General features: G+C 39.5%; 1 protein-coding gene, 2 non-coding genes and 1 pseudogene across 3 annotated transcripts; 2 read left to right on the top strand and 2 right to left on the bottom strand.

Moving 5' to 3' along the window:
* Window positions 1–2176: 2176 nt before the first annotated feature.
* On the top strand, window positions 2177–3906 carry LOC107608085 (uncharacterized). The gene is made up of 2 exons (XM_088502820.1): window positions 2177–2912; window positions 2981–3906. Exons 1-2 carry the CDS (start codon window positions 2177–2179, stop codon window positions 3904–3906), a joined length of 1662 nt encoding a protein of 553 aa, XP_088358946.1.
* A 20098-nt stretch (window positions 3907–24004) lies between these two features.
* Window positions 24005–24112, bottom strand: LOC148576974 (small nucleolar RNA R71). Its single transcript, XR_015903249.1, has one exon. It is a non-coding gene; the product is annotated as a small nucleolar RNA R71 (small nucleolar RNA).
* A 31588-nt stretch (window positions 24113–55700) lies between these two features.
* Window positions 55701–55808, top strand: LOC148576973 (small nucleolar RNA R71). The gene has a single exon (XR_015903454.1). It is a non-coding gene; the product is annotated as a small nucleolar RNA R71 (small nucleolar RNA).
* Window positions 55809–65051: 9243 nt separating this feature from the next.
* Window positions 65052–68215, bottom strand: LOC107620702 (calcium sensing receptor, chloroplastic-like; annotated as a pseudogene).
* Window positions 68216–72089: the final 3874 nt, after the last annotated feature.

Raw genomic sequence — 72089 nt, 5'->3', positions numbered from 1 at the left:
CAGAAGCAACCCCCCAGAGGAAGCCCAGAAGACGACCCGACCATTATAGTAAACGTCATCACGGGCAAAGACATATCGAGCAAGTCAAAACTAACAATGAAAAATGACCTCAAAGTAATGGCGGTCAGAAACCAGACTCCAACCACTACAGCCGACAACACGATAACCTTTTTACCAGAGGACTGCCAGCACGGTACCTCGGCCGAAGATGCCCCCTTCGTCATCTCGGCCAGAATCAGAACAGGACTGGTACGACGGATACTGGTAGACACCGGGGCAGACTCGAACATCCTCTTCCGAGGAGCCTTCGACAAGCTCGGGCTCCACAAAGACAACCTCCAAACACACCGCAACGGAGTCACGGGACTCGGAGACAACTTTCTCAAACCAGACGGCTCAATCACCCTTCCCATCACCATAGGAACAAGCAGCCAGAAGAAGACAATCCTATCCGAATTTGTAGTCCTAAAAGACTCCACAGCCTATAACGTGATTCTCGGAAGAAAAACAATCAACGACTTCTCCGCAGTCATCTTTACCAAATACATCCTCATGAAGTTTAGAACCGAGGACGGATCCATCGGTACCGTCCACGGGGACCGAGAGGTCACAGCCGAATGCGACAACACCAGCCTAGCTCTAAGGAAGAAATCCCGAGATGCAGCCGGGATATTCCTAGCCGACCAGGACACCCGCCAAGACGACCAACCCAGGCCAGAACCAGAAGGAGACATGGAAAAGCTACAAATAGGGCCAACCAAGGAAGAATACACCTTCATTAATAGGAACCTCCCATACGATCTTAAAGAAGAACTCTCCCAACTCCTGAAGCAAAATAGAGACTTGTTCGCATTCACACCAGCTGACATGCCGGGAATAAACCCCGATCTAATGTCCCACCGGCTAGCCGTGGACCCCAAAGCTAAACCAGTGGCACAAAGGAGACGAAAAATGTCATCAGACCGAGCCGCTGAGGTCAAAAAGCAAGTTAAAGCCCTACTCGAAGCCAACTTCATCAGAGAACTCCCCTACACGACATGGTTGGCCAACGTTGTACTAGTGAAAAAGTCTAATGGGAAATGGCGAATGTGCGTCGACTACACGGACCTCAACAAAGCCTGCCCAAAGGACGCCTTTCCCTTACCAAACATCGACGGACTAGTAGATGCCGCATCCGGCCACCGATACCTCAGCTTCATGGACGCGTATTCTGGCTACAACCAGATCCCGATGCACCACCCAGACGAAGAAAAAATAGCGTTTATCACCCCAGACGGGACATACTGCTACACAGTGATGCCCTTCGGCCTGAAGAACGCGGGAGCCACCTATCAAAGACTCGTCAACAAGATATTCCAAAACCTATCCGGAAACAAACTAGAAGTCTACATAGACGACATGCTCGTCAAGACCGAATCCGGCGAGCAACTCACCGACGACCTCAAGGTCATAATGAACACCCTACGGAAGCACCAAATGCGACTCAACCCGGCAAAATGTGCCTTCGGAATGGAGGCAGGGAAGTTCTCGGCTTTATGATCACGCAACGCGGAGTTGAAGCAAACCCGGAGAAATGTCGCGCCGTCCTCGAAATGACGAGCCCAAAAAACCTAAAAGACATCCAAAAGTTCACCGGCCGATTGACGGCGTTATCACGCTTTCTCGGGGCATCGGCCCAAAAGGCGATCCCCTTCTTCAAATTAATGAAAAAAGGAGCCCCTTTCAAGTGGGAGACGGAATGCGAAGAAGCATTCCAACATTTCAAGAGAGTCTTAGCGGAACCACCAATCCTCGCCAAATCCCAAACAGGGGAAACACTCTACCTATACCTCTCCATAACGGAGGAGGCACTCGCAGCAGCGCTCATCCGTGAAAACGAGAAAAAAGAACAAAAACCCGTATACTTCATAAGCAGAGTCTTACAGGATGCGGAAGCTCGCTACTCACGCTTAGAAAAACTAGCCTTCACACTCCTTACAGCCTCCCGACGCCTACGACAATACTTCCAAGCCCATTCCATGACGTCCGAACCGACCAAGCGGTTAAGCAGGTGCTACAAAAACCCAACCTAGCGGGCAGAATGCTAGTATGGTCCATCAAACTATCCCAGTTCGATATCAGGTTCGAACCCTGATACGCGATCAAAGCACAAGCCATGGCCGACTTTATCGCCGAAATGACACCAGGAAACTCCACCCCCGAATCATGGAAGCTACACGTTGACGGCTCCTCGAACATCACTTCCAGAGGCGCCAGAGTCATTCTCGAAAGCCAAAATGGAGTCGTAATCGAACAGTCAGTACGATACGAATTCCCGGTCTCAAAGAACCAGGCAGAATACGAGGCCCTCTTAGCAGGCCTAACCCTAGCCCGGGAGGTCAGAGCAAAAGTCCTAGAGGTAAATACCGATTCCCAAGTAGTCAGCTCCCAAATTAACGGAGACTACCAAACACGAGATCCCCTACTCCAACAATACCTCGCCAAGGTAAACAAATTAAAAGAAGGATTCGAGCACGTCACCATACAGCACGTTCCTAGGGAACGAAACGCAAGGGCAGACCTACTTTCCAAACTAGCCAGCACCAAACCTGGACACGGTAACAAATCACTAATCCAGGAAGTCGTCAAGTCACCTTCCGTGTCAACGACAACCAACGCTCATCTGACATTATCAAACCAGGGGTCTTGGACCCACCCTATCCTACAGTACCTCCTCGAGGGAACACTGCCGCCAGACCCCAAAGAGGGAAAGCGAATAAAAGGGAAGCCGCCAACTATACTATTGTCGCAGGACAACTATACAAACGCAGATTCTCGCAACCCCTGCTCAAATGTATTGAACCCGGGGACACGGAGTACATACTCCGCGAAATCCACGAAGGCTGCTGTGGCCACCACGTCGGAGGCAAAACGTTAGCCCAAAAAGTCATCAGGGCAGGCTACTTCTGGCCCACAATTATCTGAGACTCCATACAAATAGTTAAAAACTGCGACAAATGGCAAAGGCACGCCAATATCCACCAAGCCGCCCCTCACCAGCTCAGCATCATATCGGCGGAACGGCCGTTCGGCACCTGGGGTATCGACCTCGTCGGGCCCTTCCCTACGGCACCCGGTCAACTCAGATACCTCATCGTCACCATAGACTACTACACCAAATGGATCGAAGCCGAACCCCTAGCCTCCATAACGGCAGCCCAATGCCGAAAATTCCTCTGGCGACAGATCATCACCCGATTCGGAATCCCCGAGATCGTTATCTCGGACAACGGAACCCAATTTGCTGACAAAAAGTTTACAGAATTTTTAGAAGGATTACACGTATCTCACCGTTTCAGCTCGGTAGAACACCCCCAAACAAACGGACAGGTGGAATCCGCAAACAAAATAATCGTCAAAGGACACAAGAAGCGGCTAGATGAAGCCAAAGGACTATGGGCCGACGAACTCGGATCGGTCCTATGGTCATACCGAACCACACCACAAACGACCAAAGGAGAAACACCCTTCCGATTAACATACGGTGTGGAAGCGGTCATCCCGGTAGAAATCAGGGACCCAAGCCCCAGAAAAATGGTCGGCGGTAACAACGAAGAAGCAGAACGAGACCTCATTGACGAGGAAAGAACCATAGCTCATATCAAAGAGCTAGCCCTAAAACAGAAAATCAGCTTAAGATACAACCATGGCGTCATCCGACGAGAATTCGCAACCGACGATCTCGTCCTACGACGAAACGACATCGGTCCCCCGAACCCAGGAGAAGGGAAACTCACCCCCAACTGGGAAAGACCATACAGAATCAAGGCGGTAATCGGAAAAGGAGCATACAAACTCGAACGGCTTAACGGCGACGAAGTCCCAAGGACCTGGAACGCCGCAAATTTACGGCGATACTACACCTAGGCCGACCTAACTAGGTCACCCCTTTTTACTTGTTTATGTACCTTCCCATTTTACAACTCTCAAATTTGCTTATCTTCCCATTCTACAACTCTTGAAATTGCTTAAGTATCAATCCCAGGTACTCTTTTCCCCCAAAGACGGAGGGTTTTAACGAGGCCTACCCATCAATAAAATTCCATTAAAAGACTATCCCTAAATTCTTCAATTTTAAGACGTCCCAAATACGGAACAAAATTACGGCCATGACTGGGGGACCGATCACCCCCCAGGCCCAACACACGGATATCCACGAAAATACGACCACACGACGGTCCGCTCATCCCAAACAGGGAATGAAATAAACCAAAAAACGGAACAGTCTTAAACGGAATATACAAAAAGGCCCGAACGGCCAAAAAAGTCATTTAACGAAATTCAAAGTTACGAAGTCACGGTTACACGGCCCACGGCCAAACCAAAATATCCAAAAAACAAGCCAAGTCTCAAGACAAAAATACAAAATTACAAGAGATATAGCTACTCGAGGTCAACTATCCAGCCATCACGAACGGTCTTGAACGCTCCCATCACGGACACGTCCACGCCCGGAGCCAGCACCAGGGCCTGTGCCTTCATCGTCTCCTCGGTAGCAGCAATCGCATCCTTAGCATCAGCCAACAACTCTGTTTTCTCCTTCTTCAAGGTAGCAACCTCAGCCTTCAAAGCCTCTGCCTCACCGAGAAGCACGGCAGCCTGGGAACCCGCATTAGAAGCCTTTTGCCGCTCCTCACCCAGTTGAGAAAGAAGTGAAGTCTCAACCTCGGAAAGCCGGAGAATCTCTGCCCCAGCCTCCTCAGAAGACTTCACTGCCTTTTCCCTTGCAATCTCGGCAGCCTCAAGCTTCTCCTTCAGCTTAACCATTTCAGCCTGAGAGTGACGGAGTTTCTTATCCAGCAAACCAACTTGAGCCATCACGGGCTCAGCCTTCCGAACAATGACAGCAGACCGAAGGAGGGCACGGTACACCGACTTGGCCTGGAACGAAACATCGCAACCATCAAAAAACGGCTCCGTACCAGGCATCAAGTGTTGATCAATAAAACCCGGGGCATCGAAACGACGATCCATCACACTAGGCACCAAACCCTCCTCCTCAAAAGTCTCGCTGCTCGGGTCCTCAGGCCTTTTTCTCTTCCGAGAAGCCTCAGCCGCCGTCACCATGACGACTTCAGGAGAGTTCGCGGGACCAGGAGAAACTTGAGCATCGGCCCTCGCACCCGAGGAAAGCACCTCCTGAGAAACCGGCTGAGAATCCATGGCAGGATTGGAGACAGGGGTAGAAGGAGACGAAGATCCCTCCTCCCGACCAATCGCGGCCTTCAACCTAGCCAAAGAAGTCAGCCCACCAGCCATCTCAACTGAAAGAAACCAAAGAAAAAATCAAGTTACAAACTCGGGAAAACAAAACATAAAAAATCAGGAAAGAGACAAAGGCACACACCGATATACGCCCGACAAGCCTCGGGGTCCCCCATGACATCCCGAGGATTCAACGGACGCTCGCCAAACAAATGCCACAAAATGTTGGCGACATCCTTATCCTCCTGGGACAAGCCATCATAGGTGAACTTAGTCAAAACCGACGGGCCGGCACGGAAATTCCAATACGTCAGAAACCGGCGGACGCCCTCCGGCGACAACCAAAACGGATGATGCCCCTGAACGGGACGCACCTTAAAATACTCCCTTTTAAAACCGTGAAAGGAATCCTCAAACAACCCAAAAATTCGGCGATGAGGCTGGGCACGGAATGAAATATATCATTTCTTATGCTTCCCTTCTTTAGTCGGGAGAGTGCATAAGAAGAGAAAAAGAAAAACAGGAACAGAAGCCGGAAGGTCGAGATACCAGCACACCAATTCAAAAGACCGCACGGCAGCCCAACTATTTGGATGAAGCTGAGACGGCGCCACAGAACACTGACTCAGCAAATCCTGAACAAATGGCGAGAAAGGAAACCGCACGCCGAGCCGTGTAAACATCGACTCGTAAACCCACATCCAGTCCGGAACAGTGGGCGAATGAAGATTTAAATAACAGACACGCTCGTCGGCATCTGAAGGGCAAGCTCGTAATGCCGCTCCATCTCACCGCCACCACAAATCGCCCCCTGATCACGGAGGCGTTGAAGATCGGCCTCCGTCATTCGTGACGGAACGCCCCACACGTCGCTAGTCACCCAAGTGTAGCGAGCGGGGACGCCCCTGGAGGGAGCCACGGGAGCTCCAACACCCTCATTTCTCCGCCGATGCTTACCTAAAACAGGGAGGAGCACCACCATCAGCCTACCAATCCTACGCAGAAGCAAGAACAGAAACCTACCGCTACTGCCAAAACCAACACGGTGGTGCACCGCCACTACTAACCAAACACAACCACACTCAGCCCCCCCCCCCAAACTTAAATACCACCGCAGAAAACACAATGCAACAAGGAAATAACAAAGTACAACGCATGGCAAATACAAAACAGGAATAGCACAAAACAAAAAAGAAGAAAAGCGAAGCACACCAACCTGAAAACGGAGAAAAAAGATCCTGGGGAAGCTTGAGAAGCAGAAGCGGCAAAAAAGCACCAGAGAGCAGTAACACAGAGAGAAGAGAAGATTTCTTCAAGAAAGAACGAAAAAAGAAAAAATAAAACAAACGAGGGAATTAAAAGGCCAAAATGGTTACAAAAGGAGGGGGCGAAAATACACAAATAACCCTAAAACAAGGTAAGGCTCGTAGGGGCAAAAGAGGAAAATGCTCCCTCGCATTAAACACCTCCCTCGAAAAAAGAAGCTAATAAAGCACGCCTCGAAGAACACAACAGACGCAGTAGGCTTGGAAGAGCCACGTCAAACCAAAACGGTCAGACGAACCTTCCAGCAAAAGCCGAGGCCGGGACACTGATCTCACGACAGAGAATCAAACGAACACCCAAGAAAAACTAAAGACCCAGCCTGCAGTCAAATACCACACCTCCCAGCGACAGACCGACCTTGTTCGCTCTCCCGCTTCGGGGGCAACTGTTACGGATCCGGCCCACGGATCCCGGACCCACGACTAAACCCGAAACCGGCCCTCCAGAGCTCCTAACCGACTTTCGAATTCAAACATCTCCCTTATCTTAGCCAGATAAGATAAGAAAAGATAAGATGCTCACCAACACCTATAAAATGAGGACCCAAGTCCCTCAGGTATTCATTCATTCCTCACACCTTCTACCTCTTAGATCCATTCTGACTTGAGCGTCGGAGTGTCTTTGCAGGTACCTCCCCCCATTGCTCCAGTCAAGCGATCCGGCATCCGCCTCGACCCGTAGGTTCCCGATCCATCTCTCAAACCCGTACCAGAGATATCTTGTACAAAATGCTTTATTAATCCATTGAGATCAGCTCCTGAATCTGTAAATGATTTTGATCAATCTAATTATGACGTAGTACACAATTCACCTACGGATATCACACCACCTAATTATGATTCAAAATGCCGAGCAATCCGGATAGTACTACGGATCATTCACTACCTAATCAACGATCCCAAGAAAATACTAGGCGCTGTGGTGGGAATCAATCTTCTGAATATTGGACAGTGGAGACAATAGGTACCATGCATAATAAATTTATTTTCTAATTGTTTTATTTTCTCCTCTATTTCTGATTCTCTGTCCTTGATCCCAGAAAAGAAAAATGATCGCTTCTTCTACAGAATAAAGCTTCTTTTAATAAATACTCTTCTGTCATGTTTTTTATGCCTGTTCTAGCAGAAATTTATCTGTTACTTTTATTACCTGATGATTGATGGTTGTAGTGGAGTCATTTGTCTCTTCTTATACATACACATAATGTTGTATTATCAAATAATTTACTTTTAAAATTTTTAATTTAGTTTAAAACTTTTTATTTAAAGACACAGATGGAACTATTAAAACTAGAAGGCTAAAGATCAAAGAAATGAATAACTTATCTAGAGATGAGCAAGTTGTTGTAAACTTTGAATATCAACAAGCTATTAGGGAAGTACAAGGTTTGCTTGCTGGATATTTAGTAACATTAGCAGCTGATTGTGTAAAACCCGATTAATTAATGGCTAATTAACCAATAAATTAAAATATATTCTAAAAAAGTAGAAAATGAGGTTTTTATGGTTTAATGTGATAGAGAAATTTAAAACGAGAATTTTGAAACTAATTTTAAAGAAATGAGCCCAAGATTGGGCCGAACGAGCCAAACCAGGCCAACTGGACCCAAGTTGGGCCCAAGGCCCAGCCAAGCTCTCAATTAGTGAAAGCTCAGCACTCTCTTTCCTCCAAGAACACACACAAGGGAGAAGGGGGGAAGACATAAACCCTTGCTCTTATTCACCTCAACCTTCCTTTGATCATATCTTTTTATTCGGAGCTCCGATTGATGCACCGTTTATGGCCACGCAACCGCGGTATCGAGCTCTACAAAACCCACAGAATAAATCTTGAGGTAAGCCACGTTTTCATCTTCGAATTCCAGCCCTTAGTTTCGAGTTTCATGGGCAAAAATGTTGATATTTTTAAGCTCCTTTACGTTATAGGATCAAATAAACTTGAACGGAAGGCTTGTTCTTGCTCTCTTGACCCTTGGGTATGGTAAGAGATCTCAAAACCTAGTGAAAATATTGAATTTAAGGTTTTGGGTATTGAGTTATTGTGTTTTGGTGTAATATTGTGGCTTAGGCATTAAATATATGTGTATTGCAGCTTGATTGGTAATTTTGGAAAGCTTTGGGGTGGAGCACCAAGCGTGGAAATCTGATTGATGGAGTTTGAAAATCTTGGAAGCTGAATTTAAGTGTGTTCCGGGTAGAACGGGAATCGGCCAATGTATGGTTTTGATTTCTTGTATCTAAAATGTAATGTGGTGTAAACACGTAGGCTAGTGACCCTAGGATAGGGCTTTGGAATGTTGATATGGTTATTGGAAAATTTAGATTGAGTTAAATATGTATGAATGATGGAATTTAGATTGAGTTAAATATGTATGAATGATGGTGGAATTGATTGTGAGTGGTTGGATTGGTTGGTAAAGTATGTAATGTTGTATGTGATATGGATTGATATGCTGGATTGATGATAAAGTTGAGACTCTTGTTGATGAACATAATTTGATGTATGATATGGATATGTGAATGTATCTTTATATGGTGATGGATAAATTGAATATTTGTTTGGAAGTTGATATATGAAATGTTGATGTTGATGTGAGATTTGGCTAAATATGATGGAATTGGGGATTGATGATTGAAAGAGGTTTGAAAATGATTGATGATTGGAATGGTTGAATTTTGGGTTGATTTGGTATGGATTGGTAAGAGTATGTTTTGAAAATGGGGGGTTTATAAGTTTTGGTAAAAATAAAATTTTGATGAACTTCAATGGATCATATCTTGGGTTATTGTTTTCGGAATTTGATTATTTTTATATCAATTGAAAGATAATTTCATGAGCTTTAAAATGGTTTAAATTTTGTGGAAATCTAATTCTTGTGGAAGGAGATATGATCGTTGGAAGTTTGGGCCAAAAATTTGAATTCTGCAACTTCTGCAGAATTTGTGATTTCTGGTTTGTGTGCGTACGCACAGCCCTGTGCACACGCACAACTCGCGGAATTTTGAGCCTGTGCACATGCACAGCTGTGTGCGTACCCACACTCGGGAACGGGGATGCTGCTGGGAGCGCTAGCAGGCTCTATGGGCGCGCATGGCCAAGGAAATTTTGCGAGCTGTGCGTATGGACAGATCTGTGCGGACATACACGTTGGGAATGGCTTGCTGTTGCTGGCGCTGATACACCTTGTGCGCGCACACAACCCTGGAGATTTTGCTTTCTGTGTGTAGGCACAGGCCTGTGCATACGCACACGTTTAAAAATACTTCTGGGCGTGCACACGCACACCCCTGTGCATTTTCACGCGACCCAGTTCTTTTCTAAAGCTATTTTTTAAGTCTTTCACATTCCCAACAAGCTTGTAACTTTTTGAGATGTTATTTTGCACTTATAAATCCCTAATTTCATCCGTTAAATCTTAAATAGATGTAAAATGCCTAGTGAATGAGAGTAAGCTAGGAAAGAGGATAACTTGTGGAGGAATAATAGGGATGTTGTGATGAGTATGGTGAATGATGATGATCTGAAGTGTTTAGGAGTATGGTGGAGTGCTGTATATGATATGAGACAAATGACTGGGTATGATATGAGCCGAATGGCGGTGTGTGATGATGATTATGGCTGGTTATGAGATTATGATTTGTAAGCCGGATGGCTGAGATGAATGTTAATACATGGCTGTGATTTATACGAATATATGTTGAATTGTGATTATTATGATTATTGCACTCCACCTATCCGAGATACGAGTTTCCCTTGGTTAAAGCAGTGGCTAGCCACCACGTGCTCTAGGTGGAGACTCGATACTCTGCTGACCCTATGTCGTAAGTGTGACCGGACACTGTGAAAGTTCTGGATGAGCTTGCCCCTGTAAATATACACCAGTGACGGTGTTGGATATATATGAATTTATGATTTATATTGAGAATAACTCGAGTTGGGGATGCACGACAGAGGGACAGTCTAATGGTTAGCTACCAGGACTTGTCGGGTTGGCTTTATAACCGATAGATGAGATTCATCAGCCGCTAGGACAAGCATGCATTATATCCATTATATGTGACTTGTCTAGATTGCCTAATTGACTGCATCATTACTTGCTAATTCCCTAATTGTCTTATTTGCTTCCTACTTGTGCATCGCTTTGCTTGATATAATTGTGCTTGCATATTGGATCACTGTTGGCGGTCGGGAGGATTGCAAGACTTGGAAAGGGGATATTTAGTTAGTCTGAAGATCCTTAAGTTAGTCGCCTATTTTTATTTTCATGGTTTAGTTATATTTCATACGCTTTGATAATATATGGAAGTTCTAGGATTGCCTTCGGCTTTCCCAGGACATTACATGTTAGATATTTGGGCACTGTTACCATGCTGAAAACCCCCGATTCTCACCTATGCGGATTTTGTGGTTTTCAGGTGCAGGACGTGAGGCTCCTCGGTGAGGCATGCTGGAGACTTCCTTTTGGCGGAGATCCTTGTATCTTGGGATTTTACTTTGATCATTATACACTTGTTTAGATACTTATATTCTCTACTGTATATGTATTTGGTATTAACTCCTTTTAGAGGTTATTTTGGAGAAACAGGTTCTGTATTTGTCTTTTGGGTTCTTTTGGGATTTCCTTACATATATGTATATATATACTTATCTGCTCGGACCGGTTATCTTCGCAAGCCGAGTCCCGAGTCTTGATATATGTATTTTGGCACTCTTTTGTATATCTCTTAGCATCAGCTTACTCTTTATCTGTTTCGTTTACGTTATCGATCAGAGTGTTGCGCATTTTGATTTAACGGTTTTGATTTACCCCTTTTTCTTCAAAGGCTGCTGGTTACAAATCTTTTTATTCTACCATACGTACTAAATTTTTATTTTTTAGAAGTCATAATACCTCGCCACCTCTGTTTTATGACTTAAGCATAAGACTCTGTGTGGTAGGGTATTACATTATGGTATCAGAGCGATTCATTCCTGTAGAGCCTTAGGGATGAACTAACTATGCTTCTGTGCATTCTCTGTGTCTGTGTTTGTCTGCTATTAGGATATCTGATTGATATAACTGGCATAAACATTCATGAGCATACATTTGGGACTTTAAGCACTAGACTTTTGATATTGAGATTGATCAACTTGATATCGTTTGTTTGGTGTGTATAGGAACCAGATGGCACCTCGCGGATGCGTTCAAGGCCGTGGGAGAGGAGTGCCGGTACTCAAGGGCCGAAAACCAATCCGAATAACCCGGTGAACTTTATGGCCGTATTGCAGAACATGGCTGCTACTATGCAGGCTACTGTTGAGGCACTCGGGCAGCAGAAGAATAACAATAATCATAATCATAAGGGAAATGGCAGAAACGGGACTCAAGGTCCAATGACATTGGCAACCTACTTAAAATTTAATCCACCGAAGTTCAAGAGGACTACCAATCCAACTGAGGCCGACACTTGGTTTCAAGCTATGGAGCGTGCACTGCAAGCGCATTTGGTACCTGAGGAACAATGCGTTGAGTTTGCTACTTATCTGCTTACTGGGGAAGCATCACATTGGTGGCAGGGAACCCAACGTCTCATACAACAGGGTGATGACCCTATCACCTGGGATGCCTTCCAGGAGGAATTCTACAAGAAGTACTTTCTGAACTCTGCTAGGACGGCCAAAGAACTTGAGTTACTGCAGCTGAAGTAGGGTACTATGTATGTATCAGAGTATACAGATAAGTTTGAGGAGTTGTTTAGATTCTCCTCCATGTGTCAAGGAGCCCCGAGAGACTTTGAAGAGTGGAAATGCATTAAATATGAAGGAGGGCTCCGAAGCAATATCTACAGCTCAGTAGGGCCTATGGAGATTGATAAACCACTATTTTATGGTTTATCTTGTGTTTAATTGAGTGGTTTCATCAAGTCTTTATCCACTTATTCATATGATTTGCATGATTTTACAATTCCTTCCTAAGTTGTTCTATGGTTGAAAACTTGCTTCCTAGAGATCTTTAATTTGTATATTTTAATTCTCCTTTATACCATTCGATGCCGTGATCCGTGTGTTAAGTGTTTCAGGCTTTATAGAGCAGGAATGGCTTAGAAAATGGAGAGGAAGCTTACAAAAATGGAAGGAACACAAGAAACTAAGGAGATGACCAGCGAGTACCGACGCGCGCACATGTCTCACGTGAGCGCGGGGAATGGAGAAATTTGCAGCGACGCGTGCACGTGCCTGACGCGTACGTGTGGTTTGGAGTCTGCACAAAAGACGCACACGCGTGGACGACACGTACGCATGACAAGAAAATTTGCCAAATGACGCGCACGCGTGACTGATGCGTACGCGTGACCTGCGAGATCTGCAGAATTAACAGAAAACGCTGGGGGCAATTTTGGACCATGTTTTGACCCAATTTTCGACCCAGAAACACAGAATAAAGCCAGGGAACATGCAGAGACTCAAGAGACATACACACATTCTCATTTTTTATCTGAATCTAGAGAGAAACTACTCTTTCTTTAGGTTCTCTTTACATTCATAGTTTATTAGTTTTATGCTTTTGCCTTTGGATACTGAAGAGTCATCACCTCCATTGAAGATATTATTCTAGTTTGTTTCCTTACTTACTCTTTTATTTATTCCATATTCTTAATTCTTGTTTAGAGTGGTAATTGGATTATTTTCATGGATTGTTAATGAAAAGGATTACTTTTATCTTCAATTAATTTTCAAAGCTTTATTTTATTCAATTCATCATGTCTTCTTCTTATATTTTTCTGAGTATTATATTCATGTCAATGGAGTAGATTCCCTACTTGACATGGGGGTTGATTAAAAGGAGACACTTGAGTTGGAAGGCTTAAGTGATGGTTAAATTAGAAGTTGTTGGCTAGTTCTGTATTTACTAACACTAGACCTTCCCAAGCGAGAGGACTAGGATTTGCGAATAAGAGTTAGGTCAATCACTTGACTTTCCTTTATTTAGTAAGGGTTAACTAAGTGAAAACAACAACCTTTTTGATACTACACTTAAGAGATCCCAACAAGGATAGAACTTCCGATTAATCATTCCCCCAGTCAAGGCTTTTTATTCTGAATAATATAAATTCCTTTTATTTTCATTGCACTAAATTACAATTGTTTAATTTCTGTTACTCAATTCTCAAAACTCTCAGAAAAAATCCTGATTAATAAATTAGCACCCTTTCTAGCAACTCGTTGGGAGATGACTTGGGACTCATACTCCCAGTATTTTTATTTAAAACTTTTGTGACAACCTTTCTAAATTGATGAGGCGGATTTTAGCTGGTTAAGAGCTATACTCGCAACGCTGTTCTATTACATTATAATCTCTTAATTATTCTAACTTCTGCCACTCGTCAGAGATCAGGACTTTTTCCGAGTTGGTAAACAAGAGCCGAGTTGCCGAAGAGTGTGTGAAGAAGCCAGCTACAGAAAGAAGAAGCCAGAGGAGATCATTCTCACTAAACCGAGGGAAGAGTTTTGCTCCTAGAGGTCCGCCCTTCAAGCGGAGAGGTTTTGCACCACAAAGGACTCAGGGTCAGAATAATTTCAGAAGGCCCAACAACAACAACAATGCTTCGGGGAGAAGAGTTGGGAAGCAGCCTCAAAATGAACAGGCTTGTGCTAGATGTGGGAGTTACCATCCTGGTGTTCCATGAAAGGCCAGTTGGGGGTTATGCTACTCATGTGGGAAGCCAGGGCATAAAGCCTCCAACTGTCCAGAGAAACAGAAATAGGGTGCCAGGAGAGCACAACAGCCTGATCGGGTGTTTACTACTTTAGCCGTGGGTGCCGAGGGATCAGAGACACTTATCCAAGGTAAATGTGAAATGGCTGGTCAGATTTTAAATGCCTTGTTTGATTCTGGAGCATCACATTCATTCATTGCATTTGAGAAGGCTAGTGAGTTAGGATTGAAGATTGTGGTTTTAGGTTATGACCTGAGGTGTATAATGCCATCCATGAAGCCATGGTAACTAGGCTAGGATGTCCGCATGTTTCGTTTAGGGTCAAGCAGCGTGATTTTGTACATGACTTGATTTGTTTGCCAATGACCGGCCTTGATCTTATCTTGGGGTTGGACTGGTTTTCTAAGAACCACGTTCTGCTTGACTATTCTACAAAGTTAGTGTACTTTATGCCGGAAGATACAGAAGGGCCGGTGGTGGTAAATAACTATTACTTGAACTTTATGGTAGTGAATTGTTCTGGGGCCGAATGTCAGGGTATTTGTTGTTAACTACGGGAGTCTCGGGTGATGATCAAAGCTTGGAGCAAATTCCGATTGTGTGTGAGTTTTTGGAGGTTTTTCCAGTCGATATAGATGAATTCCCACCTAACTGAGAGGTTGAGTTTGCTATTGAGTTGGTACCTGGAACAAGGACAATCTCGATTGCCCCTTATCGAATGTCACCGTTGGAAATGGCCGAGCTCAAGTCTCAGCTAGAGGATCTGTTGGGTAAGAACTTTATCCGACCAAGTGTTTCACCGTGGGGAGCGCCAGTGTTACTTGTGAAGAACAAAGATGGTAGTATGCGGCTTTGTGTGAACTACAGACAACTAAACAAGGTCACAATAAAGAATAAGTATCCACTGCCGAGGATTGACGATCTCATGGATCAGTTACAAGGAGCCGTGGTTTTCTCCAAGATCGATTTGAGATCCAGTTATCACCAGATAAGAGTGAGAGAAGAGGACATCCCTAAGAAAGCCTTCAGGACTCGTTATGGTCATTACGAGTACACTGTAATGTCTTTTGGGTTGACAAACACTCCTGCAGTGTTTATGGATTATATGAATAGGATTTTCCGTCCATTATTCGTTGTTGTCTTCATTGATGACATACTGGTTTATTCCAAGACTAAAGAAGAGTATACAGAGCACTTGAGGACCATGTTGTAGATACTAAAAGAAAAGAAGCTCTACGCGAAACTATCAAAATGCGAGTTTTGGAAGAGTGAGGTGAAGTTTCTAGGTTACGTAGTGAGTAAACAGGGGATAGCAGTAGATCCTGCCAAGGTGGAAGCAGTGATGGAGTGGAAGCGGCTGACCTCAGTTACTGAGATAAGGAGTTTTCTGGGATTAGCAGGCTACTATAGAGATTCATCAAAGGTTTCTCGCAATTGGCTTTGACATTGACAAAATTAACCCGCAAGGACGCGCCATTCGTTTGGACCTTTGAGTGTGAAGAGAGCTTTCAAGCGTTGAAACAAAAGTTGACTACCGCTCCTGTGCTGGTGTTAGAGGATCAAGATGGGCTATGGAGATTCAAGGGTAGAATCATTGTTCCGGACGTGGGGACCTTGCGACAAGACATCTTGAAGGAGGCACACAAAAGCGGATTTTCTATTCACCCTGGGAGTACTAAGATGTATAATGATCAAAAGGCTATGTTCTGGTGGCCTGGTATGAAGAATGATGTGGCAGAATATGCCTCAAAGTGATTAACTTGTCAAAAGGTGAAGATTGAACATCAGAGACCTTCCGGGATGTTGTAACCCTTGGAGATTCCGCAATGGAAGTGTGAGAGCATTGCGATGGATTTTGTATCAGGATTACCGAGACTAGAACTGGATTTGATGCTGTCTGGGTAATTGTGGACCGATTGACGAAGTCAACTCACTTTTTACCCATTCGGATGAACTACACTCTTGAGGAGTTAGCACGCCTGTATTTCAAGGAGATTGTGAGACTTCATGGTGTGTCACGACTATAATTTCTGACAGAGATTCCCGTTTTACTTTGAGGTTCAGGAGTGCGTTTCAGAAAGCTTTTGGAACCCATTTGAGCTTAAGTACAGCTTACCATCCTCAAACAGATGGTCAATCTGAGAGGACGATCCAAACCCTAGAGGACATGTTGAGGGCTTCCATTTTGGATCAGCCGTCGAGCTGGGATCGGTATATGCCGCTAGTGGAGTTTGCGTACAATAATAGCTACCATGCAAGCATCGGAATGGCTCCGTATGAGGCTCTATATGGAAGAAAATGCCAATCTCCGCTATGTTGGTATGAAGCTGGGGAGAAAAGTCTATTGGGACCTGAGATGATAGCTGAAACCACAGAACAAGTTAAGAAAATCAGAGATAGGATGCTCACTGCTTAGAGCCGTCAGAAGAGTTACGCCGATCAGAGACGGAAGCCCTTAGAGTTTGAGGAAGGATTCCATGCTTTCCTTAAGGTTACTCCGACAATGGGAATAGGTAGAGCGATTAAGACAAAGAAACTAAATCCCCAATATATCGGTCCGTTTCAAATTCTTGAGAGGGTTGGACCGGTGGCATATCGGATGGCTCTACCGCCTCATCTTTCGAACCTTCACGATGTACTTCACGTGTCACAGCTTTGAAAGTATAGTCCTGATGCTAGTCATGTGTTAGAACTAGAATCGGTTCAGTTAAGGAAAGATTTGACTCTGCCAGTGACTCCGGTCAGGATTGATGACACAAGTGTTAAGAAGTTGCGCGAAAAATAGGTTTCATTAGTGAAAGTGGCATGGAGTCGAGCTGGTGTTGAGGAACACACTTGGGAGCTTCACTCAGAGATGCGAGCAGACTACTCACACCTATTCTCAGGTAACTGAACTCGAATTTTGTGGGTAAAATTCCCAATTAGGTGGGTAGAATGTAAAATCCGATTAATTAATGGTTAATTAACTAATAAATTAAAATATATTCTAGAAAAAGAGAAAATGAGTTTTTTATGGTTTAATGTGATAGAAAAATTTAAAACGAAAATTTTGAGACCAATTTTAAAGAAATCGGCCCAAAATTGGGCCAAATGGGCTAAACCGGGCCAACCGGACCCAAGTTGGACCCAAGGGCCCAGCCAAGCTCTCAGTTAATGAGAGAGCTTAGCACTCTCTTTCCTCCAAGAACACACACACGCTGAACACACATAAGGGAGATGGGGGGAAGACATAAACCCTTGCTCCTATTCACCTCAACCTTCCTTTGATCATATCTTTTAATCTGGAGCTCCGATTGATGCACCGTTTGCAGCCACGTGACCGCGGTGTCGAGCTCTACAAAATCCACATACTATCATTCTTGAGGTGAGCTATGTTTTCTTCTTCGAATTCCAGCCCTTAGTTTCGAGTTTCATGGGAAAAAATGTTGAGATTTTTAAGCTCATTTGTGTTATAGGATCAAATTAACTTGAAGAGAAGGCTTGTTCTTGCTCCCTTGACCCTTGGGTAAGGTAAGAGATCTCAAACCCTAATGAAAATGTTGAATTTAAGGTTTTGGGTATTGAGTTATTGTGTTTTGGTGTAATATTGTGGCTTAGGCATTAAATATGTGTGTATTGGAGCTTGATTGGTAATTTTGGAAAGCTTTGGGGTAGAACACCAAGCTTGGAAATCTGATTGGTGGAGTTTGGAAACCTTGGAAGTTGAATTTAAGTGTGAGGTTGTTGCAAAAAACGGCGTCAAAATTCGACCTTTAGAGCACTTTCCTTGAGTATGTCTCCTCACGGAAAAGGATGTCTACCCGTGGCACTTTGGTAATGGCTCGGCAGCCTATTATAGGGAGGAAGGGTGTCGTGCTGCTGAAACTCGACTTGCCCAAAGGCTTGCTGGGTGCAATGCCAGCAAGATACACGTTGCCTTGCCATCCCCTAGGCACACTAGCAAGCACGTTATGGTTGTGGTGTGTTCCGGGTGGAATGGGAATCGGCCAAGGTATGGTTTCATTTTCCTGTATCTAAAATACAACGTGGTGCAAAAACGTAGGCTAGTGACCCTAGGATAGGGCTTTGGAATGTTGATGTGGTTATTGGAAAATTTAGATTGAGTTAAATATATATGAATGATGGAATTTGGATTAAGTTAAATATGTATGAATGATGGTGGAATTGACTATGAGTGGTTGGATTGGTTGGCAACGTATGTAATGTTGTATGTGATATAGATTGATATGTTGGATTGATGATAGAGTTGAGACTCTTTTTGATGAACATGATTTGATGTATGATATGAATATGTGAATGTATATATATATATATATATATATATATATATATATATATATATATATATATATATATATATATATATATATATATATATATATATATATATATATATATATATATATATATATATATGGTGATGGATAAATTGAATATTTGTTTGGAAGTTGATATATGAAATGTTGATGTTGATGTGAGATTTGGCTAAATATAATGGAATTAGGGATTGATTATTGAAAGAGATTTGGAAGTGATTGATGATTGGAATGGTTGAGTTTTGGGTTGATTTGGTATGGATTGGCAAGAGTACGTTTTGAAAATGGGGAGTTTATAAGTTTTGGTAAAAATGAAATCTTGATAAACTTCAACGGATCATATCTTGAGTTATTGTTTTTGGAATTTGATGATTTTTATATCAATTGAAAGATAATTTCGTGACCTTTAAAATGGTTTAAATTTGGTGGAAATCTGATTCTTGTGAAAGGAGAAATGATCGTTGGAAGTTCAGGCCAAAAATCTGAATTCTGCAACTTTTACAGAATTTGTGATTTCTTGTTTGTGTGCGCACGCACAGCCTTGTGCGCATGCACAACCCGCGAAATTTTGAGCCCGTGCGCACACTTGGGAATGAGGCTACTGCTGGGAACGTTAGCACGCTCTGTGCAGACGCATGGCCAAGGAAGTTTTGCGAGCTGTGCGTGCGCACAGATCTGTGCGCACGCACACGTTGGGAATGACTTGCTGTTGGTGGCGCTGGCACACCTTGTGCGCGCACACAACCCTGGAGATTTTGCTTTCTGTGCACACGCACAGGCCTGTGCATACGCATACGTTTAAAAATGCTTCTGGGCGTGCGCACGCACACCCTGTGCGTACGCACGCGACCAGTTCTTTTCTAAAGCTATTTTTTTAAGTCTCTCACATTCCCAACAAGCTTGTAACTTTCCGAGATGTTATTTCACTTATAAATCCCCAATTTCATCCTCTAAATCTTAAATTGATGTAAAATGCCTAGTGAATAAGAGTAAGCTAGGAAAGAGGGTAACTTATGGAGGAAGAAAGAGGATGTTGTGATGAGTATGGTGAATGATGATGATATGAGGTGTTGAGGAGTATAGTGGAGTGCTGTATATGATATGAGCCAAATGGTTGGGTATGTGATGAGCGGATAATTTATACGCTTTTTGGCATAGTTTTTAGTATGTTTTTAGTAGGATCTAGTCACTTTTAGGGATGTTTTCATTAGTTTTTATGTTAAATTCACATTTCTGGACTTTACTATGAGTTTGTGTGTTTTTCTGTGATTTCAGATATTTTCTGGCTGAAGTTGAGGGACTTGAGCAGAAATCAGATTCAGAGGTTGAAGAAGGACTGCTGATGCTGTTGGATTCTGACCTCCCTGCACTCAAAGTAGATTTTCTGGAGCTACAGAACTCGAAATGGCACGCTTCCAATTGCGTTGGAAAATAGACATCCATGGCTTACCAGCAATATATAATAGTCCATACTTTGGCCAAGAATAGATGAGGTAAACTGGCGTTCAACGCCAGCTTTCTACCCAAATCTGGCATCCAGCGCCAGAAAAGGATCCAAAACCAGAGTTGAACGCCCAAACTGGCACAAATATTGGCGTTCAACTCCACAAATGGCCTCTGCACGTGCAACACTCAGGCTCAGCCCAAACACACACCAAGTGGGTCCAGGAAGTGGATTTATACATCAATTACTTACTCATGTAAACCCTAGTAGCTAGTTTATTATAAATAGGACCTTTTACTATTGTATTAGGCATCTTTGGTCTCAGTTTTAATCTATTGTTCATCTTAGGAGACTATTGATCACGCTTTAGGGGGCTGGCCATCTCGGCCATGCCTGGACCTTCACTTATGTATTTTTAACGGTAGAGTTTCTAAACTCCATAGATTAAGGTGTGGAGCTCTGCTGTTCCTCAAAGATTAATGCAAAGTACTACTATTTTCTATTCAATTCTTCTTATTTCTCTTCTAAGAAATCCATTCGCACCCAAGAACGTGATGAAGGTGATGATTATGTGTGACACTCATCATCCTTCTCCCTTATGAACGCATGCCTGACAAACACTTCTGTTCTACATGAATTAAGCTAGAATGAATATCTCTTAGATCTCCTAACCAGAATCTTCGTTGCGTAAGCTAGAATGATGGCGGCATTCAAGAGAATCCGGAAAGTCTAAACCTTGTCTATGGTATTCCGAGTAGGATTCAATGATTGAATGACTGTGACGAGCTCCTAACTCGCGATTGCAGGGCGTTAGTGACAAACGCAAAAGGATAGTAAATCCTATTCCAGCATGATCGAGAACCGACAGATGAATAGTCGTGCCGTGACAGGGTGCGTGAGCATATTATTCACTGAGAGGTAAGATGAAGCCATTGGCAAGGGTGATGCCTCCAGACGATTAGCCGTGCCGTGACAGGGCATTGGATCATTTTCCTGAGAGATGACCGAAAGTAGCCATTGACAGTGGTGATGTATCACATAAAGCCAGCCATGGAAAGGAGTGAGACTGATTGGATGAAGATAGCAGGAAAGCAGAGGTTCAGAGGAACGAAAAGCATCTCCATTCGCTTATCTGAAATTCCTACCAATGATTTACATAAGTACCTCTATCCCTATTCTATTATTTATTATTCGAAAACATCATTATCAATTTATATCTGCCTGACTGAGAATTGCAAGGTGACCATAGCTTGCTTCATACCAACAATCTCCGTGGGATTCGACCGTTACTCACGTAAGGTATTACTTGGACGACCCAGTGCACTTGCTGGTTAGTTGTATCGAAGTTGTGACAAATTATGAATATGTAATCACGATTACGCGTACCAAGTTGCTCACGTGCCAGGAATAGTTTGAGCCTGGACATCACAATTTCGTGCACCAAGTTTTTGGCGCCGTTGCCGGGGATTGTTTGAGTTTTCGGCAAGCTTTTGGTCCGGTAACATCAGTGCCAAGTTTGGATCCGGCAACAACACCAAGTTTTTGGCGCCGTTGCCGGGGATTGTTCGAGTTTAGACAACTGACGGTTCATCTTGTTGCTCAGATTAGGTAATTTTATTTTCGTTTTGTTTTCAAAAATCTTTCAAAAATATTTTCAAAAATCTCTCATCTGTTTTCGAAAAAAAAAATAAAAATGTTTTCAAAAATTTTATTCAAGATTTTTAAGAATGAATTCTAGTGTTTCATGAAGCATGTGAAGCCTGGCTGGCTGTAAAGCCATGTCTAAATTCTTTTGGACTGAGGCTTCCAAACCATCAGAGGTAAGTTACATACTTGATAAATGATGAGCAGCAATTTGTTATCAAGAGCAATATACTCTGGTGTTAAATGCTGAAGCTTGGCTGGCCATTGGCCATGTCTAGTGTTTTGGACTGGAGCTTTCTTTGAAAGCTTGGCTGGCTAGTGAGCCATGTCTAATTCCTAGACTGAAGCTTTAGACTAAGAATGCAAGATTCCTGGAATTCATATTAAAAATTTTGGAATCCTTATTTTCCCTTTTCAATAAATTTTCGAAAAAAAAAATCCAAAAAAAAAATTAGAAAATCATAAAAATCAAAAATATTTTTTGTTTCTTGTTTGAGTCTTGAGTTATGTTATAAGTTTGGTGTCATTTGCATGTGCATCTTGCATTGTTCGAAAATTCATGCATTCATAGTGTTCTTCATGATCTTCAAGTTGTTCTTGGTAAGTCTTCTTGTTTGATCTTGATGATTTTTTGTTTTGTGTCTTTTCATGTTTATCATATGCATTTTTGAATTCTTAGTGCCTAAGCATTAAAGAATTCTAAGTTTGGTGTCTTGCATGTTTTCTTTGCATTAAAAGTTTTTCAAAATTGTGTCTATGATGTTCATCTTGGCATTCAAAGTGTTCTAGGTGTTCATCTTGACATTCATAGCATTCTTGCATACATCACATGTTTTGATATAAAAATTTCATGCATTGCATAATTTTCATGTTTTTCATAAAAATTTCAAAAATCAAAAAAATATCTTTCCCTTTTTCTCTCCTCAAATTCGAAAATTTGGATTGACTTTTTCAAAAATTTTTAAAATCAAGTTGTTTCTTATGAGTCAAATCAAATTTTCAATTTGAAAATCTTATCTTTTTCAAAATCTTTTTCAAAAATCAAATCTTTTTCAAAATTCTTAGTTATTTTCGAAAATTCCAAAAATATTTTTCAAAAATCCTTTTCTTATTTTTGTATTAAATTTTCGAAAATAACATAAACAATTAATGTTTTGATTCAAAAATTTCAAGTTTGTTACTTACTTGTTAAGAGAGATTCAAACTTTAAGTTCTAGAATCATATCTTGTGATTTCTTGTGAATCAAGTCACTAATTGAGATTTTAAAAATCAAATCTTTTTTTTTCAAAACTAATTCCTATCATATCTTTTCAAAAATATCTTCTTATCTTATCTTTTTCAAAAATTTGATTTCAAAATATCTTCTCTAACTTCCTAACTTCCTATCTTTTCAAAATTTGTTTCAACTAACTAACTAACTTTTTGTTTGTTTCTTAACTTTTTCAAAACCACCTAACTAACTCTCTTTCTCTCATTTTTCGAAAATATCTTCCCCCTTTTCTATTATTTTAAATTTTAAATCTTAATTTTCGAAAATTACTAACATTTTTCAAAAAAAAAAACTATTTTCGAAAATCACTAACTCTTTTTCAAAATAATTTTCGAAAATTATCCCTCCCACATCTCATTCTATTTATTCATTCATATCCTAACATCTCTTCCTCACATCATCACCAAATTCGAACCCCCTCCTCTATCTGTGTTCGAATTTCTTCTTATTCTTTTCTACTAACAATAAGGAACCTCTTTACTGTGACATAGAGGATTCCTCTTCTTTTCTTTTTCTCTCCTCTTTCTTATGAGCAGGGACAGAGAAAAAGGCATTCTTGTTGAAGCTGATCCAGAACCTAAAAGGGCTCTGAAGAGAAAATTAAGAGAAGCTAAATTACAACAATCCAGAGACAACTTGATTGAAAATTTCGAACAAGTAAAGGAGATGGCAGCCGAACCCAACAACAATGCAAGGAGAATGCTTGGTGACTTTACTGCACCAAATTCCAATTTACATGGAAGAAGCATCTCCATTCCTGCCATTGGAGTAAACAACTTTGAGCTGAATCCTCAATTAGTTTCTCTGATGCAGCAGAACTGCAAGTTTCATGGACTTCCATCTGAAGATCCTTTTCAGTTCTTAACTGAATTCTTGCAGATATGTGATACTGTTAAGACTAATAGAGTAGATCCTGAAGTCTACAGGCTCATGCTTTTCCCTTTTGCTGTAAGAGACAGAGCTAGATTATGGTTGGATTCTCAACCTAAAGACAGTCTGAACTCTTGGGATAAGCTGGTCACGGCTTTCTTAGCCAAGTACTTTCCTCCTCAAAAGCTGAGCAAGCTTAGAGCTGATGTTCAAACCTTCAGACAGAAAGAAGGTGAATCCCTCTATGAAGCTTGGGAAAGATACAAACAGTTGACCAAAAAGTGTCCTTCTGACATGCTTTCAGAATGGACCATCCTGGATATATTCTATGATGGTTTATCTGAGTTATCAAAGATGTCATTGGATACCTCTGCAGGTGGATCCATTCACCTAAAGAAAACGCCTGCAGAAGCTCAAGAACTCATTGACATGGTTGCTAATAACCAGTTCATGTACACTTCTGAAAGGAATCCTGTGAGTAATGGGACGCCTATGAAGAAGGGAGTTCTTGAGGTTGATACTCTGAATGCCATATTGGCTCAGAATAAAATATTGACTTAGCAAGTCAATATGATCTCTCAGAGTCTGCATGGAATGCAAGCTGCATCCAACAGTACTCAAGAGGCATCTTCTGAAGAAGAAGCCTATGATCCTGAGAACCCTGCAATAGCAGAGGTAAATTACTTAGGTGAACCTTATGGAAACACCTATAACTCAACATGGAGAAATCATCCAAATTTCTCATGGAAGGATCAAAAGCCCCAACAAGGCTTTAATAATGGTGGAAGAAACAGGTTTAGCAATAGCAAGCCTTTTCCATCATCAACTCAGCAACAGACAGAGAACTCTGAACAAAATGCTTCTAATTTAGCAAATCTAGTCTCTGATCTATCTAAGGCTACTGTAAGTTTCATGAATGAAACAAGGTCTTCCATTAGAAATCTAGAAGCACAAGTGGGCCAGCTGAGTAAAAGGATCACTGAAATCCCTCCTAGTAATCTCCCAAGCAATACAGAAGAGAACCCAAAAGGAGAGTGCAAGGCCATTGACATAAGCGCCATGGCCGAACCTGTGAGGAGAGGAGAGGACGTGAAGCCCAAGGAGGAAGACCTCCTGGGATGTCCAGTGATCAATAAGGAGCTTCCCTCTGAGGAATCAAAGGACTCTGAGGCCCATCTAGAGACCATAGAGATTCCATTGAACCTCCTTATGCCCTTCATGAGCTCTGATGAGTATTTCTCTTCTGAAGAGAATGAAGATGTCACTGAAGAGCAAACTGCCAAGTTTCTTGGTGCAATCATGAAGCTGAATGCCAAATTATTTGGCATTGATACTTGGAAAGTTGAACCTCCCTTGTTCATCAATGAACTAAGTGATCTGGATCAACTGACATTGCCTCAGAAGAGACAGGATCCTGGAAAGTTCATAATACCCTGCACCATAGGCACCATGATCTTTAAGGCTCTATGTGACCTTGGTTCAGGGATAAACCTCATGCCCCTCTCTGTAATAGAGAAACTGGGAATCTATGGGGTGCAAGCTGCTAGAATCTCGTTAGAGATGGCAAACAACTCAAGAAAACAGGCTTATGGACAAGTAGAAGATATATTAGTAAAGGTTGAGGGCCTTTACATCCCTGCTGATTTCATAGTCCTGGATACTGGAAAGGAAGAGGATGAATCCATCATCCTAGGAAGACCTTTCCTGGCCACAGCAAGAGCTGTAATTGATGTTGACAGAGGTGAAATAGTCCTTCAATGGAACGAGAACTCCCTTGTGTTTAAAACTCAAGGATCTCCCTCTGCAACCATGGAGAGGAAGCAGAAAAAGCTTCTCTCAAAGCAGAGACAACCAGAGCCCCCACAGTCAAACTCTAAGTTTGGTGTTGGGAGGCCACAACTAAACTCTAAGTTTGGTGTTGAACTCCCATAGTCAAATTCTAAGTTTGGTGTTGGAGAGTCTCAACAAAGCTCTGCACATCTGTGAGGTTCCATGAGAGCCCACTGTCAAGCTATTGACATTAAAGAAGCGCTTGTTGGGAGGCAACCCAATGTTTATCTAACTTTTATTTTTATTGTTTTTCATGTTTTCTTAGGTTCATGATCATGTGGAGTCACAAAATAAATAGAAAAATTGAAAACAGAATCAAAAACAGCAGAAGAAAAATCACACCCTGGAGGAGCATCTGTCTGGCGTTCAGCGCCAGAACAGAGCATGGTTCTGGCGCTGAACGCCCAAAATGGGCAGCTTCTGGGCGCTGAACGCCAGAACAGGCATGGTTCTGGCGTTCAACGCCAGAAATGGCACACAAATGGGCGTTGAACGCCCAAAATGGCCACCAACCTGGCGCTGAACGCCCAGAGTTGTGTACAAAGGCATTTTTACATGCCTAATGGGTGCAGGGATGTACATCCTTGCACACCTCAGGATCTGTGGACCCCACAGGATCCACTCAAGATCTGTGGACCCCACAGGATCCCCACCTACCTCCACTCACTTCTTCTCACCCCTCTTTCACACAACCCCATAAACACTCTTCCCCAAAAACCCTTCACCAATCACCTCAATCTCTCTTCTCCATCACCTCTTCACCACTCACATTCATCCACTCTTCCCCATAAACCTACCTCATAAACTCCACCTACCTTCAAAATTCAAAACTAATTTCCCACCCAAACCCACCCATATAGCCGAACCTTAACCCCCCTCCCTTCCCTATATAAAGACCTCCATTCTTCATCAAATTCACACAACACACCCCTCTACACTCCTCTTGGCCGAAACAACATCTTCCTTTCCCTCTCCATATTTCTTCTTCTTCTTCTTCTATTCTTTTGTTTATTGCTCGAGGGCGAGCAATATTCTAAGTTTGGTGTGGTAAAAGCATAGCTTTTTTTGTTTTTCCATTACCATTGATGGCATCTAAGACCGGAGAATCCTCTAGAAGAGGAAAAGGGAAGACAAAAGCTTCTACATCCGAGTCATGGGAGATGGAAAGGTTCATCTCCAAAGCCCATCAAGACCACTTCTATGATGTTGTGGCCAAGAAGAAGGTGATCCCTGAGGTCCCTTTTAAACTCAAAAGAAATGAGTATCCGGAGATCCGACATGAAATTCAAAGAAGAGGTTGGGAAGTTCTAACAAATCCCATCCAACAAGTCGGCATCCTAATGGTTCAAGAGTTCTATGCCAATGCATGGATCACTAAGAACCATGATCAAAGTAAGAACCCGGATCCAAAGAACTATGTTACAATGGTTCGGGGGAAATACTTAGATTTTAGTCCGGAGAATGTGAGGTTGGCGTTCAACTTGCCATACATGGAAGAGAACGCACGCCCCTACACAAGGAGAGTCAACTTTGATCAAAGATTGGACCAAGTCCTTATGGACATATGTGTAGAAGGAGCTCAATGGAAGATTGACTCCAAAGGCAAGCCGGTTCAACTAAGAAGATTGGACCTCAAGCCTGTAGCTAGAGGATGGTTAGAGTTTATTCAATGCTCAATCATTCCCACTAGCAACCGGTCTGAAGTTACTATAGACCGGGCCATCATGATCCATAGCATCATGATTGGAGAAGAGGTGGAAGTTCATGAGATTATACCTCAAGAACTCTACAAGGTGGCTGACAAGTCCTCCACTATGGCAAGGTTAGCCTTTCCTCACCTCATTTGCCACCTATGCAATTCGGCTAGGATTGACATAGAGGGAGATATCCTCATTAAAGAGGACAAGCCCATCACTAAGAAAAAGATGGAGCAAGCAAGAGAGCCCAATCATGGAGCTCAAGAGGCGCAAGAAGCTCATTTCCATGAGATCCCGGAGATGCCTCAAATGCACTTTCCTCCACAAAATTATTGGGAGCAAATCAACACCTCCCTAGGAGAATTGAGTTCCAATATGGGACAACTAAGGGTGGAACATCAAGAGCACTCCATCATGCTTCATGAAATAAGAGAAGATCAAAAAGCAATGAGGGAGGAGCAACAAAGACAAGGAAGAGACATAGAAGAGCTCAAGGACATCATTGGTTCCTCAAGAAGGAAACGCCACCATCACTAAGGTGGATTCATTCCTTGTTCTTGCTTTCTCTGTTTTTCGTTTTCTATGTTATGTGCTTATCTGTGTTTGTGTCTTCATTACATGATCATTAGTAGTTAGTAACTATGTCTTAAAGTTATGAATATCCTATGAATCCATCACCTCTCTTAAATGAAAAATGTTTTAATTCAAAAGAACAAGAAGTACATGAGTTTCGAATTTATCCTTGAACTTAGTTTAATTATATTAATGTGGTGGCAATGCTTCTTGTTTTCTGAATGTATGCTTGAACAGTGCATATGTCTTTTGAAGTTGTTGTTTAAGAATGTTAAATATGTTGGCTCTTGAAAGAATGATGACTAGGAGACATGTTATTTGATAATCTGAAAAATCATAAAAATGATTCTTGAAGCAAGAAAAAGCAGCAAAGAACAAAGCTTGCAGAAAAAAAATAGGCGAAAAAAAAATAAAATAGAAAAAAAAATATAGAAAGAAAAAGCAAGCAGAAAAAGCCAAAGCTCTTAAAACCAAAAGGCAAGGGCAAATAAAAAGGATCCCAAGGCTTTGAGCATCAGTGGATAGGAGGGCCTAAAGGATTAAAATCCTGGTCTAAGCGGCTAAACCAAGCTGTCCCTATCCATGTGCTTGTGGCGTGTAGGTGTCAAGTGAAAACTTGAGACTGAGCGGTTAAAGTCAAGGTCCAAAGCAAAAGAAGAGTGTGCTTAAGAACCCTGGACACCTCTAATTGGGGACTTTAGCAAAGCTGAGTCACAATCTGAAAAGGTTCACCCAATTATGTGTCTGTGGCATTTATGTATCTCGTGGTAATACTGGAAAACAAAGTGCTTAGGGCCACGGCCAAGACTCATAAAGAAACTGTGTTCAAGAATCATCATACTGAACTAGGAGAGTCAATGACACTATTCGAAATCTGAAGTTCCTATAGATGCCAATCATTCTGAACCTCAATGGATAAAGTGAGATGCCAAAACTATTCAAGAGGCAAAAAGCTATAAGTCCCGCTCATATGATTGAAGCTATGTTTCATTGATAGTTTGGAATTTATAGTATATTCTCTTCTTTTTATTGTATTTGATTTTCAGTTGCTTGGGGACAAGCAACAATTTAAGTTTGGTGTTGTGATGAGCGGATAATTTATACGCTTTTTGGCATAGTTTTTAGTATGTTTTTAGTAGGATCTAGTCACTTTTAGGGATGTTTTCATTAGTTTTTATGTTAAATTCACATTTCTGGACTTTACTATGAGTTTGTGTGTTTTTCTGTGATTTCAGGTATTTTCTGGCTGAAATTGAGGGACTTGAGCAGAAATCAGATTCAGAGGTTGAAGAAGGACTGCTGATGCTGTTGGATTCTGACCTCCCTGCACTCAAAGTGGATTTTCAGGAGCTACAGAACCCGAAATGGCGCGCTTCCAATTGCGTTGGAAAGTAGACATCCAGGGCTTTCCAGCAATATATAATAGTCCATACTTTGGCCAAGAATAGACGACGTAAACTGGCGTTCAACGCCAGCTTTCTACCCAAATCTGGCGTCCAGCGCCAGAAAAGCATCCAAAACCAGAGTTGAACGCCCAAACTGGCACAAATACTGGCGTTCAGCTCCACAAATGGCCTCTGCACGTGCAACACTCAAACTCAGCCCAAACACACACCAAGTGGGCCCAGGAAGTGGATTTATACATCAATTACTTACTCATGTAAACCCTAGTAGCTAGTTTATTATAAATAGGACCTTTTACTATTGTATTAGGCATCTTTGGTCTCAGTTTTAATCTATTGTTCATCTTAGGAGACTATTGATCACGCTTTAGGGGGCTGGCCATCTCGGCCATGCCTGGACCTTCACTTATGTATTTTTAACGGTAGAGTTTCTAAACTCCATAGACTAAGGTGTGGAGCTCTGCTGTTCCTCAAAGATTAATGCAAAGTACTACTATTTTCTATTCAATTCTTCTTATTTCTCTTCTAAGAAATCCATTCGCACCCAAGAACGTGATGAAGGTGATGATTATGTGTGACACTCATCATCCTTCTCCCTTATGAACGCATGCCTGACAAACACTTCTGTTCTACATGAATTAAGCTAGAATGAATATCTCTTAGATCTCCTAACCAGAATCTTCGTGGCGTAAGCTAGAATGATGGCGGCATTCAAGAGAATCCGGAAAGTCTAAACCTTGTCTATGGTATTCCGAGTAGGATTCAATGATTGAATGACTGTGACGAGCTCCTAACTCGCGATTGCAGGGCGTTAGTGACAAACGCAAAAGGATAGTAAATCCTATTCCAGCATGATCGAGAACCGACAGATGAATAGTCGTGCCGTGACAGGGTGCGTGAGCATATTATTCACTGAGAGGTAAGATGAAGCCATTGGCAAGGGTGATGCCTCCAGACGATTAGCCGTGCCGTGACAGGGCATTGGATCATTTTCCTGAGAGATGACCGAAAGTAGCCATTGACAGTGGTGATGTATCACATAAAGCCAGCCATGGAAAGGAGTGAGACTGATTGGATGAAGATAGCAGGAAAGTAGAGGTTCAGAGGAACGAAAAGCATCTCCATTCGCTTATCTGAAATTCCTACCAATGATTTACATAAGTACCTCTATCCCTATTCTATTATTTATTATTCGAAAACATCATTATCAATTTATATCTGCCTGACTGAGATTTGCAAGGTGACCATAGCTTGCTTCATACCAACAATCTCCATGGGATTCGACCCTTACTCACGTAAGGTATTACTTGGACGACCCAGTGTACTTGCTGGTTAGTTGTATCGAAGTTGTGACAAATTATGAATGTGTAATCACGATTACGCGTACCAAGTTGCTCATGTGCCAGGAATAGTTTAAGCCTGGACATCACAATTTCGTGCACCAGTATGATATGAGCTGAATGGCGGTGTGTGATGATGATTATGGCTGGTTATGAGATTATGATTTGTAAGCCGGATGGCTGAGATGAATGTTAATACATGGCTGTGACTTATACGCATATATGCTGAATTGTGATTATTGTGATTGTTGCACTCCACCAATCTGGGATATGAGTTACCCTGGGTAAAAGTAGTGGCTAGCCACCACGTGCTCCAGGTGGAGACTCGATAATCTGCTGACCCTATGTCGTAAGTGTGACCAGACACTGTGAAAGTTCCGAATGAACTCGCCCCCGTAAATATACACCAGTGAGGGTGTTGGATATATAAGAATTTATGATTTATGTTGAGAATAACTTGAGTTGAGGATGCACGACAGAGAGACAGTCTAATGGTTAGCTACCAGAATTTGTCGGGTTTGCTTTATAACCGATAGATGAGACTCATCAGCCGCTAGGACAGGCATGTATCATATGCATTATATGTGACCTGTCTAGATTGCCTAATTGACTGCATCATTACTTGCTAATTGCCTAAATGTCTTATTTGCTTCCTATTTGTGCATCTCTTTGCTTGATATAATTGTGCTTGCATATTGGATCACTGTTGGCGGTCAGGAGGTTTGCAGGATTTGGAAAGGGGATATTTAGTTAGTCTGAAGATCCTTAAGTTAGTCGCCTATTTTTATTTTCATGGTTTAGTTATATTTCATACGCTTTGATTATATATGGACGTTCTAGGATTGCCTTCGGGCACTGTTACCATGTTGAGAACCCCTGGTTCTCACCCATGCAGATTTTGTGGTTTTCAAATGCAGGACGTGAGGCTCCTCGCTGAGGCATGCTGGAGACTTCCTTTTGGCGGAGATCCTTGTATCTTGGGATTTTACTTTGGTCATTATACACTTGTTTAGATACTTATATTCTCCACTGTATATGTATTTTGTATTAACTCCTCTTAGAGGTTATTTTGGAGAAACAGGTTCTGTATTTTGTCTTTTGGGTTTTTTTTGGGATTTCCTTACATATATGTATATATATACTTATCTGCTCGGACCGGTTATCTTCACAAGCCGAGTCATGAGTCTTGATATATGTATTTTGGCACTCTTTTGTATATCTCTTAGCGTCAGCTTACTCTTTCTCTGTTTCGTTTACGTTATCGATCGGAGTGTTGCACGTTTTGATTTAACGGTTTTGATTTACCCCTTTTTCTTCAAAGGCTCCTAGTTACAAATCTTTTTACACTATTATACATACTAAATTTTTATTTTTTAGAAGTTGTAATACCTTGCCACCTCTATTTTATGACTTAAGCACAAGACTCTGTGTGGTAGGGTGTTACAGATTGTAAGTTATTTCCAATTAATTTCTCAAAGTGGTTGGGATATTTAGATATACCTCCGTCTAGATTTGAGGAGTGTTTTAGCAACTTGCTGAAGGTATGTACTTCAAATATCATTCTTTTATCAAATTGCTATTAAAATTATATATTTTTAATGACATATTATTTATGTATGATTCTTTTTTTAACCCAAAATTTTATTTTAAAATTTTCGAGGGCATTGCAAAGCGATATTGCAAATTGAGCCTTGCAAAAAAGTGGTCACAACATAGAATTAAGTTGTGGGATGAGTTCTATAATCTATGAATAAGTAGACAAGCAATCATTGATAATGTCTCAGTTGGCATAAACAGAGATCAATGGGCATCCTTTGTTCAGTATCGTATTCTACCTTCTACAATGGTAACATGCTAAACTTATTAATATTATATTAACACATAATCACTTTTCTAATCTTTATTTTTCTTTTATGATGGGAGATGTGTAGGAGAAACAAAAAAATTCATAGCAAGCAAACAATTTCCCATACTGGTGGCTCAAAATCCATCTCAAGAAAAAAACATGAAATAGTATGAAGAATAATTCAACTTTTTTGTTTTTACTAAATCATCATATGCTTCTTAACTTTATTTGACATTTTTTTACATATTTTTTAGAAACTGGACGAAAAATTAGCTGTGGAGAAATGTACACAGAAACTCATAAGAAAAAAGATGGGTCGTTTGTAACTGATGAAGCAAGAGATATAGCGGTAAGATAAATCAATTGGTCTATTTCAGTATAAAGTGTAACTTGAGATTTTGATAGACATTATTGTTTACTTTCTTATTTTTTTCATTGTATAAATCTTAATTGTAGGAACAAATTGAACTAGTTATGACTCAAAATGAGAAAGATGAATCTAGACGATCCACAAATGATGCTATTGGCAAAGTATTTGGAGAAGAGCATTCTGGTAGGGTGCGATGCATGGGTATGGGAGAAACACCTACTAATACTTTTAGAAATGCCATTCGTCCTAGCTAGTTAGCCAATTCTTCAACTTCAATATCTTCTACCAATTACTCCCAAGCTGATTTTAAACGTTTGGAGTCTAAATTTGATGAAAAATTGACTGCACTGAAGACTTATTTCCTTTCTAAAGAAGGAAGAATTTCTATTGAACTTACTAGTATCTTTGACCATGGAGCTCAGGTAAATTGCTTCCTCTTCTAGAATTTATGTTGTACTAATCATTTAGCAAATTATGATAGATGATAACTGTTATATTGAGCTACTATTTTAGCATTGTAAGTCTTGTATATTCTAACCTCACACCCCATTCTTTTTAATTCATTGTTCAAGTTTTTGACAATTGAAAAATTAATATTTATTTTTTTTATTTTTTTCGCTTTGAATTATTTTTATAGTGCTACAGATGTTGGCAATTTTTATGTGGACATTTTTTGTTTTAAATTTATTTTAGGCTAATGATGTTGAGAATGAACCTATTACACCAACAATAGCAAGAATATCATCAGGCAGAAGCAATGAATATCGTGAAGATATTGTTTAGCGTTGCTTACACGATTGATTAGTTGTTAATTCTTTCACACTTTTTAGGGTATTATGTTGCCTTTTTTTACTAAATAAATTTATTCAAGTAGTGACCTCATCAGTGGTAGTTGTAAATTTATTGAATTTTAAGTTCTTTAATTTTCAGGATTAGATATATAAAGAAAATGGTGATTAAGATATTAAGCATTTTATTATAATATAAGAAGTTATTATTTATTTTAATGGGTTATGCATTTAGATTTATATTTTAAAGAACTTTACTGATATTCAATTTTGTCTTTTAATTAAATTTTTATAAAATAAGAAAAAATTATATATGTGCAAATACTATGGCAATTTTAGCACATTTAAGTGATGGCAGTTTATAACTCCCATTGAAAGGAAAAACAGTTTTCAGACTATGTTAATTGCAGGGGTTTAAAACCCCCTACAACCTTAATCAAAACCACCGCAAGACAGTTCCGTTTGAAGCCTTTGAAAACCCATGCACTATGCAATGAACCGCCGCAAATAGTGGAGAAAAAAAAACGACCGCAATTTTTTTCGGAATAACATCGATTTTATGAAAACTCCCGTAATTAAATTGCGGAATACCTAACTTTGTCGGTTTTGCAAACCGACGTAACACAATTTGTGAGGGTTAAAAACTGCCGCAAATACGGAAAAAAACTCCTGCACATTAGCGTGTTTTTTTGTAATGTTCATCGAGAAGAGGAGGCGGCAGCAGCGTCACTGAGAAAAGGAGGGGGCGGACGACATCATTTAAAAGAAGAGGCGGCGGACGGCATGTGACAGTGAGGGTGAGTGAGTGAGATATGAATACAAGAGAGGGGTTTCTTTTTTAGGTTAGGGTTTGTGTTTGTGGGGACTGGGGTGTGTGTGTGCAGCGCTGCTAAGTTCTCATCATGTTTACTTTTTGTGGAGGGTAGAACCTTCCTAAGAATCTATTCACCACATCCTCCTAGGTTGTCAAGCTTTTCTTGGGAAACGATTCTAGCCATTTTGATGCTTTGTCCCTCAAAAAAAATGGAAATAGTAGCATTCTATAGGTGTCAGGATGAACACCATTAGATTTAACTGTATCACATATCCTTAGGAATGTAGTGAGATGCTGATTAGGGTCCTCTTGTGTTGACTTCCTCCAAAAGAACAGTTTTTTTGCACAAGAGTTATGAGCTGAGACTTCAATTCGAAATTATTAGCATGGATAGTTGGATTTTGAATGTTGCTTCCACAGTTTCCTGGGTTTGGATTGATGTAGGAGCCCAAAATTCTCCTCTCTTGTCTAGCAGGGTTGGCTGCACATCCTCTGACATGATTATTCACCTCCCCTTCATGATGGTTTTCCATATCATCCTCCATGGTTATATCTAAATCTTTCTCCTCTTCTTTTGCACCAATGGCCTTCTTTCCTCTTGCTTCCCTCCTTAATCTCAGGAAGGTTCTTCTCGGTTCACTGTCAAAAGAGGTTGAGGTTTCCCTTCTCCTACTTGTCATACAATGAACAAGTACAAGAAACAGCAAATTTAGAGTCCACTAAAACAGGGTAAAGTTAGCTTGGTTAGAGCAATTTATCAAATGGTTAGTGGGTTAGCTTGCTGGAAAGTAAGAAAATAAAGAAAAATAAAGAGAAACAACTAAAATTGCAGAAAACGAAAATGAACAGCTGAAATTAAAATTCAATTAATCAAAAGAAAAGAAAAGTGCTCAATCTAGTTACCCTTCAATTTAGTAATTGTCAATACAAAACCAATCCCTGGCCACGGCGCCATAAACTTGATTCACTTGAAAACTGTCTCTCAACAATTTTCTACCGGCAAGTGCACTAGTTTGTCGTCAAGTAAAAACTCACTATAGAGTGAGGTCGAATCCCACAGGGATTGGTTGGTTGATCAATGTTAATTGGAGAATTGTTCTAGTTGAGAGAAATCAGAATTGAATTGGGATTGCATAAAGTAAAATTGGCAGGAAACTTAAATTGCAAGAAATTAAATGACAGAAATTAAATTGATGGAAATTAAATGACAGAAGCTTAAATTGCAAGAAATTAAATGGGAATGGGGATTAAGCATGAAATTAAAGAGCAGAATGTAATGAGAATGGGTAAGATCAGAGTAGGGGATTCATTAGGTTTCAGGAGATATTGAACTCTCCGGATCAAATCATCTTCATCTCTTCCTCAATCAATGTGGTCATTGGCATTGCTTGGAAATCTTAGATGATTAGATCCCAATGTCTTGGCTCACCAATCTCTTTAAGCATGAACAATTGCCCAATGTCTTGATTTAATTGCTCATGGGAAGAGTTGAAGTTTGGTCACTGATTATACCACACAAATTCATAGATCAAAGTATTGGTAGGATTAAATGTCACAATATCCATCCAACCCCCAATCTAATCCAATGTGAGAAAGTAATTCTAGCATGAATTCTTCATCCCTCTCTCAAGGATCAGAAGAATTCCAATTATGGGTAGCTTTTCTGTCGAGACAACTATCCAATCGAATTAAGATCGAAAGCTTTCTAACAAAAATCAAGAGAAAAGAAAGAAGAAGAAGATGAAAACTACTATTGATCCATTGAATTACAATAGAGCTCCCTAACCCAATGAAAGGGGTTTAGTTGTTCATAGCTCTCAAAATGGAAAATGGAATTGAAAGATACATTGCAGAATTGAAAGAATTACAGAAAATTAAAATTGGCCGAGTGTTCGTGTATCTCTCTCCACTAAAAGTTTTTCTTCTCCTCTAACTAACTTAAATTCTAAGCTATTTATACACTTTCTTTTCTTGATCTTCAATCTCTGAATTGGGCTTTTGGCCTTGATTGAATTGGGTTGAAGTTGCTCCAATTCGTTTCCCTTGCTATTGAGAAGAGATCTGTTTGAATTACCAAATTCTGATGCTCACGTTGGAGTCCATGTTTGAGAACCAACGTTGAAACAAATGCCCTTTAGAAAATTCAGTTCTGCTTGCTGTCATTGGCGTTTGAATCAACGTTGGAATGCCAACATTTTTCTACCCACGAGTACGCGTGCTTTGTGCGTTTGCACCCTTAGGGTCAGAATACGCATCCACGCGTGCGCGTACGCTGCGCGTGCGCGTGGATGCAAAAATCCCAATTTTTAGTTTTTAAAGCTTTTAGAAGAACGTTGCCCTCAGCGTTGGACTTGCAATGTTCCCTCCAACATTGCCCTATCCACGTGTGCACGTGACGTACCCGTGCGCGTGGATTCTCAAAAGTTAAGCCTGCGCGTATGCGCCACAGACGCGTGCGCGTCGTTGCGCGTTTTCAAATTCAATATTTTGAGATCAGAATCACGCACGTTGGCCACCAACGTTTGAGGCAGCGTTGTTGGTCCAACGTTACCATCCATGCGTACGTGTCGGCTACGCGTTCGCGTGGATTGTCGAAATTTCCAATCCACGCGTGTGCGTTCAGCACGCGTGTGTGTCGCTACAGAATTTCTAAAGGTTTTCCCCTTTTGGTTTTGGTTAAGTAATTGGTTTTGGTGACACTTTAAGTGTCGCTACACTTGAGAGGGGTTCTCTCCTCTCTCTCTTAGGATTAGGATTAGGATTAGGATTTACGACTTCTCTTAGTTTGTAAGAGTGACTCTCAATCCAGGTTTAATATTTACTTTAATGCTTTTATTCGTACCTATAAATGTTGCCAACTTGACTTATGAACCCTTTCCATGTTATGATTTGAATTAATGATTATTTGAGGTATTTCAGTTATTGATTGCTTTCTCCTTAATTTGTGTTGCCATTGCTTTTCGTCTAAGGATATTTTATTCCAACAATTTTACTTTCTCCCTTTTGGTCTTGGTTAAGAAATCAGTAACTCAACATTATTAAACTCAGCATAATTGATAATCGTTATCTTGCTAATTGAACTGAACTTCAATAATCCCAACTTTTTCTTAGGAAAATAATTCGGATTCGAAGGTCAAACTAATTAGTCCCTTGACTTTCCTTTACTCTAGTAAAGGTTAAGTAAGTGGAATTTAGATTCAACTTTCATTATTGTTGAGGGAGATAACCAAGTTAGACTTCCAATTTCTCTTACCTTGCCAAAAGTTGCTTTACAGTGTTTATTTATTTCAATTGCCCTCTACTTTATTTGTCATTTAAATCACTTGCTTCTCACCTTCTACATCCCGATTACAACCTCTATAGCCAATAATAAGAACATACTTCCTTGCAGTTCCTTGAGAAGACGACCCGAGGTTTGAATACTCGGTTAACAATTTTTATAGGGGTTTGTTACTTGTGACAACCAAAACATTTGTATGAAGGGATTTTTGTTGGTTTAGAGACTATATCTACAACGCGACTATTTTTATGAACTTCTTTATTGGCAAAAATCCTAACGTCAAAATGGCGCCGTTGCCGGGGAACTGCTAACGTGTGCCTTATTATTGGTTATTGTAAATATTTTTCTTTTGCTTGTTTCTTTATTTTTGTTTTCCCTTTTTATCTTTAATTGCTACCATGAATTCTCACCCCTCTCGCTTTGAGTTTGGTTCTAACTTTGCTGAAGGAAATAGAAGTTACAGCAGGAATATGCATCAAGGTCAGACCAATCAAGGATGGATGGAGCCAAAAGGATCTAATCAACCCTTTAGGCAGCAACACCCTCCGAGATATCCTGGACAAAGACCATTCTACCGTGCATACCCAGCTGAAAGATATGGTGGACAACCTTGTAACTACCAACAAGCCCCACCCCGTGCATCTAAACCATCCTTTCAACATAACCTCGAACCACCACACTCACAAGCTTCTCTTCACCATTCGCCACCATATGATCCTTCCTTACCCCAGTACCAATCCAATCATTCCCAGTCACCACCACTTTCATTTGTATCATGTCCAAGTCCGGCAACCCGAGAAGCAGAGGTTTGCCTAAAGGAAACAGTAAATAAATTTCAAACAACCGTTCGACAACTGGAGCAAGTAGTACTTCAATGGGTTTCTAGGTGCTCAAATACAAAAGGATCAGCCACAGCCCCATGTGAACAGTCTAATGAAGAGCGTAGCATGAAGGAAATACCGAAAACTCCAGTGGATAAGACAGAGAATGAATTCGTACTAGAACCAGTAGAAAAAGCTGTCATTGTTCAAGAAGAAGAGTTGGTTGAAGATCTAGGAGATGCTGAACCTCCATGGGAATCCAGAATTGAGGAAAACTCCGTCAAGGACGCTACAGTTGATGCTAAGGAGGATATTGTACAATCTCCAAGGCAAGTTGTTTATGACGAATCAGACGGAATAACCCAGGACACAAATTCCCTTGATGATGATAGTCACAAGTCTAGCTTTCTTAGTAATGAACTTGCATCCGCAAGTGAATTCTCTGAGATCGAAGAATCTTCCACAAGTGAATATGAAGATGATGCGGAAGTAGATTTCTCTCAACCTCCAATCTATGACTCAAGTGATGAGGAAGACATAGAAGACTTTGACCAGGACACAGATACAATTGTTGAACCTTGCAAGGAAGTGGAGAAATTCACAGAAGAATCCAAGGGAGTAGAACTTACAGAACCACCAGAAACACCTATCCCAAGGCCATTACCACCTAATACAAGCTTCAAGTGGGTACAATCCTTAACCTTTAACTTTGCTTATTCACTTGAATATGATTTGCTTGAAACAGATGGCCAGCTTAGAGCTCTTTGCGGCTTTAAGAGTAAGAGGGAAATGGCTCGTACCCAGAGCTGGTGCACAAGGTTCAATAAGGTTCCACGCTTCACCTCGAAGTACACGGATTGGTATCATGCTCAATTGCATGGATCACGGAGAACGTTTGGTCACGATCGTGAGATTCTACTCTTTAAACCGCCTGGATGGAAACATGTAGATCAAGACGGAGGCGGATTTAATAGCAAAGCTTGGGATCCTGGAATCTATTCTGACATTCGTCACCCCGGGAGCCTGAAAATTTGTCTGAAGCTGCTCAGAAGCTTTACATGCCTAGTATGGGACCCTGGAGGCTATTGGCATTCCAAGCACTAGTGGAGATTTCTGGATGAATTTAAACACAAGCCACCATAACAGGAAGCCCTTCCAATGTCCAACTTAAGGACTTTAACCAAAAGTGCAAGGTGGGAGACAACCCACCATGGTATGGTAGTTCCTTTTGCAATTTTAATTTTATTTCATTTTGTTTGTTTTTGAATTTTATTTTTATTTTATTAAACCTGGAATCATGCATAGCATTCACATTAAGCATTGCATCCTGCATTCAGTTAAAAAAAAAAAAGGGTGCACGACGCGACCGCATGCCCCATGTGATCGCGTCACATGGCGAACTACACTTCCCACGCGATCGCGTCTTCCACGCGATCGCGTGACCCGGAGATCGGCGTAATAATCCAACGTCCAGAGAGTTAGGCTGGAATCGTGCGGCCCTTGTGCGTTTTGCACAATTTGGCCCACGCGATTGCATGCCCCATGCGATCGCGTCACTTGCACAATACCAATCCCACGCGACCACGTGAGCGACGCGATCGCGTCGCATGGATTGCACATCACCCTAGGACGAGGCAGAGAGTTGCGCTGAAACGGTGCTGGAGTCGTGCGTTTAGCACAATGTCCAGCGACGTGATCGCGCGACCCATGCGATCGCGTCATCCCCTCTTCCATCCCTTTCATGCGATCACGCTACCTACGCGATCGCGTCACCCCCATTTTCACCTCAACCACGCGACCGCGTGCTCCACGCGACCGCGTGCTCCACGCGACCGCGTGGATTTCAAAATATAACCCCCCCAGATCACGCGAAACCCTACATTCGCGCAGCCCCCCTAAAACCCCCCTCCCTCCCTTCTTCCCCAACCTTCAACCACCACCCCCAGCCACCATCGCCGCCGACTCCCAGACGCCGCCGACCCCCATACGTCGCTGCCGACCACCGCCCTTCCCTTCCCCCCCCCCCCATTCTTTCTTCCTCTCTCTTCTTCATCTCTCTCCGCCACTACCCCCCTCCGCACCACCACACGCCGCCGCCAACTCCTCCAACCACCACCCCCCCTTCAACTAGCAACGTCACAACCCCACCGACCCCCTTCCCCCAACCCCATCACCCCTCCTTTCCCCCCCTCCCCCCCCCGTGCCGCCGTGCCCTCCACCGCGCCGGACCCCGCCGCCGCCACCACCCAACCACCTTCCTGCCTACTCTCTTTATTCAACCTTCCAGGTTCCGCAATACGCACGCCTTTTATCCGTTCATAGTTTTTCTTTTTTTTTTTTTCCATTTCTGATCATGATAGGATAGCTAGATATGCATGTTGTAGTAGATTTTAGGTTGTTAGGTAGATTAGGCTGTGGTTAGTGGATCTAGGTCTGTTTATTTGCACTGATCCTGCTTTTGTTTTATCATATTTGCAAATCTGCTGTTGCTATAATCTTGTTCATATGCTGTGATTTCTCGCATTTGCTGCTTGTTACTCTGAATTTTCATGTTTTTATTAATTATAGGTAACTGCAGCAAGTTTTTTTAATTCATATGAACTGCCTTGTTTGCTGTTTATTTTTCGGGACAATCCAACTTTAGCCGGAATGCTGCCCAAATTTTTTTGTGAATTGTTTTCGTTCATGTTTTGGTTTGGCAATCTAAACTATGTTGTCCTCTGCCTTACCCAAACCATTTCATGAATGCTATGGCAGACTTTCTTATCCTCTTTGATTTCCTGGTTTATAAACTGCATTTGTGATATTCTGATTCCAGTTCTTGCTTTCTTTATATCTATTAGAATCAACATCACCCTATTTTCCTTGTTCAGTTGTGAGTTAATTCTAGCCATAATTGTGAATCCTTGTTATATGGACTATTTTCTTTATGCCACTTACCTTAAAACCACATTTTATTGACTCACTAATTTTAATTTACTAACTTCTTTTTCAAATTCTAACCATACTAACCTTTCAAAGTCTCTTTTCTGATTTTTCACTTTCCTCTAACTTTCTAACCATGGCGTAATGACTATTTTTCTATTTACCTTGGATTCTGATAAATTTTGGATTGTAAATTCTTCCTTTCAAACTTTTAAACTACTATACAATCCTTAATACACCATTCCTTAACTCATTTACCTATTTCCAATTCTCTTTTGCCGCTTTGATTTTTCTTTGTTTAACTTGCCTATTTGCTTCCCTATTTTTATCCATATCCTGGTTTTCCATTTTTCAGGATGTCTGCCTCACAGAGAAAGGGAAAAGGCAAGGCTACTGGCAAGCGCAAGAGAGAAGATTCCTCCCAGTCTATCATTGCCCTCATGCATGATTCCTCATGGCGGGAGAAGAACTTTACACAGCATGAAAAAGCTGACCAGCTGCTCCCTGCAAATGATCCAACAAAATTTGCAAATCGGTACTGTGAGCTGAAGTACCCGGCTTTTGCAAACTCTAGGAATCTATACCTGGAGAGAACTCTGAAGATTTCAGAAGCACTCCAGCAGTACACCATTGAGTAAATCAAGCAGAGAGGCTGGTTCTTTCTGGAGAGAACACTGACAGAGGTAAATGCATCTTGGGTCTGGGAATTCTACTGCAACTACTACATTACCACCCTAGATGCAGTGAACCTGAGAGGAAAACAAATTCTAGTCACTGACGAGGCCTTAGAGGACATTCTCCAGCTCCCAGCCAAGTCCGATCAGCCTGATGGTTATTCAAAGGCTGAGGAGGACATGCGCCAGATGCAGTTTGATTGGGATGCTGTAAAGGCACTGATAGCTCTCGACCCGACTGTTCCTTGGGAGATGGGTCAGGACACCACCATGCCTAGAGGGATCAAGAGGGCGTACTTAAATGATGAGGCTCGGTTATGGCACCAGATCTTGAGTAATTATGTGATGCCAAGTACTCACGAGACGGAGATCCCAGCTGCTATGATCACCCTCCTATGGTGTGTGCTGGAGGGTAAGGACCTTTATCTACCACGCTTTATCCGACATTTTATGGCCAGGGTCCATGTCCGCGGCACCCTCCCTTTTCCGTACCTGGTTACAAAGCTAGGCCGTCGAGCTGACGTGCCATGGGAGGATGCCGATGAGAGACCACCAGCGGCGGACTGCAGGAAGATCATTCCTCATAGCAGGAACTTCCTAGCTTTGGGCTACAGACCACCACCCTTCACTGTTACTGATGAGACAGCCCCACCGTCTGCTGGACCCTTTTCATCTACAGCTGCCACTGCTGTCCCTGCTGCTACCACTGCACCTCCACCTGCCTCTGAGCCCATATACCGCCTCGTGCACTGCCTATTCCGCTAGCTTGATCAGATGGAGTGCCGTAACCGGCGCCGGTATGAGAGATTGGAGCGTCACAGCCAGCGACGCTATTCGCATCTGAAGCTGATGATCCGACAGGGTGGTGACATCCCCTCCGAGCCCGACACACCATCAGAGCCATCAGAGGAGGAGGAGGATGAGCACGAGGAGGAGACTCACTTCCAGGAGGAGACCCATCAGCAGGCAGACACTGAGCAGGCTGCCCCGCATCAGGAGGCTACGCATCAGATAGAGGCCACAGATCCGGAGATCCCGATCCAATCAGCACCGCCTCTACAGCAGCCAGACCCTCAGCCCACCACCATCACAGAGCCTCCAGCTACCATCCCTACCAGTGATGACACCCCTTCACACCCGGCTTGACTGAGCATCAAGGACGATGCTTCATTTTAAGTGTGGGGAGGTCGCCATCTCTGGCGTTTTATTTTAGTGAACCACTACATCTCTTTTTCTTTTATTTTGGATATTTTTCTGTATTTTTCTTTTTTTCTGAGTACTTATACATTGCTGCTTTTATGTATTCTTACTCTATTTTTGCATTTTGCATTTCTAGTTCATATTTTTAGCTATTTAGTTTAGTTTGCAATTCTGACTTATTAGTGGATTAATTAGTATAGTTTACCCTTTTTAGCATAAGATAGCATAGTTAAATTGAAAAATATAAAAAGGAAGTAAGCTAGGAAATTGAACATAATAGATTTAAATCCATAAACCTTGTATATATAGCATTACATCATATAGTTAAGTTGACAACATTTCATCAAGGAGGAACATTAAAACTTTAAAGGCTACCCTAAATAATTTTTTTATGAGAATAATGAAAATTTTTAACTAAACCTGCATAACATATATGAATGATATATGATGCTTGAGTTAGAGAACACACAGCCTGTGAGTATTGAGCTTAATTGTATGGTTGCATTCAAACCATAATTTCATTCCTGTGTGTTTTGTTTCTTTTTATTCTGATGTTCTTTACTTTGCTTTAATCTATAAGTCCAATTATAGAATATAGATACATGCCAAAAGAATGATTAAGGCCATCATTTAATTTTAGCTCACTTACCCCAAAATAACCTACCTTTCACATCACCCTTGTTAGCCCCCTTGAGCCTTTAAAATCCCTTTTATTCTATTTAGTCACACTACTAGCCTTAAGCAGAAAAACAAAATAAAATCCCAAGTTGAATCCTTGGTTAGCTTAAGATAGAAAATTATGAATAGATTAAAATGTGGGAAACCTATTGGGAACATGGATGATAGAAACAACAGGTAGAAAAGTTGAAAGAAATAAAATAATTCAGAAAATTTGGGAAGCATGCTCATGAGAAATCAAAGTGATTCAATTACCATGTGCATTAAAAAAAAGTTATTTTTCAGCATTCAATAAAAGGGGATACAAAAAAAAATTCCCCAATGCAAAATAAAAGCAATGCACATGGGATAAAAACAAAAAAATTGAAACATGAGCATGTGACAACAAGTGGGATTACATGGGAAAATTGGTAAAAAAGCTTGTTCTACTAAATATGTATGTTAGGTGAGATCTTAGTCTAATTAAGGATTCACTTATTAGCTCACTTAGCCTTATACATATATCCTTACCTTTACCTTGGCCCCATTACAACCTTAATTAAAGACCTCATGACTTTTGGTATGAGTGTATTCTATAATTTTTGATTAGTTAGATGAAGAACAAAGTGATAGAAAGTAAGAATAAAAAGAAAAGTAGAGTGAATAAACCCAATAAACACTGAGTGACTAGAGGGTAAACACAAAATCCAGTGAGGGTTCAATAGCTCATCAGCATATATCTGTGCTTAAATTACTAATTGTTTTGCAAATTTGTACAATATTTCCCATCTCATTTGCTAAAATGCTTTATTATTTAAGGGTTGGCTATATATATATATATATATATATATATATATATATATATATATATATATATATATATATATATACATATGACTCCTTGAGAATGTGGATTAATTTGACTACATGTAAGCTTTATATATGAGTGAATAAATTGGAATTGCATGACTCATTTAGGTAGATGCATTTAGAATAGGTTGCATTGCATAACATTCCACCACTTTAACCTTATCTTATTCTTTACCTTGGATTTGGCATGAGGACATGCTATTGTTTAAGTGTGGGGAGGTTGATAAACCCATATTTCATGAGTTATTTTGTGCTTAGTTTGAGTGATTTATTCAATCCTTCACCCACTTATTCATATTAATTGCATGGTTTTACTTTTCCTTCCTTATTATGTGATGTATGTGAAAAACATGTTTCCTAAGCTTTAATATTAATTATTTTAATTACCTTTATTTCCATTCGATGCCGTGATTAGTATGTTGAGTAGTTTCAGATTTTCTAAGGCAGAATGACTTAAAGGATGGAAAAGGAAACATACAAAAATGGAAGGAAAGAACAAAACGGAGCTTCTGAAGAAACTGGCATCCACGTGATCGCATGGACGAAGCGATCGCGTGCCAAGCACGAATCAGCAGCGACGCGACCGCATGACTGACGCGACCGCGCGCCTTAAGCAGAACGCACATGACGCGGTCGCATGACTGACGCGGCCGCGTGGCAACGAAATGCTCCGAATGACGCGACCGCGTGACCCACGCGGACGCGTGACAGAGGCCACGCACCAGGACTTGCAGAAAATGCTCATAGCAAATTCTGAAGCCCTTTTTGGCCCAAATCCAAGTCCAGAAGGCAGAGACCAGAGGTTATGAAGTGGGGGAATGCATCCATTCAGTAGGAGCTCGCCAATTTTCACTTTCCATGATTTAGATTTAGTTTGAGAGGGGTTCTCTCCTCTCTCTCTTAGGATTAGGATTAGGATTAGGATTTAGGACTTCTCTTAGTTTGTAAGAGTGACTCTCGATCCAGGTTTAATATTTACTTTAATGCTTTTATTCGTACCTATAAATGTTGCCAACTTGACTTATGAACCCTTTCCATTTTATGATTTGAATTAATAATTATTTGAGGTATTTCAGTTATTGATTGCTTTCTCCTTAATTTGTGTTGCCATTGCTTTTCGTCTAAGGATATTTTATTCCAACAATTTTACTTTCTCCCTTTGGTCTTGGTTAAGAAATCAGTAACTCAACATTATTAAACTCAGCATAATTGATAATCGTTATCTTGCTAATTGAACTGAACTTCAATAATCCCAACTTTTTCTTAGGAAAATAATTAGGATTCGAAGGTCAAACTAATTAGTCCCTTGACTTTCCTTTACTCTAGTAAAGGTTAAGTAAGTGGAATTTAGATTCAACTTTCATTATTGTTGAGGGAGATAACCAAGTTGGACTTCCAATTTCTCTTACCTTGCCAAAAGTTACTTTACAGTGTTTATTTATTTCAATTGCCCTCTACTTTATTTGTCATTTAAATCACTTGCTTCTCACCTTCTACATCCCAATTACAACCTCTATAGCCAATAATAAGAACATACTTCCTTGCAGTTCCTTGAGAAGACGACCCGAGGTTTGAATACTCAGTTAACAATTTTTATAGGGGTTTGTTACTTGTGACAACCAAAACGTTTGTACGAAGGGATTTTTGTTGGTTTAGAGACTATATCTACAACGCGACTGTTTTTATGAACTTTTTTACTGGCAAAAATCCTAACGTCACCCCTCCCGCTTAAATGACACACCCTCACTAGCCTAAGCTAATCAAAGATCCAAATTTGAGGACATTTATTGTTTTTCACTTAGGGATAGTGATGTGCTAAATTAAAGAACAAAGGGGGTTTAACATAGGCTCAAAATTGGTTAACAAAGGTGGATAAAAGGGTTAAGGCTATTTGGGTAAGTGAGCTATTGAAATAATGACCTCAATCATATAAATGCATTCATACACAAAATAATGGACATATAGAATCGAACAAATCAAGGGTTGCAATCATAGAAAGAGAACAATGATCACAAGAATGGAAATAAGTGGTTATATGATGTAACAACGCAATTAAGCTCAAAACTCATATGCTTGTGTGTTCTTAGCTCAAAAACCTTTTCCAAAATTTATTTCTTCAAGCAAGTTCAACACAAAAATTTTTTTAAATTGGTAGGGTGCCCTAAAAACAGTTTCTTGGAAAAGCAATTATCACCCTAACCAAGTAGTCCTAACAAGAAATAACTACCATGCTAAAAGTGTTTAAATGCAAAAACTAACCATGCAATGCAAATTATCCTAATTGACGAAAGAAAATTAAGATTTGGGTGTTGAAAAGAAGGTTTATTACCTACGAAAGTCGGTAAACGACCTCCCCAAACTTAAAAATTTGCACGGTCCTCCGTGCTATCAATGAGGAACAGAATGGGTCCAGGAGTGTCACTCGCAATGGCCATAGGATGGCGAAACAAGGACATCTCCTTTTTCACCTCTTGATTACTTCTTTGCCATGATTCAAAGTGAACCCTGGAGCGTCGGTTTCCATCACAGGTGGGTTGGTGAATCTTTTGGGAACTTCCTTTTCTGCCTCATCAATGTGGCTAGAGTTCTTCAACCGCTTAGAAAGTGGTTTAGCCTTCGAGCAAGTTTGCGCCTTGACGGTTGTTCTTTGAGTTGCTCTCCTTGTAGATGGCTTTTGGAGGTCTTTTCCATTCCTTTTTAGTGGTCATCCTAAAAAGGAAGAAAAGAGAAAAACATTAAGCTCAAAGAGACAAAAACCAGAATTAATGCAATGCAAGTGAAGATTAATGCCACAAAAGAGTGGAATGTCTTAAAAATATGGTAGCTACTTCATACAAGTAAGACGACAAAATTATCAAGGAGGCACATCACTAGCATGAGATGCAAAAGTGAAAGAAGCATGCAAATACAAAGCATGAGAAGAATAAACTCAAGCATCGATAACAACAATGACAAACACATGCTAAAATGGTGAAAGCCATAGAAAAACTGTTTCCTCAACTAACTCCAGGACAATAAAGTCTAGAAATTGAAGAATGTGGGGTTAGAGAGCATTGAACCACTCATTCTTGCATGATGCTATAAGCATAGCATTTGATGATGAAAATCATGGAAATGGCGCTCAATGCTCATGTAGCGCAAGTGTTGTGAAAAATAGGCACTAAGTTGAAAGAAAAAGATCAACAATGAACAAAGATGTCATTGGCTCTTTTTCACAAACACTTGGTATGCAAAGTGTAAATAACAAGCAAGATTGATGAGTCCAAGAGGAATATGCCCCGAAATAGAATGTCATCTACCAAAGCACAAACAATCCAAGAAATATGAAATAATACCCTAATTCAAAAGTAAATGAGATTCAACACCCATACAAGAAAATAAAAGGGAAGAAAAGAAACAAGAGTGAGCAAACAAAAAAATAAACAACAAAGTTAAAATGCAACCAAGAACGGAGAGAGTAGAGTAAATAAATGCAATAGTAAAGAAAAATTTAAAAAAAAACAAAAGATGAAGAAGAGAAATGCAACCTCGAAAGGAGGAAGAAAGTGAGGTTGAGTATAAGTGAGAAGAGGAGAATAGAAAGGAGAAGAAGAGAGGGGAGAGAGAAGATGTGGGACCGCCGGAGGTGGTGGTTGTCGGTGGTTGTGGGCAGAAAAGAGATGGGTAGGAGAAGGAGGAAGAAAGAGTAGAAGAAAGAAATCGAAAAAGGAGAGAACAGGGCAGCGTGCCCTGTTAGCTGCGTCAGACATGCGACGCGCGCGCTTCACCCACGCATACGCGTGGGAAGCAGGAAATGGGGCATGATGCGTGAGCGTCATCCACGCCTACGCGTGGCCAGCAAAATGAGAGGGGACGCGTACGCGTCAGCTGATATGCACGTTTGGGGCCAAAATGTGCTTTTCGCACATAAGCAGCACCACTCCAGCGCAACTCTCTGGTTTTTGTACCAAGAGTTGCAACATCAGCAAACGACGCATACGCATCATCCACGCTCACGCGTCGGTTTGCGAAAATGACCATTGATGCGTATGCGTCACAGACGTGCACACATGGAAGGGATTGTGCTCCTAGCATGAAATTTGCACAGTTCCATCACAACTCTCTGGTTTGTGTACCTGGAGTTATGGCATTAAAATCGACGCGTACGCGTCGTCCATGATTACGCGTGGAACGCCCCTCTTTTTTTTAACAAAAAATATGAGGGAAGACAATTGTAGCACAATCTTGGCATTCATATAAGCTAGATGCTTCAAAAATACTTAGAATTTCATGCAATACTCAAAATTAAGTATTTTTTTTAAAATTACCAATTTAACCAAACTAAGATAAATGAAATCCTCATTAAAACTCTAACAACTCAATGAAATCAACAAAATCAAGTACACTTAAACAAACTCAACAAAATCAAACAAAGACTCTAAAACTACATGCAAGAAACTATGTACAAGGAGGATCTTACCATGGTAGGGTGTCTCCCACCTAGCACTTTTCTTTAACGTCCTTAAGTTGGACGGTCATGAGCTTGCGATCAGCTCTTTGGAACATCCTCAAGGACATCCATCTTGTCCTTCTTGTTAACCTTGGAAAGAGTGTTTTTCAAGGGGAGATACTTCTACTTGTCAATCGAACCATGATTGGGTGCCTTATTTTCTTGATAATATGGAAGTCATGGATCCTTTCCCTTTTCCTTGCTAACTCCTCTTTTCCCCAAGTTTCTATTAACACTTATCTCATCATCACTCCTAAAGTGTTCTTCAATTACATCATCTTCAACAATGTCACAACCAAAAATTGAATGTACCTCTAGAGGTTGCCTCATGCTTTCCTCCAATTTTAACTTCACCACCTTCCCTTTGGCTTCAAATGAGTAATTCCCCGAAAAGCATCTAATTTAAACCAGGATGTCTTCAAGAATGGCCTCCCAAGTAAGATGGAGGATGGCCTATCCGAATCAATGAGAGGTGTCTCTAGGATATGGAAATCCACCGGAAAGATTAAGTCCTGAATCCTCACCAATACATTCTCAGCAATACCCACAACTGAAATTATACTCTAGTCCGCAACCACAAACCTAGCCCCGAATCGCCTCAATGGTGTAAGGTTCAACTTCTCATAAATTGAAAGTGGCATAATTGGTGCATGAAATTGCGATCATCAACAATGGCGCCAAAGGCTTGGTGCTCTCAAATGTGAATCACACTTTGTCACAACTTCGCACAACTAACCAGCAAGTGCACTGGGTCGTCCAAGTAATAAACCTTACGTGAGTAAGGGTCGATCCCATGGAGATTGTCGTCCTGAAGCAAGCTATGGTCACCTTGTAAATCTCAGTCAGGCGGATTCAAATAGTTATGGTGAATTGATAATAAATATAAATAAAATATAAACTAGGATAGAGATACTTATGTAATTCATTGGTGAGAATTTCAGATAAGCGTATAGAGATGCTTTCGTTCCTCCTGAACCTCTGCTTTCCTGCTGTCTTCATCCAATCATTCCTACTCCCTTCCATGGCAAGCTGTATGTTAGGCATCACCGTTGTCAATGGCTACATCCTGTCCTCTCAGTGAAAATGGTCCAATGCGCTGTCACTGCATGGCTAATCATCTGTCGGTTCTCGATCATGCTGGAATAGGATCCATTGATCCTTTTGCGTCTGTCACTACGCCCAGTACTTGCGAGTTTGAAGCTCGTCGCAGCCATCCCTTCCCAGATCCTACTCGAAATACCACAGGCAAGGTTTAGACTTTCCGAATCTCAAGAATGGCCATCCATGGATTTTAACTTATACCACGAAGACTCTGATTAAGGAATCCCGGAGATACTCATTCAATCTAAGGTAAAACGGAAGTGGTTGTCAGGTACGCGTTCATAGGTTAGGAATGATGATGAGTGTCACAATCATCACATTCATATTGAGGTGCGAATGAATATCTTAGAATCGGAATAAGCTTGAATTGAATAGAAAAACAATAGTACTTTGCATTAATACTCGAGGAACAGTAGAGCTCCACACCTTAATCTATGGTGTGTAGAAACTCTACCGTTGAAAATACATATGAACAAGGTTTAGGCATGGCTGAGAGGCCAGCCTCCATGATCAAAGGATCAAAAGACAATCCAAAGATTAAACTAAAGATGTAAATACAATAGTAAAAAGTTCTATTTATACTAAACTAGTTACTAGGGTTACAGAAATAAGTAAATGATGCATAAATCCACTTCCGGGCCCACTTGGTGTGTGCTTGGGCTGAGCATTGAGCTTTACATGTGTAGAGGTCTTTCTTGGAGTTGAACGACAGTTTGTAACCTGTTTCTGGCGTTTAACTCCACTTTGCAACCTGTTTCTGATGTTTAACTCCAGAATGCAACATGGAACTGGCGTTGAACGCCAATTTGTGTCATCTAAACTCGGTTAAAGTATGGACTATTATATATTTCTAGAAAGCCCTGGATGTCTACTTTCCAACGCAATTGAGAGCGCGCTATTTGGAGTTCTCTAACTTCAGAAAATCCACTTTGAGTGCAGGGAGGTCAGAATCCAACAGCATCTGCAGTCCTTCTTCAACCTCTGAATCTGATTTTTGCTCAGGTCCCTCAATTTCAGCCAGAAAATACCTGAAATCATAGAAAAACACACAAACTCATAGTAAAGTCCAGAAATATGAATTTTATTTAAAAACTAATAAAAATATACTAAAAATTAATCAAATCATACTGAAAACTATGTAAAAACAATGCCAAAAAGCGTATAAATTATCCGCTCATCACAACACCAAACTTAAATTGTTGCTTGTCCCCAAGAAACTGAAAATCAAATCGGATAAAAAGAAGAGAATATACTATAAATTCCAAAATATCAATGAAACTTAGCTCCAATCAGATGAGCGGGACTAGTAGCTTTTTGCCTCTTGAATAGTTTTGGCATCTCACTTTATCCATTGAAGTTCAAAATGATTGGCATCTATAGCAACTTAGAATTTAGATAGTATTATTGATTCTCCTAGTTCAGTATGTTGATTCTTGAACACAGCTACTTTATGAGTCTTGGCCGTGGCCCTAAGCACTTTGTTTTCCAGTATTACCACCGGATACATAAATGCCACAGACACATAATTGGGTGAACCTTTTCAGATTGTGACTCAGCTTTGCCAAAGTCCCCAATTAGAGGTGTCCAGAGTTCTTAAGCACACTCTTTTTTTGCTTTGGACCTTGACTTTAACCGCTCAGTCTCAAGTTTTCACTTGACACCTTCACGCCACAAGCACATGGTTAGGGACAGTTTGGTTTAGCCGCTTAGGCCAGGATTTTATTCCTTTAGGCCCTCCTATCCACTGATGCTCAAAGCCTTGGATCCTTTTTATTACCCTTGCCTTTTGGTTTTAAGGGCTATTGGCTTTTTGCTCTTGCCTTTTGGTTTAAAGAGCTTTGGCTTTTTCTGCTTGCTTTTTCTTTTTTTTCTTTCTCTTTTTTTTCGCCATTTTTCTTTTCTCTCTTTTTTTTTGCATTTTTTTCTGCAAGCTTTGTTCTTTACTGCTTTTTCTTGCTTCAAGAATCATTTTTATGATTTTTCAGATTATCAATAGCATTTCTCCTTTTTCATCATTCTTTCAAGAGCCAACATATTTAACATTCATAAACCACAATCTCAAAAGACATATGCACTGTTCAAGTATTCATTCAGAAAACAAAAAGTATTGTCACCATATCATAATAATTAAACTAGTTTCAAGGATAAATTCGAAACCCTGTACTTCTTGTTCTTTTGTTTTTAGAACAGTTTTCATTTAAGAGAAGTGATGGAGTCATAGGACATTCATAGCTTTAAAACATAGACATTTAAACACTAATGATCATATAGTAGAGACACAAACATAATTAAAACATAAGGCTCAAAAAACGAAAAACAGGAAAATAAGAACAAGGAGATTAAGGAACGGGTCCACCTTAATGAGGGTGGCATCTTCCTCTTCTTGAAGAACCAATGGTGCTCTTGAGCTCCTCTATGTCTCTTCCTTGTCTTTATTGCTCCTCCCTCATAGCTCTTTGATCTTCTCTAATCTCATGAAGGATGATGGAGTGCTCTTGGTGCTCCATCCTTAGTTGTCCCATGTTGGAGCTTAATTCTCCTAGGGAAGTGCTGATTTGCTCCCAAAAGTTTTGTGGAGGAAAGTGCATCCCTTGAGGTATCTCAAGGATTTCATGGTGAGGAATTTCCTCCTGCTCTTGTTGAGGTCCATGATCTCTTGTTGTGCAGTCAAATGCTCTATTATTGAGCTATGGACCCTTGAGATGAATCTCTCCATCTCCTATGACTCAGAGGTTGAAGCAATTCCCTTCCCTTTCCTTTTTCTTGAGGTTTCTCTGGCCTTAGGTGCCATTAATGGTTATGGAAAAACAAAAAGCAATGCTTTTACCACACCAAACTTAAAATGTTTGCTCATCCCCGAGCAAAAAGAAGAGAAGAGGGAGTAGAAGAAGAAGAAAATAGATGAGATGGAGAGGTGTGAGTGGTTCGGCCAAGGGAGGTTTTAGGTGGTTATGATGTGTGAAAAGGAAGGAGTGAGGGTTTAAGTTTGAGTGGGTGGGTGTAGGTGAGTTGTATGATGGTTTTGGAGGAGTAATGGAGGTGATTGGTGGAGGTTATTTTGGGGAAGAGTGTTATGGAAAGGTGTGAAGAGGAGAGAAGAAAAGGTGGGGATCCTGTGGGGTCCACAGATTCAGTGGGGCCAAGGACTTAACATCCTTGCTCCAATTAGGCGTGTAAAACGCCCTTGCTGTGTATTCCTGGCATTTAACGCTAGATTGCTGCTTGTTTCTGGCGTTAAACACCCAAATGTAGCCTGTTTCTGGCGTTTAACGCTAGGTAGATGCTTGTTTCTGGCGTTAAACGCCAGACAGATGCTTGTTTCTGGCGTTTAAACGCCAGAATTCTCCTCCTCCAGGGTGTGCTATTTTTAATGCTGTTTTTCATTTTGTTTTTTATTTTTCAGTAGTTTTTGTGACTCCACATGATCATCCACCTAATAAAACACGAAAATAACAATAAAAATAAAATAGATATAATTAGATAACATTGGGTTGGCTCCCAACAAGCGCTTCTTTAATGTCAATAGCTTGACAGTGAGCTCTCATGGAGCCTCACAGATGTTCAGAGCATTGTTGGAACCTCCCAACACCAAACTTAAAGTTTGAATGTGGGGATTCAACACCAAACTTAGAGTTTGACTGTGGGGGCTTTGGTTGACTCTGCATTGAGAGAAGCTTTTCATGCTTCCTCTCCATGGTTACAGAAGGAGATCCTTGAGTTTGAAACATAAGGTTGTACTCATTCAGTTGAAGGACCAACTCTCCTCTGTCCACATCAATCACAGCTCTTGCTGTGGCTAGGAAAGGTCTTTCAAGGATGATGGATTCATCCTCATCCTTCCTAGTGTCTAGGATTATGAAATCATCAGGGATGTAAAGGCCTTTAACCTTTACTAACACGTCCTCTACTTGTCCATAAGCCTGTTTTCTTGAGTTGTCTGCCATCTCTAATGAGATTCTGGCAACTTACACCTCAAAGATCCCAAGTTTCTCCATTACAGAGAGTGGCATTAAGTTAATTCCTGATCCCAGGTCACACAGAGCCTTCTCAAAGGTCATGGTGCCTATGGTACAGGGTATTAAGAATTTGCCAGGATCCTGTTTCTTTTGAGGTAATTTCTGCCTATCCAATGCATTCAGTTCATTGGTGAGCAAGGGAGGTTCATCTTCCCAAGTCTCATTACCAACTAATTTGGCATTCAGCTTCATGATTGCACCAAGGTACTTAGCAACTTGCTCTTCAGTAATGTCTTTATCCTCTTCAGAGGAAGAATACTCATCAGAGCTCATGAAGGGCATAAGGAGGTTCAATGGAATCTCTATGGTCTCTAGATGAGCCTCAGATTCCTTTGGTTCCTCAAAGGAAAACTCCTTATTGGTCACTGAGCATCCTAGGAGGTCTTCCTCACTAGGATTCACGTCCTCCTCCTCCTCTTTGGGTTCGGCCACACTAAGTAAGGTAATGGCCTTGCATTCTCTTTTTGGATTCTCTTCTGTATTGCTTGGGAGAGTACTAGGAGGAGTTTCAGTGACTCTTTTACTCAACTGGCCCACTTGTGCCTCCAAATTTCTAATGGAGGACCTTTTTTAATTCATGAAACTCAGAGTGGCCTTAGATAGATCAGAGACTATATTTGCTAAGCTAGATGGATTCTGCTCAGAATTCTCTATCTGTTGCTGAGTGGATGATGGAAAAGGCTTGCTATTGCTAAACCTAATTCTTCCACCATTATTAAAGCCTTGTTGAGGCTTTTGTTGATCCTTCCATGAGAAATTTGGATGATTTCTCCATGAGGGATTATAGGTGTTTCCATAGGATTCACCCATGTAATTGACCTCTACTATTGCAGGGTTCTCAGGATCATAAGCTTCTTCTTCAGAAGAGGCCTCTTTAGTACTGTTGGATGATTCCTTCAATCCATTCAGACTCTGAGAGATCATATTGACTTGCTGAGTCAATATTTTATTCTGAGCCAGTATGGCATTCAGAGTATCAATTTCAAGAACTCCCTTCCTTTGAGGCGTCCCATTATTCACATGATTCCTTTCAGAAGTGTACATGAATTGGTTATTTGTAACCATGTCAATGAGTTCTTGAGCTTCTGCAGGCGTTTTCTTTAGGTGAATGGATCCACCTGCAGAATGGTCCAATGACATCTTAGATAATTTAGACAGACCATCATAGAATATATCCAGGATGGTCCATTCTGAAAGCATGTCAGAAGGACACTTTTTGGTCAGTTCCTTGTATCTCTCCCAAGCTTCATAGAGGGATTCACCTTCCTTCTGTTTGAAGGTTTGAACATCCACTCTAAGCTTGCTAAGCTTTTGAGGAGGAAAGAACTTGGCTAAGAAAGCCGTGACCAGCTTATCCCAAGACTTCAGGCTATCTTTAGGTTGAGAGTCTAACCATATTCTAGCTCTGTCTCTTACAGCAAATGGGAAAAGCATAAGCCTGTAGACCTCGAGATCAACTCCATTGGTCTTAACAGTATCACAGATCTGCAAGAATTTAGTTAAGAACTAAAAAGGATCTTCTGATGGAAGTCCATAAAACTTGCAGTTCTGTTGCATCAGAGAAACTAATTGAGGTTTTAGCTCAAAGTTGTTTGCTCCAATGGCAGGGATTGAGATGTTTCTTCCATGTAAATTGGAATTTGGTGCAGTAAAGTCACCAAGCATCTTCCTTGCATTGTTATTATTTTCGGCCATGTCTCTTTCTTTTTCAAAAATTTCTGTCAGATTTTCTCCAGAGAGTTGTGCTTTAGCTTCCCTTAGCTTCCTCTTCAGAGTCCTTTCAGGTTCAGGATCAGCTTCAACAAGAATGTTCTTATCCTTGTTCCTGCTCATATAAAAAAGAAGAGAACATAAAATATGGAATCCTCTATGTCACAGTGTAGAGATTCCTTATGTAAGTATAAGAAGAGAATAATGGAGGAAGGAAAAGATAAGAATCCAAACACAAGGGAGAGGAATGAGTTCGAATTCTTGGGTGAAAGAGGGGTGTTAATAGATGAATAAATAAACAGAAGGGAATGAGAGATGAGAGAATTCGAAAATTAAATAAATTAAATTAAAAAAATATTTTTGTTTTTTTTAAATTAAAGTTAAAATTCGAAAATTAAAAAAAAAAAGAAAAATTAAATTAAATTAAATTAAAATTTAAAACAATTAGTTAATTAAAAAGGAATTTTGAAAAAGAGGAAGGTGATTTTCAAAAATTAGAGAGAGAATTAGTTGGGTAGTTTTGAAAAAGATAAGAATCAAACAAAAAGATAAGATTAATTGAAAAAGATTTGAAAATTAATTTTTGAAAAAATAAGAAGTTAGAAAAGATGTTAGAAAAGATTTTGAAATTGATTTTGAAAAAGATGTGATTGAAATTTATTTTGAAAAAGATTTGAAAAAGAAATTTAAAAAGATTTGATTTTGAAAACTAAAGTTGATTACTTGACTCACAAGAAACAAAAAAGATATGATTTTAAAATTTAAAGATTGAACCTTTCTTGATAGGCAAGTAACAAACTTAAAAATTTTGAATCAATCACATTAATTGTTAGCATTAATTTCGAAAATATGAATTAGAAATAAGAAAAAGGTTTTGAAAATCAATCATAAAGTTTTCGAAAATATGAAAGAAAAAATGAAAAAGATTTGATTTTTGAAAAAGATAGAATTTTTAAATTGAAAATTTGATTTGACTCATAAGAAACAACTAAATTTTAAAAAGTTTTGAAAAAGTCAACTCAAATTTTCGAAAATTTATGAGTGAAAAAGGAAAAGATATTTTTTTATTTTTGAATTTTAATGATGAGAGAGAAAAACATCAAAAAGACTCAATGCATGAAAATTTTGGATCAAAATAAATGATGCATGCAAGAACACTATGAATGTCAAGATGAACACCAAGAACGCTTTGAATGTCAAGATGAACACCAAGAATTTATTTTTGAAAATTTTTAAGAAAAGAGAAAAAACATGCAAGACACCAAACTTAAAAATTTTTCATGTATGGACAGTAACAAATTGAAAATGCATATGAAAAACAAGAAAAGACACAAAGCAAGAAAATATGAAGATCGAACAAGAAGACTTACCAAGAACAACTTGAAGATCATGAAGAATACAATGCATGGATTTTCGAAAAATGCAAGAAAGAGATAAACATGCAATTGACACCAAACTTATGACTTGACACTAGATTCAAGCAAGAAACATCAAATTGTTTTTGGTTTTATGATTTTATTAAAATTTTTGGTATTTTTCGAAAATTAATTGGAATTTGCAAAATAAGGATTTCAAAATTTTTAATAGGAATTCCAGGAATCTTGCAATGTTAGTCTAAAGCTCCAGTCCAGGAATTAGACATGGCTCACTAGCCAGCCAAGCTTTCAGTGAAAGCTCCGGTCCAAAACACTAGACATGGCCAATAGCCAGTCAAGCTTCAATAGGACATTACATACAGCAGCTAATTTGCTGGAAAAGACAAAGAAGCTCTTCTCTTGAGATAGTTGAAACCTCGGTCCAAAAGATTAGACATGGCTTAACGGCCAGCCAAGATTCAACCTATCTCATGAGATTCTAGAATTCCTTCTTAAAAATCTTGAAGAACTTAGAATAATTTATTTAAATTTTTTTCTCGAAATTAAGAATAATAAAAACAAAAAGCTTAAAATTAAAATAAATTTACCTAATCTGAGCAACAAGATGAACAGTCAGTTGTCCAAACTCGAACAATCCCCGGCAACGGCGCCAAAACCTTGGTGCACGAAATTGCGATCATCAACAATGGCACCAAAGGCTTGGTGCTCTCAAACGTGAATCACACTTTGTCACAACTTCGCACAACTAACTAGCAAGTGCACTGGGTCGTCCAAGTAATAAACCTTACGTGAGTAAGGGTCAATCCCATAGAGATTGTCGGCCTGAAGCAAGCTATGGTCACCTTGTAAATCTCAGTCAGGCGGATTCAAATGGTTATGGTGAATTGATAATAAATATAAATAAAATATAAACTAGGATAGAGATACTTATGTAATTCATTGGTGAGAATTTCAGATAAGCGTATAGAGATGCTTTTGTTCCTCCTGAACCTCTGCTTTCCTGCTGTCTTCATCCAATCATTCCTACTCCCTTCCATGGCAAGCTGTACGTTAGGCATCACCGTTGTCAACGGCTACATCCTGTCCTCTCAGTGAAAATGGTCCAATGCGCTGTCACTGCATGGCTAATCATCTGTCGGTTCTCGATCATGCTGGAATAGGATCCATTGATCCTTTTGCATCTGTCACTACGTCCAGCACTCGTGAATTTAAAGCTCGTCGCAGCCATCCCTTCTCAGATCCTACTCGGAATACCACAGATAAGGTTTAGACTTTCCGGATCTCAAGAATGGCCGTCCATGGATTCTAACTTATACCACGAAGACTCTGATTAAGGAATCCCAGAGATACTCATTCAATCTAAGGTAGAACAGAAGTGGTTGTCAGGCACGCGTTCATAGGTTGGGAATGATTATGAGTGTCACGATCATCACATTCATATTGAGGTGCAAATGAATATCTTAGAATCGGAATAAGCTTGAATTGAATATAAAAACAATAGTACTTTGCATTAATACTCGAGGAATAGCAGAGCTCAACACCTTAATCTATGGTGTGTAGAAACTCTACCATTGAAAATACATAAGAACAAGGTTCAGGCATGGCTGAGAGGCCAGCCTCCATGATCAAAGGATCAAAAGACAATCCAAAGATTAAACTAAAGATGTAAATACAATAGTAAAAAGTTCTATTTATACTAAACTAGTTACTAAGGTTACAGAAATAAGTAAATGATGCAGAAATCCACTTTCGGGCCCACTTGGTGTGTGCCTGGACTGAGCATTGAGCTTTACACGTGTAGAGGTCTTCCTTGGAGTTGAACGCCAATTTGTAACCTGTTTCTAGCGTTTAACTCTGCTTTGCAACCTGTTTCTGACGTTTAACTCCAGAATGCAACATGGAACTGGCGTTGATCGCCAGTTTGCGTCGTCTAAACTCGGGCAAAGTATGGACTATATTGATGGAAAGCCCTGGATGTCTACTTTCCAACGTAATTGAGAGCGCGCCATTTGGAGTTCTGTAACTACAGAAAATCCACTTTGAGTGCAGGGAGGTCAGAATCCAACAGCATCTGCAGTCCTTCTTCAACCTCTGAATCTGATTTTTGCTCAGGTCCCTCAATTTCAGCCAGAAAATACCTGAAATCACAGAAAAATACATAAACTCATAGTAAAGTCCAGAAATGTGAATTTTATTTAAAAACTAATAAAAATATACTAAAAACTAATCAAATCATACTGAAAACTATGTAAAAACAATGCCAAAAAGCGTATAAATTATCCGCTCATCAATAATGCTCACACACGACCCAGGTCGCACATGCAATCCTTTAAGTTGAATCTCACCAATCATACAAGATACCAAGCAAGGACCAGGATCACTATATTTTTCAGGAAAATCATCAACCACAGAAGAGATACAATTATCTAATGGATTCATTCCTAGTCTACCAATCTTCTCTTTGTGAGTGCACACATCTTTAAGGAACCTAGCATATTTTGGAACTTGATATATGTGGCATCGAATAGTGGAATAGTTATCTCCGCATTCTTGAAGATTTGCACTATGTTAGGACCAAGCTCCTCATGCTTCTTGGCCTTCTTGGCTATCATAGGGAAAGGTATAGGAATTTGTTCCTTTAAGTTGTTCTTCCTCTTCGGTTCCTTGGCCCTCAATTGCTCTTCTTCTTCCTTCACAACTTCTTCCTCCTTGTCATCTTCATCTATCTCCATTGTTTCACTAACTTCTACATTAGGAACATCCTCCGCCAACTTGATGGGCTTGGGTTTAACTTCCTCAAGCATTGTACCACTCCTCAAGGTGATTGGATTGATGCTACCCCTTGGGTTTGGGATAGGTTGGGAAGGAAGGCTAGATGAGCTATAGGCATGGTTGGTGTTAATATTATTGGTAGGAGGTAGGGTCAACCTTGAGAGAATCTTGGCTATGGAAGACATTTGGGCACTCATAGTGCCAACTTACGCATTGAGATTCTTAGTGTTCTCTTTATTTTTCTCTATCATAGCCCTAAGTCTTTCTTGTTCTTGGTAGAGTGCACGGTGAGAGTCATCACCTTAGTTTGTGGGAGAAGAAGAAAGTTGATTAGTTTGTTGTATTTGGTAAGGCATTTAGTATCTATGGTTGTTGTTGTGGTTTTGTTGTGAGTGTTGGTATGGTTGGTTATGATGGTTTCGGTTGGCTTGGTAGGTATTATTGTGGTATTGGGAAGAAGATTTGCCTTGGTTCCATCTTTGATTGTGGTTATTTCCTTGAGCATTGTCCCTCCACCCTTGATTAGAGCTATTACCATAGGAGTAATTTCTTTGACCTTGAGATTGATAGGGTGGATGGTTGTTATAGTTGTTGGCTACCGCAAGAGTGTAATCCTCTTAGACTTGATGGCATTGGTCAGTGTAATGTGCGGTACCAGAGCATAAACCACATACTCAAGGAGGTCCTTCAAGTTGGAGGATTTGAGGTGGGGGTTGGATGGCTTGGATTGATTGAGATGCCTTTTCTCCTTGGCGGAAGAAGGTGCTTCCAACACACTCTTGGGATGATTGTTCCTCACTTTCACATGTTGGGTAACTTCGGCAATATCATTGATCAAACTCCATGCTTCCGCCGCCTTCTTGATCTTAGAAAGGGAACCACCACTAAAGGCGGTGAGCAATCTCTTATCCGATGCCCAAAGACCTCTAGTGAAATAGCTAATGAGCAAGTGAGTATCTAACCCATGATGCGGACAAGATTCCAACAACCTCTTAAATCGAGTCCAATATTCATAGAGTGTCTCTTGGTCTCTTTGTATTATACCGAAAATTTCCTTCCGGATGTAGTCGGTCTTCTCCAGAGGAAAGAACTTATCTAAGAACTCTCTTCTCAATAGGTCCCATTCAGTCACCACATCATCAGGTTAGGAGCAGAACCATTCTTTTGCTTGCCCCTCAAGAGAGAAGGGGAAAGCAAAAAACATGATAGCAATCTCATCAGCACCATGCCTTCGAGCCGTAGAACAAGCTACTTGAAAGTCTCTCAAATGCCTAATGGGGTCTTGGCCCAGTAGTCCATGGTACTTAGGAAGTAAGTTAATCAGACTATTCTTCAGCTCAAAATTAGGATCAAGATTCGAATACCTAGCTTGCAACAGTTGAAGAATGAGATCTGATGCTCCTTGTTCGTGCAAGGTAATCTTACGTAGCTCCGCCATGCGGTTTTCACCTGTAGTATGCAAGGATACATCAGTAGTACTAACAGAGGAATAGGAAGTTCCTTCGTTGAATGTGGACTCTAGATCACTCTCGGTTCCGTCTAGTGTTTCGGAAGGTTCCTCAAGAGAAGCCGAAGCACTAGCCGTGTAATCCAACCGCCGTCTAGCTTGCCGAGTATGTAGTAAGGTTCTTTCAATTTCAGGATCAAACTCGGCTAAGCTAGGATTCGGTTGAGACCGAGTCATTCAACCTAGAAGTCATAGCTCATGCATTAAAGAAAATATAAACTAAAAACCAACTAATGAAATCAAATAAACTATCTACAATATTCACAAATTCACATAACTAATATCAAAGCACACGTTGCAACCATTCCCCAGCAACGGCGCCAAAAATTTGATGATTGAATTAGTGTCGGTCTAGAATTTTCATCAATAGAAAATCAAATCATTATCATAGTATAGTCCTAGACTAACATATAATCCTATCGATCAACTTTTGATATGGTTGTCACAAGTCAACCCCAATAAAAAGTAACCGAGAGTATTAGTCTCGGGTCGTCCTCAAGAGAATGGGCAAACATGTGCATCCATATTGGTTAAAATGGCGGTTTTTTTGGGTAATTACGGCGGTTTGAACTGCCATTATTACCAGAAACGGCAATTTTAGAAAACGACGTAATTCTGGGCGCCATTCTGGTTATTACAGCGGTTTTCAAAAAACCGCCACAATTTCTTGGGTTAAAACGGCGGTTCAAACCACCATTTTTTCCAAATAAAATGACATTTTTTTGTTGGTTAAAATGGTGGTTCAAACCGTCGTTATTTCCAGGGTTAAAACAGTGGTTTTGGTTGGTTAAAACGGCGGTTTTGGTTGGTTAAAATGGCGGTTCAAACCGCCATTATTTCCAGGATGAAAATGGAATTTTTGGTTGGTTAAAACGGCGTTTACGAACGGCCATTTTTACCCTGACAGTAGTATTTTGATTGGTTAAAACGGTATTTTTAGTTGGATAAAATGGCATTTGAAACTGCCATTTTACCGAGTTAAAATGACATTTTATGTTGTTTAAAATGGCAATTACAAACCGCCCTTTTTACCGGATAAAAGTGACATTTTTTAATCATTTACAAAGACAAATTTTAACCGTCATTTTTATTGCATTAAACAAATAATTTTTTTATTAAACTTTTTCATTAACAAAAAATCAATACTCAAACAAAATATTATATAACTCATAAACAATGTATTAAATATAATATATTATTTTCTAGTATTAAAAATCAAAAAATAATAACCCCTATACAAATAAAGTATTTAACATAACATAATTTTTTAATTATAAATGTCTTAACATGTATCTCTTAATACATAAAATCTCCATCATAGCTTTTGGTACACTTTGTCATGATAATCTCTGTCCTCACTCCAATCCTTCTTTTGTCTTGATTATTTGCCTGAAAGAAAATCATGTTCATTTTAATTAATTTTCTTTCACAGCTTGGTTTATTATTATTATTATTATTATTATTATTATTATTATTATTATTATTATTATTATTATTATTATTATTATTATTATTATTATTATTTTCTATAATAATGCCTAATTAATTATTTCTAGCTATCTAAGAGATTCTGGAATGAAACACAAACTAATCAACAAGCAAAAACAAAGTGCTAAGCCTTCAAATTTTCCAAGCAAAGCCAATAGAATTAGACCATTTTTTCTTCACAACTTAATAAGTGATCAGCAGTTATTCTTGTTCTTCAAGTATACTGAGTCTAAAAGAGATGGATGCATACAGAATTTTTATACCTCATACTCAAAACTTTCCTGCATGGATTAGATTTTAAGGAACAAGCCACTACTGCTATTAACAGATTCTTTAATTTTTGCCACCCAAACACACTCTTAGTAGAAGAGATATCTATTATTGACTTAAATAAATAAACTAACAAGTTCTTCTTATGATATATACATACCAATAACTAATAAGGAATATTTTGTTTGAGAAATTTTTTATTATACTTTATACTTTTATAATTACTATTTTCTTGATCAATATATACTCATATTTCTCTAGTTTACCTTATGTAATAGAAAGTTTGAAGATAGAAGAAAGTGATTGAAATAAATTAGAGGTGAGATGGCAATGTAAGAGCCACCTAACCAAATGAGGATTGTTCTTTATACTCTCATAGCTCATTTCCTCAATCACCTTCTTTTATAATTTTTCCTTCTGCATATAATATTGATGAAGAGATGAGATATTCAATTAGATGAAATTCATATTAATTAAGGATGTTGATTAGTAAAATATAATATAGTAGTGTCTACTTACTAAGCAATATTCTGGACCAAGAAATAGAAAATTTGTAGGCATCCGTATTCATTTACTTCATGATCGCAACATCTTCCTAATAATATAAGAGGTGCAGTCAATATTCCATATACAAAACAATTGTCAGAACACAGAAAAAAGAAAGAAAAGAGGGGGGAGCCAGCAGAAGAGAAAGAGACAAGTGGTTTAAAGGAAATTCTAAAACTTAGGGAAAAAAATAATAAAAGAGATTTTACCAGTTTTTATCGAGGGATCACTGTGATCGAGCAGAACAGTATTGTAAGGGTAGAATTTGTTTAGATCATACTACAAAGCAAAAACAAGATTTGTCAAATTATTATTACCCCCAAAAAATTGGAAATAACATGTTGAAGATTAAAATAATAACATTCTCTTGAAACAATGTTGCTACAAGAGCAACCCACCTTATATGAAACATAATTACCATGCCAAGCAACAACATCGAAGGGAGAGAAATCTAGGACTGCAGCAAATAGTTCACCACCAAAATTTTGCACTATAGTGTACCCATGATTGAATTTATCTTCAAGGAAATTCCTTGGAGATGCAAGACCATTAGCACTTAAAAAAAAAACAAAAAAAAAAACAAAACAGCAGATCAATTGATCTTTATACATTACAGTTAGTTTATTCACGTGGTAATTTAGATGTTCAGTTGTTAACATTAAAATTTTATCTTGTGATATCATTGCATTAAATTACTTCACAAATATAATAAGTGTACTCTAATTCTAACTAAGACAAAAAGAAATTATAAGGAGCAAAACTAATTATGAGAAAATGATGAAACAAAAAATAAGGATGACTTGAACATACACAAGGGGTAGATTTGTATTTGCAAATAAAAATAAAAAATAAAAAAGAAAACAAAAGAAAAGAGAATCAATCAGCTCCAGGAAGAAGCTTGGTACTTGATTGGAAGGTTGTTCCAAAACCTCTAGCAGCTGCAGGGATTACTCTTAATGGAGACACAACACCTCTGTAAACAAAGAGAAATAAGAATCTGTTCCTAGTCTACTCTGTAACCACCCTTTGTTCCCCGAGAACCCGTCTGCCACGATCCACGTGTTCTTGAAACCGAGGCTCGTTAATGTTCTTGCTACTATTTTTGCCGAGTCCGAGTACCTAATTTTGCATCCAGCACCAATGGTTAACACTTAATAATCAATTTATATAATGATGTAACTCAAAATAATAGTAAAGAAACTAACGAGTCCATGATCACAATGTTGGAGCCTTTGTTGATTTTCTTCATGTAAGAAATCTTCAAACCTGCTAGTTCAGCTTCCACTTTCTTCACATTCCTAACAAGTCCTCTGAGCTCGCTTGGTAGTTCTCACCTACAAAGCATGGGAGGAAGCGTATTAGCCGATGGTTTTGCATAAGAACTTGTTAATGTCAAAGGTACCTTTGTAACCACAAAAGTTGAAGGTGATGCCAGACCAAATTGGAGGAAGTAAGAGGTACGCAATAAAGAGTGCTCCAGCTGTTCCAGCAATCACAGTAAGATCTGAAGAAGATATTGTTTCAACTATCGTCGAAGCTATTGGCTTCGCACCTTCAATCACCTTGGTTGTTTGTTGTGCAGTGTCCACGACTGTCTAAAAATTACAGAGAATATCCAAACCAGGTCAAGAAACTTGGTTCTTCAAACATCATTCAAGTTTCTAAAAAAATGTGTAAACTTCTTGAAAGGCAAACTACAAAATTCTTAGGGGGTCATAATATGATCTATTTCTTTAGATTCAATATTCAGGGTCATAAAGCAGAACCTAAAATAACTAGTCTATTTTTCTTTTCCCTTTTCAAAAGTTCTGTTACTACTCGACTTCGAAAGGGGGAGAAAGAGTTTTGGTAGCATCAAATGAATAACACTTCGAAAAACAGAACACAGAAGAAAATTGAGTATAATTTAATAATGAAACTCCAAAGACATTTAGCAATCTCAATTCTAATCACACTCTTAATTAGACCTTATCTCTGAGCAAATTGAGAAATTTTCCAAAGAAGTCCATGCTTTCGTAACAGATTAGTATTTATTAAACACATGCTAAATACAGAAACTAGCACATTGTTGCTTAAACATGAACCGAATTGAGCACTACAGAAACTTGCATCAAACATCATGAATCATAATTCAGAATCAAACAAGTGAAATTTTTAAACCTTGGCAGCAGTGATGATAGGTTGGGGATCAACACCAGTGCTTTGGAGTGCCTTCTTGTACACAACGAACTAAATGAAGATCTAACATGTGAAAGCATTTTCACTTCAGTGAATATTGTTTTGACTTTTTAAAAGCAATTGGCAAAAGAAACACACACAAAAAATAGCCAATCTAGCAAAAGAAACCGATCAAAATTAAGCATTTCTATTTCCCAGATAAACAGTAGACTAATAATATTTTAATACATCAAAATTAAATAAAATGCTCAAGCTAATATAGGGCAACTCTTGCAGCCAAAATTTTAACTCAAATATAAATATGAAAGCTTTAACTAACGGAAAAAAATCTCAACAAAAGAGTATCTAATTTTTTAATTCAATTTGTCAAGAATCATAACACCATGTATTTATAATTTATAAAAAATTAATATTTTAAAATTTGAGAGAGAGAGAGAGAGCACCTTTTCTCCCTGCTCTTTTCCATCAGTTCACTCCAAATCCAACACAAGTGTGCAAGGCTTAATGCCTGCACACCGAGCAATCCAGATTCCTTCGGTTGTTTTAAACCTAAAAACAAGCAATGCAAATACCATCACATATCACTTCTATACTAACACCTATCAAATAACTTTGTATATAGGGAATGGGGATTACAAGAATTACTTGCCTTCCAGCATCAGCGTTCATCTCTTGGAAATTGGTATAAAACAAATGATTCAAGAGTGTGCTCTTCCCTGCCCAAAGTGAAGAGAACAATAAGTTACCATCACAACAAGAGGGGGGCTCTAAAATGAGTATTGCTGAATATACATAACAAGAAACCATCATGGAGAATACTATTAATACCATAAAAGTTGACGAGCCGACTTCAGATAAAACAAACTTTGCTAGATCTTTTGGAGAAATGAGTTGATAATTTATAGAATCCTTCATTCCATTTTTTGAAACCCTGCAAGGATACAAGAACATATAAATTATTTGTCGAATTGATGTACCATACAATGCAAACATTAGTTGAAACCTAGAATAAAATCAAGAACAAGTTACAACCCTTTTCCTACATGTAGCGGCTAAATCAACATGTATATGATATGTATATTTTAAAGTTTGCATTTAACCTTGTTCAACATTTTCTGCTTACTTGCTAAGCTGTTCTACAACTTCAAATTTCAGTAAGTTTACATTCATCAACCTAGTTTAGTTTATTATTCATTAAGTTATACGTGAGTTACCATCAAGAATCCTAACACTTTAATGTTACAAATGGATGAAAACCTTAAGGTCTTATATAGATCTAAGAGAAATACCAGACCTAAGAGGAAACTAATAGCCAAAACAAAATTCAAACACCAACAGCAACAGAAATGAGACCTTATACTAAAAAAATCAATAAATCAATCACTGTCGATAGAAATAAATTCAAAAACTAAGAAAATAATATAAAAAAAATAAAATCCCTAACAGAAACGGAACATAAATGAGACCTTTGGAAGAGTGAGGGACAGCAGCAAAGGCACCAAGCAGAGAAATGGAGGAACGTCAGCGGTGGCAGAGCAGTGGAACACAAATTGTTGTTGATCTTACTGCGCAAATGGCGGAATCGACTTCTCCACTCGCGATGAATCCTCGCAAATGGCCTTAAAAGAGAGACTTATCATAGAGAAAGGAAATTAAAGGAAAGGAAAGGAAGGAAAGAAGGAAGGAAAGGAAGGTGTTGATGATTTTGGTGGAGAAGACACAGAGGTCGACAAGGAGAGGAAGCTGGAGGAGACGTCACTAGAGGAGATCGCCGCTGTAGAAGATGTCGCCGAAGGAGATCGACGCCGGATGAGATGTCACCGGAGAAGATCATCGGAGAACGCAAGAAGATCGGAGATCATTGCGCAGGCCAGGAGCAACAGCGTCACGCACGTGGTGTTTCGACTTTCAACTAAGGGTTTCTGAAAGGATTACTAATTCTGCTTTTATACCACGTGATAACTGCGGTTCAAAACCGCCATAATTACAAAAAATGCCACAAATCCAAAAATCAATTACGGCAGCAGCAGAAAATGCCGGAATATCCAAATATTACGGCGGTTCTTCAAAGTCGCCATAATATAAATGTCATTTTAACCTCTTTTTTTGTAGTCAAGAATTTAAACTACTAAATCTTAGCATGTAAGAATCTTAAAATGCAAGAAACCAAGTCAAGTAATCAAAGCAAAGTAAAAGTAAATGCAATCTAGTAAGGGAACATATAAATCTATTTCTACTCTAGAGCTAAGTAAACAACTAAACTAACTGTAACAAGAATCAAGAAATGGGTTGGGTTTCAAATATGAATTATAAAAAGGAACTCTTGGCTAGGCATAGGAATTGAGATCACCATCCTTGTCTAATAACCATATATTGACAATTACGAGGAACCAAGCCCATTAAGTCTACTTCTACAAGTGAAGTATGTCAAATGGCTTGGTCAATTTCAACTCATAAGTCCTAATCTATCTACTAATTGGCTTAGTAGTAGATTAGCGTCAATGGGTATCAAAATGACCACTAAGGGTTCTCAAATCACCAAATCAATTAGACCCAACGACTCAAGGTCACCCAATCCCCTTAGCCTAGTCCAAGAGTATAGAAAACTACTCCATAATCAAAGGAAACATTTCATCAAACACATGGTATGCACTAACTAAAGACATGTTTAAATTGAAAAATCAATTACAAATTACAAGTACCCACTAACAAGTATCAATAGAAAACAACTCAAATAACACTATCAAGTATAGAAAATATCAATGCATTAATAGAAATTCAAAATCCACAAAGTTCATAAAATGAGAAGAAACGGGGAAAATGACAAGAAAACACAAATTCAACACAAGATCTAAACAAAATTATAACAAGAGAACTCAAATTAAGTAATTGAAACTAGAATCCACAAGACCCAATTCAGAAATTCAACAAAGGAAGATCAAAACAAACTAAATCTAGAGAGAAGTAAGAGTTTCTCTCTCTCTAGAAAACAAGAACCAAAAAACTAGCTAAAATTATGTGTATGGTGTCAATGAATGAATCCTCCATTCCCCCTTAGTTCCTTGGGTCTTTTCCATGCAGAATTCAGCTCAGATTGGGCCTGGAGCCTCTCAGAAATCGCCAGCCACATTTTCCATTAATGAGGTCACGTGCTGGACGTCACGCGTGGGCATCATATTAACTCCTCAGCCACGCGTATGCGTCGGTCATGCGTACGCGTCGGTGGGATTTCGCATCACCACGCGAATGCACCAGCTTATGCGTGCTAGTCCCAGCTACACATGGCCACGTGTGCGCGTCAGCCACGCGTGCGCCGTCAGCCACGCGTGCGCCGTCGGCCACGCGTGCGCGTCGCCACCGATTCTCCAAAGCTTCATTATTCATGTCCCTTCCACTTGTGCATGCTTCCTTTCCATCTTCTAGGCCATTCTTGACCTATAGATCCTAAATTCACTTAACAAACACATCATGACATCATATGGTAATAGAAGAGGATTAAAAATTGGCATTCTTAGGGTTAAAGAAGTATGTGTTAAACCATGATGCAAAATTAGAAAGGAAACACAAAATCATGCAATTTATATGAATAAGTGTGAAAAATATTGATAAAACCTTCCAAATTCTACACAAGATAAACCACAAAATTAGGGTTTATCAGGCTACTAAGTGCTTCTGCACATGGTATGACATGACTTTTTTGATGACACAGTAAAAATTAAATGATAAATTATTAAATTTGTTAAATTTTAATAATAATAATAAAAAAGATTTGCAAGTGATTTAGAATCTTCATTCTCTTATTTCCTTTTTCAAAATTTACTTTGAACATAGTCCTAGCAGCTATTTCTAAGTTACATCCCTTGATCCACATCCACTTTTTGGAGAAGGAAGGAAGAAACGAAGATTCTAAATCACTTGTCAAATTTTTTTATTTAAATTTAACAAATTCAATAATTTATCATTTAGTTTTCAATGTGTCGTCATCAAAAGGGTCACATCACACAATGCACAGAGTCACTTGGTAGTCACTACCTCTGAAAAAGTTACTCAGACGACAAAAATGTAGAAATGACAACGACACTTGATATTGATGTGTACAGATGACTCATTAAAAAATTAGAGTGTACATCTGTCCACCGTGTAAAAATTCATGTGTACTTTTGCCCATTCTTCTTTTTTTAAAAGATATTATATAAAAGTAGAAGTAATTTTATATTTGGATATCTCATGCAAAAAGATCTTTTTATCTATCAATTATGTTTGAGTATAACAATATAAAAGTACTTTTTTGTTTATTTATTACGTGAAAAAAATCTTTTTTTAAAGAAAAAAATCTTTTAAAAAATATGTAAATTATAACTTCTCAAAAAAGATATTTTTATTTTTCTAGTACTTTTAATTTTTTATTACTAGAAATTTACCAACCACGGTAAAAAATTAAAAAAAAAAGATCTTTTTCATTGAAAAAATATCTTTTTTCATTGAACAACATCATTTTTATCAACTTAATGGGATCCAAACAAGTACTTATTCTAGTAATCTATCAACATACTTTATCCCATACTTCATTCTATTTTCATGTAAAAAATTTATTTACAAAAATAAAAAATTAGTCACTAAATCAGTTATTATATATTTATGTATAAATACATATATTATTTAACTCATTTTTAATATGTATTTTATTTTTAAATATATATTTTTTATGCGTGACTAATTTGATAGCTTTTTTTTGTCATGTAGCATAATCAACTATGAAACTAACTATTTTTCAATTAGCCAAACCTTTTCAAAATTATCCTTACTTTTGTTTCCATCTTCTCATTTTTCACCTCTTTCTCCTTCTTCTCTTAACACCACAACTTCACCTCTCATCAGTACCCATCTACTATTGCTCTATATGGTCAACTACCACCGCCGCCTATATTAAACCCTAACTAAATCATAAATCTTAAATTTTAAACCTTAAATTTTAAACTCTAAATTCTAAACTTTAAATTTTAATCTTAAATCCTTCAAAAAAAATAATTTTACAATAAAAATGATTAATTAAAAGTTAACTCCCAATATTTATTCTTCAATATAATAGAATATTCAATCAATAAAATTTAAAGCTCTAATTGTTGTGTAATTTTGAGTGTATTAAAGTCTTGCATCACTAAAATACAAGACCTTCATATATATGACTATTACCAATAGTCGTGCATGTCTCTATCCAGAGGCAGGTATGCAAGCTACTAGTCACACAAATCCAAAACATCTTTTATATATACACACGTAACCTTTCAGCCAGAATTCTATACTTGGATAGATATAATGTACAGAAAAAATTATCTTTTTAAAGATTGTTCTCCTAAAAGTTTTTAGACTTGCTCCTCAAAATTTCAGATGATTGATTGATCCTACAGATGAATTGCCATAAACTTGTGATGTTATACAGCCAAACCCGACATGTTCAGTAGCTAATCTTGGACAGTTCCAACGTGCGCGCATCTACCAAGAGAAATTTTACATTTTCAAGGAGAAACATCCAGAAAGGTATAAGTGTCTAGCCATAACTTGCGACCCAGAATCAACAGAGTTTCCACCACATCCCGGAGCAAGTGGAATCACTCCACTGCATCTACGCAAGCAGGTGTATTCGAAACTTAGATCAAACATTATTATCAAAGTGTCACATCCTGGAGTAAGCAAAATTACTACATTGCATCTACCTAGGCAATTACATTTCACCAC

Source organism: Arachis ipaensis, chromosome B1 (assembly GCF_059453495.1).
Source record: "Arachis ipaensis isolate K30076 ecotype BB chromosome B1, ASM5945349v1, whole genome shotgun sequence".
Classification (NCBI taxonomy): domain Eukaryota; kingdom Viridiplantae; phylum Streptophyta; class Magnoliopsida; order Fabales; family Fabaceae; genus Arachis; species Arachis ipaensis.
This window is presented reverse-complemented; position numbering and strand designations above follow the sequence as displayed.

Bases quoted from the DNA above. Each gene is read 5' to 3' on its own strand.
- LOC107608085 (XM_088502820.1), top strand. From the start codon at position 2,177: ATGACACCAGGAAACTCCACCCCCGAATCATGGAAGCTACACGTTGAC. The intron at 2,913-2,980 runs GTTAGCCCAAAA...CCATACAAATAG, and splicing joins CACCACGTCGGAGGCAAAAC to TTAAAAACTGCGACAAATGG.